Source organism: Oncorhynchus clarkii, chromosome 15 (assembly GCF_045791955.1).
Source record: "Oncorhynchus clarkii lewisi isolate Uvic-CL-2024 chromosome 15, UVic_Ocla_1.0, whole genome shotgun sequence".
In the NCBI taxonomy this organism is placed as follows: domain Eukaryota; kingdom Metazoa; phylum Chordata; class Actinopteri; order Salmoniformes; family Salmonidae; genus Oncorhynchus; species Oncorhynchus clarkii.
The window spans coordinates 498,043-557,500 of record NC_092161.1 but is presented as its reverse complement, the minus strand read 5'-3'; the positions used below and the strand labels follow the sequence as shown (position 1 = coordinate 557,500).

At 43.2% G+C, this 59,458-nt stretch overlaps 1 protein-coding gene across 2 annotated transcripts; it reads right to left on the bottom strand.

The window, feature by feature from the left end:
* Positions 1–10,602: 10,602 nt before the first annotated feature.
* On the bottom strand, positions 10,603–58,924 carry LOC139366857 (protein piccolo). 2 transcript variants are annotated; one of them, XM_071104548.1, is made up of 16 exons: positions 58,615–58,924; positions 58,388–58,431; positions 51,086–51,153; positions 36,977–37,119; positions 36,840–36,900; positions 36,466–36,673; positions 34,846–34,944; positions 32,512–33,747; positions 28,787–29,469; positions 26,599–27,216; positions 25,681–26,443; positions 23,010–23,080; positions 15,234–15,422; positions 15,001–15,161; positions 11,889–11,979; positions 10,603–11,107 (listed from the first exon to the last, which is right to left on the bottom strand). In XM_071104548.1, exons 1-16 carry the CDS (start codon positions 58,636–58,638, stop codon positions 11,025–11,027), a joined length of 4,542 nt encoding a protein of 1,513 aa, XP_070960649.1. In that variant the 5' UTR covers positions 58,639–58,924; the 3' UTR covers positions 10,603–11,024. The 2 variants fall into 2 exon arrangements, with proteins under 2 accessions (XP_070960649.1, XP_070960650.1); XM_071104549.1 differs by lacking the exon at positions 51,086–51,153 and having other exon boundaries at positions 58,615–58,899.
* Positions 58,925–59,458: the final 534 nt, after the last annotated feature.

Sequence of the window (59,458 nt, the reverse complement as noted above, 5' to 3'; positions counted from 1 at the left end):
CTTCTACTCCCTCACTACCACTCTCCTACTCCCTCACTACCACTCTCCCTCACTACCACTCTCCCTTTCTCCCCCTCTCCCTCACTACCACTCTCCCTTTCCCCCCCTCACTACCACTCTCCCTTTCTCCCCCTCTCCCTCACTACCATTCTCCCTCACTACCACTCTCCCTTTCTCCCCCTCTCCCTCACTACCAATCTCCCTCACTACCACTCTCCCTTTCTCCCACTCTCCCTCACTACCACTCTCCCTCACTACCACTCTCCCTCTCTCCCTCACTACCCCTCTCCTACTCTCCCTCACTACCACTCTCCTACTCTCCCTCACTACCACTCTCCCTTACTACCACATTCCCTCACTACCACCCTCCCTCACTACCACTCTCCTACTCCCTCACTACCACTCTCCCTCACTACCACTCTCCCTTTCTCCCCCTCTCCCTCACTACCACTCTCCCTTTCTCCCCCTCTCCCTCACTACCACTCTCCCTCACTACCACTCTCCCTTTCTCCCCCTCTCCCTCACTACCATTCTCCCTCACTCCCACTCTCCCTCACTACCACTCTCCCTCACTACCACTCTCCCTCACTACCACTCTCCCTTTCTCCCCCTCTCCCTCACTACCACTCTCCCTCACTACCACTCTCCTACTCCCTCACTACTACTCTCCCTCACTACCACTCTCCCTTTCTCCCCCTCTCCCTCACTACCACTCTCCCTTTCTCCCCCTCTCCCTCACTACCACTCTCCCTTTCTCCCCCTCTCCCTCACTACCACTCTCCCTCACTACCACTCTCCCTCACTACCACTCTCCCTTTCTCCCCCTCTCCCTCACTACCACTCTCCCCCTCTCCTTCACTACCCCTCTCCTACTCTCCCTCACTCCCTCACTACCACTCTCCTGTTTCCCCCCCTCCCTCTCTCCCGCTATTAGTGTTAGCTCATACAGCTAGCTGTTATTGTTATTGTTAGCTGGTAAAGGTAGCTGTTAGAGTTAGCTGATATAGCTAGCTGTCAGTGTTAGTGTTAGTTAGTATAGCTAGCTGTTATGGTTAGTGTTAGTTAGTATAGCTAGCTGTTATAGTTAGTGTTAGTAAGTATAGCTAGCTGTTAGGGTAAGTGTTAGCTGATTTAGCTAGTTGTTAGTCTTAGCTGGTATAGTCAGCTGTTATTGTTAGTGTTTTCCAGTATAGTCAGCTGTTATGGTTAGTGTTAGCTAGTATAGCTAGTTGTTAGGGTTAGTGTTTGCTACGGTAGTATAGCTTGCTGTTTGGTTTAGTGGTAGTTGATATAGAGCTGTTAGGGTTAGTGTTAGCTAGTATAGATAGCTGTTAATGTTAGCTAGTATATATAGCTGTTAGTGTTAGCTAGTATAGATAGCTGTTAGTGTTAGCTAGTATAGCTAGCTGTTAGAGTTAATGTTAGCCAGTATAGTTCGCTGTTATAGTTAGTGTTAGCTAGTATAGATAGCTGTTAGTGTTAGCTTGTTTAACTAGCTGTTAGGGTTAGTGTTAGCTGGTATAGCTAGCAGTTAGTGTTAGCTGATGTAGCTAGCTTTTAGGGTTAGCTGATATGTCTAGCTGTTAGATTTAGTGTTAGCTTGTATAGCTAGCTGTTCGGGTTAGGGTTAGCTGATATACCTAGCTGTTTGGGTTAGGGTTAGTCAGTATAGCTAGCTGTTAGGGTTAGTGTTAGCTGCTATAGCTAGCTGTTAGTTTTAGCTAGTATATCTAGCTGTTAGGGTTATTTGGTCAAACTAGCAGATAGGGTCAGGGTTAGTTGATATTGCTCGCTCTTATGGTTAGGTTTAGCTGATATAGCTAGCTGTTAGGGTTAGTGTTAGCTGGTATATCTAGCTATTCGTGTTAGTTGGCATAGCTCCTGAGTGGTGCAGCAGTCTAAGGCACTGCATCTCAGTGCTTGAAGCATCACTACAGTCCCTGGTTCTAATCTAGGTTGTATCACAACTGTCCGTGATTGGGAGTCCCATAGGGAGGCGCACAATTGGCCCAGCGTTGGCTGGTGTAGGTTGTCCTTGTAAATATGAATTTGTTCTTCGATGACTTGCCTAGTTAAATAAATGTTAAATAAAACATGTTTTGTGTGTGTTAGCTGATATAGCTAGCTGTTAGTGTTAGCTGGTATAGTTAGCTGTTAGGGTTAGCTGATATAGCCAGCTATTAGTGTTAGCTAGTATAGTTAGTTGTTAGGGTTAGCTGATATAGCCAGCTATTAGTGTTAGCTAGTATAGCTAGCTCTTAGTGTTTGGGTAAACTGATGTGGCTAGCGGTTAGGATTAGCTGGTATAGCTAGTTGTTAGGCTTAGTGTTCGCTGGTGGAGTTGGCTACATTTTAATAAAAAGCGTGATGAAGTTTTTACATTCCTATGTGAATATTTATGTTCATTTGAAACGTTTAACATTTTGATGACGATGCTGAAAAAAGATTGAAGCCTCAAATCTCTGTCCCTCACTAGTGTGTGTGTGTGTGTGTGTGTGTGTGTTTGCAGTCTTTTTAGTGTGATGCAGCTGTGTATCTCTGCCAAGGTACCTCTTATACGTTCTCATAATCAACAATGTACTTTACTGTGCTCAAAAATATGATATTTTTATCAAAGTGTTTAATTTATTTTCAGTTATTGCTGGCACGGTCATTACGAATTATGTGAAATAATATTGTAAACAGTCCAATAAGACACAGAGTTAACAACTATTTTAATTGTGTAGTAAGTTTTCCAGTATACAACTTGTGTATTCACTTGTGTTTTTAAAAAGTTCATACAATGTTCAACTTGTTGCTAGAGAACTGAATGTTGTTTAACAGAATACTATGATTCTATATCGTCTTTTTGAAATTGATTCTGTTGAGTGCATAATGCATGCAGCACAAGTAACATTATGAAACCGTGTGTACAAGCACCATAACATGCTACGCTCATGTAACTCACTAGGACTACAAGTGAACAACAAGTTGTTATTATCTTGTTATGTTCATGTTAACACACAAAACCACTCTTATTTTTGATATGCTGTCCTTCTTCATTTCCATGTACATATATAGATGGAAATAGTTTGTTATATTGGCAGAAAACTGAATTTTCCATGAAGGTTTTAAAGTGTTCACCACTCAAACCATTGCAAATAAAACTATTTAAAGAACCATGTAGGCCTTGGTTGTGTGTCAGACTATTGTTAGGAAATTGTAGTTTTGAAGATGTATTTAGACAACACATAATCACATAATCACACTCCATACCCACTAGGGGCGTTCTTTTTAGCTATGCTGTCAAGGATACTCTGAGGCAATTTCCTGTTTGGAATTGATAAAAAGAAGGCCGTGGCTAGCCCTCATTAGGTTTGGGACTTCTTGGTGCCATGTGGTGGAGAGAGAGAAATGGTTGTTTGGTGTGCAGGTAGCCTAGTGGTTAAGAGCGTTGGGCCAGTCACTGAAAGGGTGCTAGTTTGAATCCTGTAGCCAAAGAGGTGACAAAATCTGTCGATGTACCCTGTAAATCGCTCTGGATAAGACAACTGATAGACCAAACAACACTGGAGCTGTCTGGCTCAGATGGTCAATGCTGGTGGTCAGAGGTCAGATGCTGGAGAAGTGTTTTAAGCTTGCTCCCTCTGGGTGTTCTGTTTACAGGTAAAGGACCCGTAAGGCAGAGTGAAGTTTATATCAGACTATGGCTGGATTAGACTGGGTAAAGTTTGTGTTCAGCTGTTTATATTTTGCCACAGACTCAAAGCTGCGCTTCATCCCTGTCCTACATTGATCGTAGAGATTTGAGGACCTGATGTAAATGTTCCTCCCCTTAATTTAACACCGATAAACACAGGCCAGAGTTATAGTAGTGGTAGTGTCTTCAGTGTAAGGACAGACGCTGAGAGACGAGAAGCAAGTACAGGGAGTGAATATTTAATCAATAACGGACATGAAACAAAACAAGGACAGCATCTGGACAAGGGGAACAAAACATGAATTCAAACACGGGGAATAAACTGAGCAAGAAACAGATATTGGGTAGGCAATCAAGTTAGTAGAGTCCAGGTGAGTCCCATGAAGTGCTGATGCGCATAACGATGGTGAAAGGTGTGTGTAATGATGGGCTGCCTGGCGCCCTCAAGTGCCAGACAGGGGGAGCGGGAGCAGGCCTGACATTCAGTAGTAATGGTAGTGACTGGTTATAGTTATAGTAGTGGTAGTGTCTAAACTAGTAATGGTAGTGACTGGTTATAGTTATAGTAGTGGTAGTGACTGGTTATAGTTATAGTAGTGGTAGTGTCTACAGTAGTAATGGTAGTGACTGGTTATAGTTATAGTAGTGGTAGTGTCTAAACTAGTAATGATAGTGACTGGTTATAGTTATAGTAATGGTAGTGACTGGTTATAGTTATAGTAATGGTAGTGACTGGTTATAGTTATAGTAGTGGTAGTGACTACAGTAGTAATGGTATTGACTGGTTATAGTTATAGTAATGGTAATGACTGGTTATAGTTATAGTAGTGGTAGTGACTACAGTAGTAATGGTAGTGACTGGTTATAGTTATAGTAGTGGTAATGACTGGTTATAGTAATGGTAGTGACTGGTTATAGTAGTGGTAGTGTCTACAGTAGTAATGGTAGTGACTGGTTATAGTTATAGTAGTGGTAGTGACTGGTTATAGTTATAGTAGTGGTAGTGACTACAGTAGTAATGGTAGTGACTGGTTATAGTAGTGGTAGTGACTGGTTATAGTAGTGGTAGTGTCTCAGTAGTAATGGTATCGACTGGTTATAGTTATAGTAGTGGTAGTGACTACAGTAGTAATGGTAGTGACTGGTTATAGTAGTGGTAGTGTCTCAGTAGTAATGGTATTGACTGGTTATAGTAGTGGTAGTGTCTCAGTAGTAATGGTATTGACTGGTTATAGTAGTGGTAGTGACTGGTTATAGTTATAGTAATGGTATTGACTGGTTATAGTAGTGGTAGTGACTGGTTATAGTAATGGTATTGACTTGTTATAGTAGTGGTAGTGACTGGTTATAGTTATAGTAGTGGTAGTGTCTACAGTAGTAATGGTCGTGACTGGTTATAGTTATAGTAGTGGTAGTGACTGGTTATAGTAGTGGTAGTCTCTACAGTTGTAATGGTGGTGACTGGTTATAGTTATAGTAGTGGTAGTGACTGGTTATAGTAGTGGTAGTGTCTACAGTTGTAATGGTAGTGACTGGTTATAGTAGTGGTAGTGACTGGTTATAGTAGTGGTAGTGTCTACAGTTGTAATGGTAGTGACTGGTTATAGTTACAGTAGTGACTACAGTAGTAATGGTAGAGAAAAAGCGATATCTCAGACAAGCCAATCAAAATAAAAGGTGTCTGAGGTGTCTGTTTCTCAAACTAGACACTGTAATGTAATTGTCCTCTTGCTCAGTTGTGCACCAGGGCCTCCCATTCCTTTTTCTATTCTGGTTAGGGCCAGTGTGCGCTGTTCTGTGAAGGGAGTAGTACACAGCATTGTATGAGATCTTCAGTTTCTTGGCAATTTCTCACATGGAATAGCCTTCATTTCACAGAACAAGAATAGACTGATGAGTTTCAGAAGAAAGGTCTGTTTCTGGCCATTTTGAACCTGCAATCGAATCCACAAATGATCCGCAAATGATGTGGCTGATGCTCCAGATACTCTACTAGTCTAAAGAAGGCCAGTTTTATTGCTTCTTTAATCAGGACAACAGTTTTCAGCTGTGCTAACATAATTGCAAAAGGGTTTTCTAATGATCAATTAGCCATTTAAAATGATAAACTTGGATTAGCTAACACAACGTGCCATTGGAACACAGGAGTGATGGTTGCTAATAATGGGCCTCTGTACGCCTATGTAGATATTCCATAAATCAGCCGTTTCCAGCTACAATAGTCATTTATAACATTAACAATGTCTACACTGTATTTCTGATGAATTTGATGTTCTTTTAAATGACAAAACATGTGCTTTTCTTTCAAAAACGAGGACATTTCTAATTGACCCCAAACTTTTGAACGGTAGTGTATATTTCAGGTGTAAAGGCTCTCCAAATCTGTTTTTGGATATTCAGAAATACTTTCCTAACCCTAAATAATATACAAGATCAGAATATTTTTTAATCCATAAATTGGTGCTGAAAAGGAGACGTGTGTATTTATTTTATTTATATATTTTCACTCCAGATACAAACATATACATACAAACAACAATTTACAGACTCACACGAACAATGACTACATCTCATCTGCCCCGCATGATCACACCTCCATCCCCAGTGCTAACGCTATTGTTTGCCACATGGCCTTAAATTACAGATCACAAATATTATGTCAGAAACAGCTGGTTGATGTGTATCTAGCTGAAATTTCTGTAATATTGACAACCAATGAGACAAGTGTTTGTGATATGTAATATACAATAAATAACTTCCTCGAGTGGAAAATACATCTGGGTTTATTTGTAGTGTAACCGATGTGAAATGGCTAGCTAGTTAGCAGTGGTGCGCGCTAATAGCGTTTCAATCGGTGACGTCACTCGCTTTGAGACCTTGAGGTAGTGGTTCCCCTTGCTCTGCAAGGGCCGCGGCTTTTGTGGAGCGATGGGTAACGATGCTTCGTGGGTGACTGTTGTTGATGTGTGCAGAGGGTCCCTGGTTCAAGCCCGGGTATGGGCGAGGGGACGGACTAAAGTTATACTGTTACAGTAGCATAGCTGTTTCTATACTTTTTCCTCTCACATACAGTAAAGGGCTGCAGAATGGAGAGCAAAGTGCTCTACGTTGTCCCCAGAGAGACAATCCTAAAAGAGAAAAGTCTGCTTTACGTCTGAATAATTCAGCATCTGGATATGGCTGGTTTATAAATACACTGCTCAAAAAAATAAAGGGAACACTAAAATAACACATCCTAGATCTAAATTAATGAAATATTCTAATGAAATACTTTTTTCTTTACATAGTTGAATGTGCTGACAACAAAATCACACAAAAATTATCAATGGAAATCAAATGTATCAAACCATGGAGGTCTGGATTTGGAGAACCACACTACAGGCTGATCCAACTTTGATGTAATGTCCTTAAAACAAGTCAAAATGAGGCTCAGTAGTGTGTGTGGCCTCCACGTGCCTGTATGACCTCCCTACAACGCCTGGGCATGCTCCTGATGAGGTGGCGGATGGTCTCCTGAGGGATCTCCTCCCAGACCTGGACTAAAGCATCCGCCAACTCCTGGACAGTCTGTGGTGCAACGTGGCGTTGGTGGATGGAGCGAGACATGATGCCCCAGATGTGCTCAATTGGATTCAGGTCCGGGGAACGGGCGGGCCAGTCCATAGAATCATCTTGCAGGAACTGCTGACACACTCCAGCCACATGAGGTCTAGCATTGTCTTGCATTAGGAGGAACCCAGGGCCAACCGCACCAGCATATGGTCTCACAAGGTGTCTGAGGATCTCATCTCAGTACCTAATGGCAGTCAGGCTACCTCTGGCGAGCACATGGAGGGCTGTGCGGCCCCCCAAAGAAATGCCACCCCACACCATGACTGACCCACCGCCAAACCGGTCATGCTGGAGGATGTTGCAGGCAGCAGAACGTTCTCCATGGCGTCTCCAGACTCTGTCACGTCTGTCACGTGCTCAGTGTGAACCTGCTTTCATCTGTGAAGTGCACAGGGCACCAGTGGCAAATTCGCCAATCTTGGTGTTCTCTGGCAAATGCCAAACGTCCTGCACGGTGTTGTGCTGTAAGCACAACCCCCACCTGTGGACGTCGGACCCTCATTCCACCCTCATGGAGTCTGTTTCTGACCATTTGAGCAGACACATGCACATTTGTGGCCTGCTGGAGGTCACTTTGCAGGGCTCTGGCAGTGCTCCTCCTGCTCCCCCTTGCACAAAGGCGGAGGTAGCGGTCCTGCTGCTGGGTTGTTGCCCTCCTACGGCCTCCTCCACATCTCCTGATGTACTGGCCTGTCTCCTGGTAGCACCTACATGCTCTGGACACTACGCTGACAGACACAGCAAACCTTCTTGCCACAGCTCGCATTGATGTGCCATCCTGGATGAGCTGCACTACCTGAGCCACTTGTGTGGGTTGTAGACTCCGTCTCATGCTACCACTAGAGTGAAAGCACCGCCAGCATTCAAAAGTGACCAAAACATCAGCCAGGAAGCATAGGAACTGAGAAGTGGTCTGTGGTTGCCACCTGCAGAACCACTCCTTTATTGGAGGTGTCTTGCTAAATGCCTATAATTTCCACCTGTTGTCTATTCCATTTGCACAACAGCATGTGAAATTGATTGTCAATCAGTGTTGCTTCCAAAGTGGACAGTTTGATTTCACAGAAGTGTGATCGACTTGGAGTTACATTGTGTTGTTTAAGTGTTCCCTTTATTTTTTTGAGCAGTGTAGATATGTCTGGATGCTGTATAGCAACAACATGGGACAGTATGGGAGGTTCAGTAAGGAACTCACGCAGCAAGAGACATTAGGGACATATGTAAATCAAATCAAATCAAATTTTATTTGTCACATACACATGGTTAGCAGATGTTAATGCGAGTGTAGCGAAATGCTTGTGCTTCTAGTTCCGACAATGCAGTAATAACAAGTAATCTAACTAACAATTCCAAAACTACTGTCTTGTACACAGTGTAAGGGGATAAAGAATATGTACATAAGGATATATGAATGAGTGATGGTACAGAGCAGCATAGGCAAGATACAGTAGATGGTATCGGGTACAGTATGTACAAATGAGATGAGTATGTAAACAAAGTGGCATAGTATAGTATAAAGTGGCTAGTGATACATGTATTACATAAGGATACCGTCGATGATATAGAGTACAGTATATACGTATGCATATGAGATGAATAATGTAGGGTAAGTAACATTTATATAAGGTAGCATTGTTTAAAGTGGCTAGTGATATATTTACATCATTTCCCATCAATTCCCATTATTAAAGTGGCTGGAGTTGAGTCAGTGTCAGTGTGTTGGCAGCAGCCACTCAGTGTTAGTGGTGGCTGTTTAACAGTCTGATGGCCTTGAGATAGAAGCTGTTTTTCAGTCTCTCGGTCCCAGCTTTGATGCACCTGTACTGACCTCGCCTTCTGGATGATAGCGGGGTGAACAGGCAGTGGCTCGGGTGGTTGATGTCCTTGATGATCTTTATGGCCTTCCTGTGACATCGGGTGGTATAGGTGTCCTGGAGGGCAGGTAGTTTGCCCCCGGTGATGCGTTGTGCAGACCTCACTACCCTCTGGAGAGCCTTACGGTTGAGGGCGGTGCAGTTGCCATACCAGGCGGTGATACAGCCCGCCAGGATGCTCTCGATTGTGCATCTGTAGAAGTTTGTGAGTGCTTTTGGTGACAAGCCGAATTTCTTCAGCCTCCTGAGGTTGAAGAGGCGCTGCTGCGCCTTCTTCACGATGCTGTCTGTGTGAGTGGACCAATTCAGTTTGTCTGTGATGTGTATGCCGAGGAACTTAAAACTTGCTACAAACAGTATAACAGTATAACTTTAGTCCGTCCCCTCGCCACGACCGGGCGCGAACCAGGGACCCTCTGCAAAAAATCAACACGTTTGGCTCTAGATTACACCTACCCTTACATACTTTACATTGTTTGCAATCTTACTTCTCTCAAATTTTGTGCACAAATTTGTTCACATCCATGTTAGTGAGCATTTCTCCTTTTCCAAGATAATCCATCCACTTGACATGTGTGGCATATCAAGAATCTTAATAAACAGTATGATCATTACACAGGTGCACCTTGTGCTGGGGACAATAAAAGGCCACTCTAAAATGTACAGTTTTGTCACACAACACAATGCCACAGATGTCTCAAGTTGAGGGAGTGTGCAATTGGCATGCTGACTGTAGGAATGTCCACCAGAGTTGTTGCCAGAGAATTTAATGTTCATTTCTCTACAATAAGCCGCCTCCAACATCAATTTAGAGAACTTGGCAGTACATCCAAACGGCCTCTGTGACGTAGAAGTCCGTCACTGGCCGCGGGCAGCATTTGGTTCTTTAACGCACGCACACATTCATCACTCCTCCCTGCTCCGTTATAAGATAACAATGTGGGTCGACACACAAGTTAACTTCTCTGTTTTAGTACATACATTTCACACTTATGTCAATGTTCATATATAATACAAATAATATGTATTTTACTTATCGATGTTATGGATGAGCGCGTTGTTTGTTTGTTCTGTTCCTCTCTCTCTCCATCTCTGTAGCTTCCGGGTATGATGCATAAGGACCCGAGCAAAGGGAATTGGGCTGACTTTGTAGTGCCTGTCCCAAATGGCTCATTAATGTAAATGTACATATTGAAAGACACTGTCAGTAGTGATGTAATTTTGCAAATGTTATGTTGTGATATTGTTTCATTAACATGTTGCAATGTATATACTTTCGTATGTTTGTTTAGTTAAATGGAAAATGTAGGTTTGACTAGGTAATTGCTTAATTAGTGTTAATTGTTCTGAGGGAGCCTCTCTTTCAGTTCAAAGACAGGGTCCTGAAAAAGAGATGTTTCTTTTTTTGCTGAGTTTAGTAGAATAAAGCTAACACAGCCAGGGCTGAATTACTTTTTATTTTTACATACCATGTGTTTGCAACAGTTGACAGAAGATTAATATTCCAATAAAAATACCCAGAAGCCTTTACAAGTTATTTCATTGGTCACATTAAATATACACAGTAGGGGGGGCACAAGAAACCATAGAAACAAAAGTATTGCTATTTACAAATGTTACTGTGACAATAAGACAATAACAAGCACTTACAGCAGAGCCCTCTGTACACTTTTAATCTTTCTAACTTTTCCATTTAAATCACTGGCTGGTCATTTCCTGTTAAGTCCTTGGGAATGTCAATGAGGTGGGTGAATGTCACTCATAAGTTGAGGTACCTGGTGGTCGTCTGTAAGGATCCTTCACTACTCTGACCTGTCACTATTGTACTTTACTGAGCCCCTGGCTGTGGTCTCCAGGCCTCACTCTGAGCTCTCTGCCAGCATCCTGGTGAAGTGTAGAGCAGCAGGTTCCTGGGTCAGATTGTGGAGGCTGTAGGCATGGCCTGTTGGACAACACAGGGAGAGGGTCAGAAGACATGGCCTGTTGGACAACACAGGGAGGGGGTCAGAAGACATGGCCTGTTGGACAACACAGGGAGAGGGTCAGAAGACATGGCCTGTTGGACAACACAGGGAGAGGGTCCGAAGACATGGTCTGTTGGACAACACAGGGAGATGGTCAGAAGACATGGCCTGTTGGACAACACAGGGAGGGGGTCAGAAGACATGGCCTGTTGGACAACACAGGGAGGGGGTCAGAAGACATGGCCTGTTGGACAACACAGGGAGAGGGTCCGAAGACATGGTCTGTTGGACAACACAGGGAGATGGTCAGAAGACATGGCCTGTTGGACAACACAGGGAGGGGGTCAGAAGACATGGCCTGTTGGACAACACAGGGAGGGGGTCAGAAGACATGGCCTGTTGGACAACACAGGGAGGGGGTCAGAAGACATGGCCTGTTGGACAACACAGGGAGGGGGTCAGAAGACATGGTCTGTTGGACAACACAGGGAGATGGTCAGAAGACATGGCCTGTTGGACAACACAGGGAGAGGGTCAGAAGACATGGCCTGTTGGACAACACAGGGAGAGGGTCAGAAGACATGGCCTGTTGGACAACACAGGGAGGGGGTCAGAAGACATGGCCTGTTGGACAACACAGGGAGGGGGTCAGAAGACATGGCCTGTTGGACAACACAGGGAGAGGGTCCGAAGACATGGCCTGTTGGACTACACAGGGAGGGGGTCAGAAGACATGGTCTGTCCTGGGTTAAAACTCACCACATGGGACCATGAAGGTCTGTCCTGGGTTATAATGGTTCTCTTTGCCATTGATCTTCACAGTTACTGAGCTGGTTAGGAGGTTATACACCTGGAACAACAACAACACACAGCTGGTTAGGAGGTTATACACCTGGAACAACAACAAAATACAGCTGGTTAGGAGGTTATACACCTGGAACAACAACAACACACAGCTGGTTAGGAGGTTATACACCTGAACAAATTGATACCCTTGTATAATAGAGATAATACCCGAGCCCTAAAGCCTCCAGAAAATGTTTAGGAACTGACGCTCCACCAACCTGGAGGTATTCCAACTAGCTGGTAAAAAGCGGTTCGGTCATCCTTCTTTTCCAGTCTTATTGAGCAGAATAAAAACAATCCAAAATGTATTTTGATACTGTCGCAAAGCTGACTAAAAAGCAGCATTCCCCAAGGGAGGATGGCCTAGCAGTAATTTGATCATGATGATTAGAAAACAGCTTATGGACTCTCTTTTAATATGCGTATTTCTGCAAAACTTTGTTGTCACGAGTCTGCACAGAACTGCCAGGACAGAACTGCCAACTGGACCCTATTCCAACTAAACTAATGAAAGAGCTACTTCCTGTGCTTGGCCCTCCTGTGTTGAACATCATAATTGGCTCACTATCCTCCGGATGTGCGCCAAGCTAACTAAAAGTGGCAGTAATAAAGCCTCTCCTGAAAAAGCCAAGCCTTGACTTGAAAAAAAAAAAGTATACATGTTTGAAACCTGACCGTTGTACATTACTTCAAATAATGAGGCATGTTTTTACCTTGCTTCAAAGTAGCCTAGCCAAAATCCATCCAGAGAAACATGGCAATTATTTTATAAAGGCTTCCTCGTGCCATTAACAGCATTTCACTCCTGTTCTATTGGTTTTCATATATATATAAAAAAAAGTGTTGTCTAGAAGCCAAAGACCCAATCCTAGTCATATTAGAAACCCCGTGCTAAGAACTATTCAATGCTGGTCTGACCAAACAGAATCCCTGCTTCATGATTGTTTTTTCTCACGCGGACTGGGATATGTTCCGGGTAGCTTCCAAGAATAACATTGACGAATACGAGTCGGTGAGTGAGTTTACCAGGATGTGTATAGGAGATGTTTCATCCACTGTGACTATTTGTTGCCATTGCATTCTACGGTTCTAACTGAGATTTTCATCTCTGTCACACCATTAGGTACGCTGTTAAGAACAGTGTTTTCCCACAAATTGCATTTTGGCAAATGTTTAAAAAAATGAGGTTGTGTCAGCTGCTTCATTACAGGAGTTGTTGAATAATAGGCCTTTCGACTGGAAGACATATGCAACAATAGCCAGCCTGTCTACATTAATCTCTTAGTGAAACATTTACATTCCTTGTATGCATGCATACTGTTAGGAAAATCATTTTACTGTTAGTAAAAATGTAAAATAAATACATTTGTTGACCGGTTAATAAGGGTCGGTTAGATTTTCATCTAGATTTTTTTTTTTAAGGAGTGAAATGTGATTCACAATATAAATCTAGATTTTTCTTAAAGTTCTCTCTGAATAAGCTTTGTTGCACAATTAGAAGGTCTAAAGACTGTATGTAAAATTATACCTCGGCTAAATATAAGCCTTCCACAACCATAAGACCCACTAATAATTACACCATTTTATCAAAACCTCTTTTTTGCTATAATCACTATTCTGTCTTTCAAAATTAAATTGTTACAAATGTAACTAGAACAATGCACATCCACTAATAATGACAAACATCTCGAGCAGGAATAATAGAATGTATTATTTCTTACAAATGTTCTTAGAATGTTAGCCCAGAATTATTACATACAACCGGGAAGAACTATTGGATATCAGAGCGGCGGTAACTCATCAGCACTAGAACCATTACGACCAGGAACACGACTTTCGCGAAGCAGATCCTTTGTTTGCACCCCCAAGGGCAATTGAACTGATTCCAGAAGCCGACCCGACCCTTAAAACCTACCCTAACCACAAACCGTGGATAGATGGCAGCATTCGCGCAAAACTGAAAGCGCAAAATACCGCATTTAACCGTGGCCAGGTGACTGGGAATATGGCTGAATACCAACAGTGTAGTTATTCCCTCCATAAGGCAATCAAACAGACAAACCGTCAGTATAGAGACAAAGTGGAGTCGCATTTGAACGGCTCAGACACGAGACGTATGTGGCAGACAATGACGGACTTCAAAAAAGAAAACTATCCTTGTCGTGGACACCGACATCTTGCTTCCAGACAAGCTAAACATCTTCTTTGCACACTTTGAGGATAACACAGTGCCACGGAAATGGCCTGCTACCAAGGACTGTGGGCTCTCCTCTGTGGCCGACGTGAGTAAGACATTTAAACATGTTTGGTGGAGGAGGAATAATGGTCTGGGGTTGTTTTTCATGGTTCGGGCCCCTTAGTTCCTGTGAAGGGAAATCTTGACGATACGGCATACACAGGGGCATTGTCATGCTGAAACAGGAAAGGGCCTTCCCCAAACTGTTGCCACAAAGGTCAAAGCACAGATTTTAGATGATTCTGTGCTTCGACCTTTGTGGCAACAGTTTGGGGAATGCCCTTTCCTGTTTCAGCATGACAATGCCCCTGTGCACAAAGCGAGGTCCATACAGAAATAATGGTTTGTTGAGATCGGTGTAGAAGAACTTGATTGGCCTGCACAGAACCCTGACCTCAACCCCATTGATATTGATTTGGAACACTGACTGCGAGCCTGGCCTAATCGCCAAACATCAGGGCTGTTGGTAATGTAGTGTATCTGACATCACACTGAACTCTGATATTGTCTTTGTAGAACGCGTAGGGGTGTATTCTGTGCTCAGTCAATGATTTCGATGTGAGAAACAGAGAACAGACCACAACCCCCTTCCAAGCTCAAATCGTTCATTCTTCGGATCTACACGATTCACGTGGATGGCCTATTTAGAAATAAAATGGCGAATATCGCAGAAAAGCGACAATTTTGCATCCCTGATGGTTTTAGGGATCAGGGGTTAAAGGTTACTCACAGTGCTAGGGCTGTTGTCGACCAGTAGAGGGTTAGGGGTTAGAGGTCAGGGTTACTCACAGTGGTGGCGCTGTGGTCCACCAGCAGAGGTTTCTTCATGTAGGAGCCCAGCAAGATCTTTCCATTGGAGAAGGTTTCAGCCAGCAGGTCCATCTTGTAACCAAGAGCTCTGTCTCGATACGAGAACCACTGGAAATGATCTGGGCTGATCTGGCCTCCCTCTGATAACACAACACAGGACAACATCACACTATTGTTGACCTATTGCCCCATCTCTGTCTGTGTGTACGTACGTTTCCCAGTGGCAGGCCAGAGCAAAGCCATCCAGTCTGTGAGGTTGGCCTTGTCCTCCAGCTGCAGTGTGATGGCTCTGAGAGGAGGAGCACAAAGCTCAGTCACAGCCTCAGGGTCCGACAGCACGATGCCAGGAGGGACAGACTGATGGACAGACGGATGGGGCGTCACTCTGAACGACTGGACACCTGTCATGAAGAGGGTAGGGTTAGAGGTCAGTGGAATAATAAGATAAGTTCCTGGGTTGGCTCTGCAGTCATCCTGGAAACAGGTCTGTCCAACACATCAGTGCCTTCAGAAAGTATTCACACCCCTTGACTTTGTCCACATTTTGTTGTTACATCCTGAATTTAAAATGAATTAAATAGAGATGTTTTGTGTGTCACTGGCCTACACACAATAGCCCATAATGTCAAATTGGAACTATGTTTTTAGAACATTTTACAAATAAATGAAAAATGAAAAGCTGAAATGTCTTGATTCAATAAGAATTCAACCCCTTTGTTATGGCAAGACTAAATAAGTTCAGGAGTAACAACTCGCTAAATGAGTCACATAAATTGCATGGACTGACTGTGTGACGTAATAGTATTGAACGACTGCCTCATCTCTATACCCTACACATAACCACGAGGCCAATGGTGACGTTAGGGTTGAATGGCTGTGATAGGAGAAAACAGGATGAATCGACAACATTGTAGTAACTCCACAATACTAACCTAATTGACATAGTGAAATGAAGGAAGCCTGTACAGAATAACAAATATTCCAGAACATGCATCCTGTTTGCAACGAGGCACTAAAGCAAAACTGCAAAAGATCTGGTAAAGCAATTTACATTTTGTCCTGAATACAAAGTGTTATGTTTGGGGCAAATCCAACACAACACATTACAGAGTACCAAACTCCATATGTTCAAGCATAGTGGTGGCTGCATCATGTTATGGGTATGCTTGTAATCGTTAAGGACTAGGGAGTTTTTCAGGATAAACAGAGTAGCACAAAGCACAGGCAAAAACCTATAGGAAATCCTGGTTCAGTCTGCCTTCCACCAGACACAGAGGTGAATTCACCTTTCAGCAGAACAATAAGGCCAAATCTGCACTGGAGTTACTTACCAAGAAGACAGTGAATGTTTCTGAGTGGCCGAGTTATAGTATTGACTTAAATCTACTTGAAAATCTATGGCAAGACCTGAAAATGGTTGTCTAGCAAAGATCAACAACCAATTTGACAGAGCTTCAAGAATTTTGAAAAGAAAAATGGGAAAATGTTGCACAATCCTGGTGTGCAAGCTTTTAGCAGCATACTCAGAAAGACTGCTGTAATATTTGCCAAAAGTGCTTATAGAAAGTATTGACTCAAGAGGGGGGGGGGAATACATAGGTAAATTATATATTTCTGCATTACATTTTCAATAAATTAGCAAACGTTTGGAAAACATATTTTCACTTTGTCATTAAGGAGTACTGTGTGTAGATGGGTGACTTTATTTGGATCCATTCTGAACTCAGGCTGTAACACAACAAAATAAGTCAAAAGGGTAGGAATACGTCCTGAAGGCTCTGTACTTTAAATGTCTCATATCAAACTTCACTTAAAGTGCAGATAAAATCCCAACACACTTTAAATTAAAACAATACATTGGAAAAGTCCAAGCAAACAAACAGGAATCAGTAAAACAGAAGCAATACAGGCACCATAGGACACACTAGAGGTTAGAACAATAGGCTCCATAGGACACACTAGGTTAGGACAACAGGCTCCATAGGACACACTAGGTTAGGACAACAGGCTCCATAGGACACACTAGGTTAGGACAACAGGCTCCATAGGACACACTAGGTTAGGACAACAGGCTCCATAGGACACACTAGGTTAGGACAACAGGCTCCATAGGACACACTAGGTTAGGACAACAGGCTCCATAGGACACACTAGGTTAGGACAACAGGCTCCATAGGACACACTAGGTTAGGACAATAGGCTCCATAGGACACACTAGGTTAGGACAATAGGCTCCATAGGACACACTAGGTTAGGACAATAAGCTCCATAGGACACACTAGGTTAGGACAATAGGCTCCATAGGACACACTAGGTTAGGACAACAGGCACCATAGGACACACTAGGTTAGGACAACAGGCTCCATAGGACACACTAGGTTAGGACAACAGGCTCCATAGGACACACTATGTTAGGACAACGGGCTCCATAGGACACAATAGGTTAGGACAATAGGCTCCATAGGACACACTAGGTTAGGACAATAGGCTCCATAGGACACACTAGGTTAGGACAACAGGCTCCATAGGACACACTAGGTTAGGACAACAGGCTCCATAGGACACACTAGGTTAGGACAACAGGCTCCATAAGACACACTAGGTTAGGACAACATGCACCATAGGACACACTAGGTTAGGACAACATGCACCATAGGACACACTAGGTTAGGACAACAGGCTCCATAGGACACACTAGGTTAGGACAATAGGCTCCATAGGACACACTAGGTTAGGACAACAGGATCCATAGGACACACTAGGTTAGGACAACAGGCTCCATAGGACACACTAGGTTAGGACAATAGGCTCCATAGGACAACAGGCTCCATAGGACACACTAGGTTAGGACAATAGGCTCCATAGGTCACACTAGGTTAGGACAATAGGCTCCATAGGACACACTAGGTTAGGACAATAGGCTCCATAGGACACACTAGGTTAGGACAACAGGCTCCATAGGACACACTAGGTTAGGACAACAGGCTCCATAGGACACACTAGGTTAGGACAACAGGCTCCATAAGACACACTAGGTTAGGACAACATGCACCATAGGACACACTAGGTTAGGACAACATGCACCATAGGACACACTAGGTTAGGACAACAGGCTCCATAGGACACACTAGGTTAGGACAATAGGCTCCATAGGACACACTAGGTTAGGACAACAGGATCCATAGGACACACTAGGTTAGGACAACAGGCTCCATAGGACACACTAGGTTAGGACAATAGGCTCCATAGGACAACAGGCTCCATAGGACACACTAGGTTAGGACAATAGGCTCCATAGGACAATAGGCTCCATAGGACACACTAGGTTAGGACAACAGGCTCCATAGGACACACTAGGTTAGGACAATAGGCTCCATAGGACACACTAGGTTAGGACAACATGCATCATAGGACACACTAGGTTAGGACAACAGGCTCCATAGGACACACTAGGTTAGGACAACAGGCTCCATAGGACACACTAGGTTAGGACAATAGGCTCCATAGGACAATAGGCTCCATAGGACAACAGGCTCCATAGGACACACTAGGTTAGGACAATAGGCTCCATAGGACACACTAGGTTAGGACAACAGGCTCCATAGGACACACTAGGTTAGGACAACAGGCTCCATAGGACACACTAGGTTAGGAAAATAGGCTCCATAGGACACACTAGGTTAGGACAACAGGCTCCATAGGACACACTAGGTTAGGACAACAGGCTCCATAGGACACACTAGGTTAGGACAACAGGCTCCATAGGACACACTAGGTTAGGACAATAGGCTCCATAGGACACACTAGGTTAGGACAATAGGCTCCATAGGACACAATAGGTTAGGACAACATGCACCATAGGACACAATAGGTTAGGACAACAGGCTCCATAGGAAACACTAGGTTAGGACAACAGGCTCCATAGGACACACTAGGTTAGGACAACAGGCTCCATAGGACACACTAGGTTAGGACAACAGGCTCCATAGGACACACTAGGTTAGGACAACAGGCTCCATAGGACACACTAGGTTAGGACAACATGCATCATAGGACACACTAGGTTAGTACAACAGGCTCCATAGGACACACTAGGTTAGGACAATAGGCTCCATAGGACACACTAGGTTAGGACAATAGGCTCCATAGGACACACTAGGTTAGGACAATAAGCTCCATAGGACACACTAGGTTAGGACAATAGGCTCCATAGGACACACTAGGTTAGGACAACAGGCACCATAGGACACACTAGGTTAGGACAACAGGCACCATAGGACACACTAGGTTAGGACAACAGGCTCCATAGGACACACTAGGTTAGGACAATAGGCTCCATAGGACACACTAGGTTAGGACAACAGGCTCCATAGGACACAATAGGTTAGGACAATAGGCTCCATAGGACACACTAGGTTAGGACAATAGGCTCCATAGGACACACTAGGTTAGGACAACAGGCTCCATAGGACACACTAGGTTAGAACAACAGGCTCCATAGGACACACTAGGTTAGGACAACAGGCTCCATAGGACACACTAGGTTAGGACAACATGCACCATAGGACACACTAGGTTAGGACAACATGCACCATAGGACACACTAGGTTAGGACAACAGGCTCCATAGGACACACTAGGTTAGGACAATAGGCTCCATAGGACACACTAGGTTAGGACAATAGGCTCCATAGGACACACTAGGTTAGGACAACAGGCTCAATAGGACACACTAGGTTAGGACAATAGGCTCCATAGGACAATAGGCTCCATAGGACAACAGGCTCCATAGGACAATAGGCTCCATAGGACACACTAGGTTAGGACAACAGGCTCCATAGGACACACTAGGTTAGGACAACAGGCTCCATAGGACACACTAGGTTAGGACAACAGGCTCCATAGGACACACTAGGTTAGGACAACAGGCTCCATAGGACACACTAGGTTAGGACAACAGGCTCCATAGGACACACTAGGTTAGGACAATAGGCTCCATAGGACAATAGGCTCCATAGGACAACAGGCTCCATAGGACACACTAGGTTAGGACAATAGGCTCCATAGGACACACTAGGTTAGGACAACAGGCTCCATAGGACACACTAGGTTAGGACAATAGGCTCCATAGGACAATAGGCTCCATAGGACAACAGGCTCCATAGGACACACTAGGTTAGGACAATAGGCTCCATAGGACACACTAGGTTAGGACAACAGGCTCCATAGGACACACTAGGTTAGGACAACAGGCTCCATAGGACACACTAGGTTAGGACAACAGGCTCCATAGGACACACTAGGTTAGGACAACAGGCTCCATAGGACACACTAGGTTAGGACAACAGGCTCCATAGGACACACTAGGTTAGGACAATAGGCTCCATAGGTCACACTAGGTTAGGACAATAGGCTCCATAGGACACACTAGGTTAGGACAATAAGCTCCATAGGACACACTAGGTTAGGACAACAGGCTCCATAGGACACACTAGGTTAGGACAACAGGCACCATAGGACACACTAGGTTAGGACAACAGGCTCCATAGGACACACTAGGTTAGGACAACAGGCTCCATAGGACACACTATGTTAGGACAACAGGCTCCATAGGACACAATAGGTTAGGACAATAGGCTCCATAGGACACACTAGGTTAGGACAATAGGCTCCATAGGACACACTAGGTTAGGACAACAGGCTCCATAGGACACACTAGGTTAGGACAACAGGCTCCATAGGACACACTAGGTTAGGACAACAGGCTCCATAAGACACACTAGGTTAGGACAACATGCACCATAGGACACACTAGGTTAGGACAACATGCACCATAGGACACACTAGGTTAGGACAACAGGCTCCATAGGACACACTAGGTTAGGACAATAGGCTCCATAGGACACACTAGGTTAGGACAACAGGATCCATAGGACACACTAGGTTAGGACAACAGGCTCCATAGGACACACTAGGTTAGGACAATAGGCTCCATAGGACAACAGGCTCCATAGGACACACTAGGTTAGGACAATAGGCTCCATAGGACAATAGGCTCCATAGGACAATAGGCTCCATAGGACACACTAGGTTAGGACAACAGGCTCCATAGGACACACTAGGTTAGGACAATAGGCTCCATAGGACACACTAGGTTAGGACAACATGCATCATAGGACACACTAGGTTAGGACAACAGGCTCCATAGGACACACTAGGTTAGGACAACAGGCTCCATAGGACACACTAGGTTAGGACAATAGGCTCCATAGGACAATAGGCTCCATAGGACAACAGGCTCCATAGGACACACTAGGTTAGGACAATAGGCTCCATAGGACACACTAGGTTAGGACAACAGGCTCCATAGGACACACTAGGTTAGGACAACAGGCTCCATAGGACACACTAGGTTAGGAAAATAGGCTCCATAGGACACACTAGGTTAGGACAACAGGCTCCATAGGACACACTAGGTTAGGACAACAGGCTCCATAGGACACACTAGGTTAGGACAACAGGCTCCATAGGACACACTAGGTTAGGACAATAGGCTCCATAGGACACACTAGGTTAGGACAATAGGCTCCATAGGACACAATAGGTTAGGACAACATGCACCATAGGACACAATAGGTTAGGACAACAGGCTCCATAGGAAACACTAGGTTAGGACAACAGGCTCCATAGGACACACTAGGTTAGGACAACAGGCTCCATAGGACACACTAGGTTAGGACAACAGGCTCCATAGGACACACTAGGTTAGGACAACAGGCTCCATAGGACACACTAGGTTAGGACAACATGCATCATAGGACACACTAGGTTAGTACAACAGGCTCCATAGGACACACTAGGTTAGGACAATAGGCTCCATAGGACACACTAGGTTAGGACAATAGGCTCCATAGGACACACTAGGTTAGGACAATAAGCTCCATAGGACACACTAGGTTAGGACAATAGGCTCCATAGGACACACTAGGTTAGGACAACAGGCACCATAGGACACACTAGGTTAGGACAACAGGCACCATAGGACACACTAGGTTAGGACAACAGGCTCCATAGGACACACTAGGTTAGGACAATAGGCTCCATAGGACACACTAGGTTAGGACAACAGGCTCCATAGGACACAATAGGTTAGGACAATAGGCTCCATAGGACACACTAGGTTAGGACAATAGGCTCCATAGGACACACTAGGTTAGGACAACAGGCTCCATAGGACACACTAGGTTAGAACAACAGGCTCCATAGGACACACTAGGTTAGGACAACAGGCTCCATAGGACACACTAGGTTAGGACAACATGCACCATAGGACACACTAGGTTAGGACAACATGCACCATAGGACACACTAGGTTAGGACAACAGGCTCCATAGGACACACTAGGTTAGGACAATAGGCTCCATAGGACACACTAGGTTAGGACAATAGGCTCCATAGGACACACTAGGTTAGGACAACAGGCTCAATAGGACACACTAGGTTAGGACAATAGGCTCCATAGGACAATAGGCTCCATAGGACAACAGGCTCCATAGGACAATAGGCTCCATAGGACACACTAGGTTAGGACAACAGGCTCCATAGGACACACTAGGTTAGGACAACAGGCTCCATAGGACACACTAGGTTAGGACAACAGGCTCCATAGGACACACTAGGTTAGGACAACAGGCTCCATAGGACACACTAGGTTAGGACAACAGGCTCCATAGGACACACTAGGTTAGGACAATAGGCTCCATAGGACAATAGGCTCCATAGGACAACAGGCTCCATAGGACACACTAGGTTAGGACAATAGGCTCCATAGGACACACTAGGTTAGGACAACAGGCTCCATAGGACACACTAGGTTAGGACAATAGGCTCCATAGGACAATAGGCTCCATAGGACAACAGGCTCCATAGGACACACTAGGTTAGGACAATAGGCTCCATAGGACAACAGGCTCAAGGCTCCGTACTTACAGATGTCGTCATTCTCTTCATAATCCTCCAGTTCAATCATGGAAGACGGTCCGCTTTTGAACCCTTTTATCCTGTTGACAAAAAGGAATGGATCTCCTGACAGTGTCATGTTGGACAACAGTCACTCATAACGTTGTTTAGAAGAGAAGCAACAGTCAGAAATACACCATATATATACATATATATATATATACATACATACACATACAGCAGTATGTGGAAACCCCTTCAAGTTGGTGGATCTGTCTATTTCAGCCACACCCGTTGGTGGAATCGGCTATTTCAGCCACACCCGTTGGTGGAATTGGCTATTTCAGCCACACCCGTTGCTGACAAGTGTATAAAATTGGACTCTGGAGCAGTGGAAACGTGCTCTCTGGAGTGATGAATCACGCTTCACCATCTGGCGGATGCCAGGAGTACGCTACCTGTCCCAATGCATAGTGCAAACTGTAAAGTTTGGTGGGGGAGGAATAAAGGCCTGGGGCTGTTTTTCATAGTTCGGGCTAACCCCCTTAGTTCCAGTGAATCTTAACGCTACAGCGTACAATGACATTCTAGATGATTCTGTGCTTCCAACTTTGTGGCAACAGTTTGGAGAAGGCCCTTTCCTGTTTTACCATGACAATGCCCCCGTGCACAAAGCGATGTCCTGGGGCGGCAGGTAGCCTAGTGGTTAGAGTGTTGGACTTGTAACTGAAAGGTTGCAATATCGAATCCCCGAGCTGAACAGGGTAAAAATCTATCGTTCTGCCCCTGAACAAGGCAGTTGTTCCTAAGCCGTCATTGAAAATAAGAATTTGTTCTTAACTGACTTGCATAGTTAAATAAAGGTAAAATACAATGAAAACAGTGTTTAGAAGCAACAATCAGAAGTAAAAGATGCTGAGAAGCAACAGTTAGAACTAACAAGTCGACCGATTATGATTTTTCAACGCAGATAACGATTATTGGAGGACCAAAAAAAGCCTATACCGATTAATCGGCCGATTTTTTATTTTATTTACAGTGGGGCAAAAAAGTATTTAGTCAGCCACCAATTGTGCAAGTTCTCCCAATTAAAAAGATGAGAGAGGCCTGTAATTTTCATCATAGGTACACTTCAACTATGACAGACAAAATGAGAAGAAAAAAAATCTAGAAAATCACATTGTAGGATTTTTTAATGAATTGACTAGAATATGCATTTAATTGACAGATTAGGATAGAAAACACTCTAAAGTTTCCAAAACTGTCAAAAATATTGTCTGTGAGTATAACAGAACTGATATTGCAGGCGAAACCATGAGAAAAATCAAACCAGGAAGTGGCTTCTATTTTGAAAACTCCATGTTCCATAGCCTCCCATTGCTCCATTTAAAGGGATATCAATCAGATTCCTTTTCCTATCGCTTCCTCAAGGTGTCAACAGTCTTTAGACATAGTTTCAAGCTTTTATTTTGAAAAATGAGCCAGAACGATAACATCGCGTCAAGTGGTCACATGAGTTTTGCTCGTGCAACAGAGTTTGGATAGGTATTGCTTTTCCCTCTCCTACTGTGAAAGACATTTGCGGTTGAGGATTGATTATAAAAAACGTTTGACATGTTTCTGTGGACATTACGGATATTATTTGGAATTTGTCTGCGTTGTCGTGACCGCTTTTTCCTGTGGATTTCTGAACATAATGCACCAAACAAACAGGTATTTTGGATATAAAAATAATCTTAATGGAACAAAAGGAACATTAATTATGTAAATGGGAGTCTCGTGAGTGAAAACATCCGAAGATCAAAGGTAAACAATTAATTTGATTGCTTTTCTGATTTCCGTGACCGAGCTACCTGATGCTAAGTGTACTTAATGTTTTGTCATGCGATCGATAAACTTACACAAACGCTTGGATTGCTTTCGCTGTAAAGCATAATTTCAATATCTGAGATGACAGGTGGATTAACAAAAGGCTAAACTGTGTTTTGCAATATTGCACTCATGAATATGAATATTTTTAGTAATATTATTTGACTGAGGCACTATGCTATTCAGCGGTTGCTGTTGACAATTATCCCGCTTAAGGGATGGGTAGCGTCAAGAAATTAAGGTATGATTAATATGATTGTATATGTAATTCTGTGTGATTAGTTAGGTATTTAGTAAATAAATAATTAAACCCAATTCTGTATTGCTGATTCAACTTGTTAGCCAGGGTTCGTGAAGATAACCAAGAATTTACAACTTTTTCAGATGAGACTGAAGTAAGGTGACGATTAATATTGACTGCTATAGATGTAAAATATTACTAGGTCTTTAAGAGTTTATTCGGAAGATAACAGCTCTATAAACATTATTTCGTTGTGCCCCGACTTTCTAGTTAATTACATTTACATGATTAGCTCAATCAGGTAATATTAATTACGGAGAAAGGATTTTATAGAATAGCATGTCATATCACTTATTCCGGCATAGCCAAAGACACGACAAGAAGCAACAGTCAAAAGTAACATGTAGAGAAGCAACAGTCAAAAGTAGCGTGTTGAGAAGCAACAGTCAAAAGTAGCGTGTTGAGAAGCAACAGTCAAAAGTAGCGTGTTGAGAAGCAACAGTCAAAAGTAGCGTGTTGAGAAGCAACAGTCAAAAGTAGCGTGTTGAGAAGCAACAGTCAGAAGTAAGTAGTATTTGGGAGTGTACTTACGTGTTGTCTGAGAGTCGGTTGTTGCTTTGGGAGAAGTCTCGGTGTATGGTCTTCTTTTTCCCCAGCTGTCCAACAGGCTCTATGCAGACAGTACTGGCACTCAGATCCACAGGGCTGGAGCTCCTGTCACTGGTTGGGTCCTGGGAGGGGTCATTAGCTGGCCCAGAGCTGAGGCCGATGCTGGGGCTCTGGGCTGACTGCTCCTCAGGCGCTCTAGGGAATAGCGTTTTCCTCCCCAAAGTCTGCCACGTGCTGCTTCTGACCGTGGCCACCGGGAGCGCTCCTCTGCCCGAGGAGAAGACGGCGCCAATGGTGGCCAGAGAGCACTTGACCGTCTTGGGGGCGGAGAGGTCCTTCCTCTTCAGCGGTGTCTGAACTCCTCCAGGTCGAGTTGAGGAGGCTGTGTTGCCATTCTGAGGGGGTCCAAGGAACTTACTTCTCTCCACCTTGCGAGTTTTTGGGTTCGGCTGTGGTTGAGGGGGTGAAGGTTTTTTGGGGTAAGGCTGGGATTGTTGAGGGAATGAAGAGGTGCTGTCAGCGTTCTCTGGGGGGTTGTTGGTGACCCACCAGTTCCCTGGAGCTTTCCTCCTCCTGCTGCGTTTCTCTGGAGCCTCCCTGGCCTGACGCCACTGCCTGCTGGGGGTAACGGTAGTGGGGTAGGCATCACTCCTGCTGGGGATAACGGTAGCAGAGTGGGGGGTAATGTCACTCTGGGGTTTACACTTGGGATGGCGGGTATAGATCCAGTCAAACACCTTCTCACCTGAGAAGAGACACAAGCAGAACACAAAATCACCACATATTTAAATAACAGCTGTTTGAGATGACAGAGTACATATTTTGTATTTTACTAAGTTTGATTTATGAGTGAGCTATATTAACTTGAAGGAAAAGGGTGGTGTTAGTATGAAGCCTTACTTGGGGTGAGTGTATGCTGTCTGAGAGGGCTGGGCATGGGACTGAGCCCCCCCAGCTCCTGTTGCTCCTCCTGCTGCTCTGCCGTAGAGGCCTCAGCCTCCTCCTCTTCTCTCTGACCTTCAGGCCTCGCTGGTTCCTCTCTACTGGTCGTCTTTTGCTTCTTAGTTCTGCCCCTCTTGGGCTTCTCTGCTTTATGCTCTGCAGTCTGATTGGACCAGGGTTTATTTTCTGTGGTCTGATTGGACAAAGGTTTATTTTCTGCGGTTTGATTGGACGAGGGTTTCTTCTTTGCGTTCTGATTAAACAAGGGTCTTGATGTCCCCTCCTCTTGCCCTGACTCCACAGAGGAATATCTTGCTGGTTTGGTTTTTGTTTTCTTGTTATTGTGTTTGTACTTGTTTGCTGTGTGTGTGTTGACTGTCTCTGTGACCTGTGTGTTGAAAGGGCTGGTGAGCCACCAGGGACCAGGCTTGATCCTCTTCCTCTTCCCTGCTGACTGGGTTAGCTGGCCGGCCTGGGAGGAGTCAGCCTCACCTGTAGGGGAGGGGCCGACCTCCTTGGCTTTACGATTGGCTGGGACCTTGACTAGTCTCTGTCCTGTCGGTGCCAACTGTAGAACTGTGGAGGAAAGACAACATCTAGCCTAGATTTTTATGTGCACTACATTTTTCCATTGATTTTTTTGTGAATATTTTTATTTTGTTGTTTTTATTGTTGAGAGCAAAACATACAGTCAAAGTCGGAAGTTTACATACACCTTAGCCAAATACAGTTAAACTCAGTTTTTCACAATTCCTGACATTTAATCCTAGTAAAAATTCCCTGTTTTAGGTCAGTTAGGATCACCACTTTATTTTAATAATGTGAAATGTCAGAATAATAGTAGAGAGAATGATTTATTTCAGCTTTTATTTCTTTAATCAGAAGTTGTGGTTAAAGTTTACATACACGCAATTACTATTTGGTAGCATTGCCTTTAAATTGTTTAACTCGGGTCAAACGATTTGGGTAGCCTTCCACAAGCTTCCCACAATAAGTTGGGTGAATTTTGGCCCATTCCTCCTGACAGAGGTGGTGTAACTGAGTCAGGTTTGTAGGCCTCCTGACAGAGCTGGTGTAGCTGAGTCAGGTTTGTAGGCCTCCTGACAGAGCTGGTGTAACTGAGTCAGGTTTGTAGGCCTCCTGACAGAGCTGGTGTAACTGAGTCAGGTTTGTAGGCCTCCTGACAGAGGTGGTGTAACTGAGTCAGGTTTGTAGGCCTCCTTGCTCGCACACGCTTTTTCAGTTTTGTTTTCTAATTCTCTATAGGATTGAGGTCAGGGCTTTGTGATGGCCACTCTAATGCCTTGACTTTGTTGTCCTTAAGCCATTTTGCAACAACTTTGGAAGTATGCATGGGGTCATGGTCGCAAATGGGTCTTCCAAATGGACAAAGCTTTAACTTCCTGACTGATGTCTTGAGATGTTGCTTCAATATATCCACCTAATTTTCCTACCTCATGATTCCATCTATTTTGTGAAGTGCACCAGTCCCTCCTGCAGCAAAGCACCCCCACAAAAGGATGCTGCCACCCCAGTGCTTCACGGTTGGAATGGTGTTCTTCGGCTTACAAGCCTCCCCCTTTTTCCTCCAAACATTATGATGGTCATTATGGCCAAACAGTTCTATTTTTGCTTCATCAGTATAGAGGACATTTCTTCAAAAAGTACGATCTTTGTCCCCATGCGCAGTTGCAAACCGTAGTCTGGTCTTGAAATAAATCAACAAATACACCTCCAATTGACTCAAATGATCTCAATTAGAAGAATCAGAAGCTTCTAAAGCCACGACATCATTTTCTGGAATTTTCCAAGCAGTTTAAAAGCACAGTCAACTTAGTGTATGTAAACTTCTGACCCACTGGAATTGTGATACTGTGAATTATAAGTTAAATATTATGTCTAAACAATTGTTGGAAAAATTACTTGTGTCATACACAAAGTAGATGTCCTAACCGACTTGCCAAAACCATAGTTTGTAAACAAGAAATTTGTGGTTGAAAAACAAGTTCTAATGTCTCCAACTTAAGTGTATGTAAACTTCCGGCGTTCAACTGTATTCCTATACCTACAAATTATACAACTTGAACTTGTGATGAACATTGTAGTCAAAGAAACCATTGTGATGTGTGATGTTAGCTGATCTTACCTGGTGAAACATCCTGGTCTGAAGCAGCTTCACTCTCCTCCTCCATGCTGACGGGCTCCTCCCCAGCTCCAGCTGACAGTCTCCTGGTCTTCCCAGACTGCAGGCCTCGTCCTCGGCTCGTCTTGGGGTTCACCTTGTTACCTTGGATACCAGCTTGGAATTTAGATATTCTGGGAACTTTCTTTTCTGTTTTGGTGCGGGCTTTCGATTGGCTGGGTTTAGGCTTAGCCCCTCCTCCTGGTTCCAGGTGACCTGCTGTCGTTGGTTCAGATAACGGGTTGTTGACCTTCTTCTTCGGGTCTTGTTCTATGTGGTCTGCCTCGACAGGCCCATCACCCTGGGGACTTGAGTCCCTCTTTTTCCTGGCTGACTTGGTGAGGACAGGTATGAGGGAGGAGCCTCCAGTAGCATTCTTCTCTTTAGTTTTCACTTCAGCTGTCCCTCCTGATCTCAGCTTGGCTGTATCCTTCTCTGATTGGCTGGCCTTGGTGAGTGTGTCAGCTGAGGCGTCATTACTGCTGTATGATTGATCCTTCTGCTGCGGTTGAGGTGTGGCTGTGGTCCTGTTGGGGTCAGTCTTCCTGCGAAGGGAGAACCAGGAAGGACCATCGTCCTCCAGGATCAGGAAGTCATCCTCCAGGTCGGTGAGAGGAGCTTCTCTCACTGGAGACGCCAGGGCTTTCCTAGGGCAGAAACACAGCATTAACCCTTTCCTAGGGCTAAACAGAAACACAGCATTAACCCTTTCCTAGGGCAGAAACACAGCATTAACCCTTTCCTAGGGCAGAAACACAGCATTAACCCTTTCCTAGGGCAGAAACACAGCATTAACCCTTTCCTAGGGCAGAAACACAGCATTAACCCTTTCCTAGGGCAGAAACACAGCATTAACCCTTTCCTAGGGCTGAACTTGTGAGAAGGTGGGAAGGGTCCGTGGACACTTCCCACCTTGGAATGGATGGGTATGATGAGTGTGTTTCATTTGGTGACTTCAGAGAGGACAGGAAACACACATGACGATTAGAGGTCGACCCCTTTGTTTTTTTTACACCTTTATTTAATCTTTATTTAACCAGGCAAGTCAGTTAAGAACACATTCTTATTTTCAATGACGGCCTAGGAACGGTGGGTTAACTGCCTCGCTCAGGGGCAGAATGACAGATTTTCACCTTGTCAGCTCGGGGGATTCAATCTTGCAACCTTACAGTTAACTTGTCCAACGCTCTAACCACCTGCCTCTCATTGCACTCCACGAGGAGACTGCCTGTTACGCGAATGCAGTAAGGTAAGTAAGTAATGCAGTAAGGTAAGTTGCTAGCTAGCATTAAACTTATCTTATAAAAAGCAATCAATCAATCATAATCACTAGTTAACTACACATGGTTGATGATATTACTAGTTTATCTAGCATGTCCTGCGTTGCATATAATCGATGCGGTGCGTATCGTTGCTCCAACGTGTACCTAACCATAAACATAAATGCCTTTCTTAAAATCAATACACAGAAGTATATATTTTTAGACCTGCATATTTAGCTAAAAGAAATCCAGGTTAGCAGGCAATATTAACCAGGTGAAATTGTGTCACTTCTCTTGCGTTCATTGCACGCAGAGTCAGTGTCTATGCAACAGTTTTGGGCCGCCTAATTTGCCAGAATTTTACGTAATTATGACATAACATTGAAGGTTGTGCAATGTAACAGGAATATTTAGACTTATGGATGCCACCCGTTACAATAAAATACGGAACGGTTCCGTATTTCACTGAAAGAATAAACGTCTTGTTTTCGAGATGATAGTTTCTGGATTCGACCATATTAATGGTCCTAAGGCTCGTATTTCTGTGTGTTATTAAGTCTATGATTTCATTGAGCAGTCTGACTGAGCGATGGTAGGCAGCAGCAGGCAGTCATTCAAACAGCACATTAGTGTGTTTGCCAGCAGCTGTTTATGACTTCAAGCCTATCAACTCCCGAGATTAGGCTGGTGTAACCGATGTGAAATGGCTAGCTAGTTAGCGAGGTGTGCGCTAATAGCGTTTCAAACGTCACTCGCTCTGAGACTTGGAGTGGGTGTTCCCCTTGCTCTGCATGGGTAACGCTGCTTCGAGGGTGGCTGTTGTCGTTGTGTTCCTGGTTCGAGCCCAGGTAGTGGCGAGGAGAGGGACGGAAGCTATACTGTTACACTGGCAATACTAAAGTGCCTATAAGAACATCCAATAGTCAAAGGTTAATGAAATACAAATGGTATAGAGAGAAATAGTCCTATAATTCATATAATAACTACAACCTAAAACTTCTTACCTGGGAATATTGAAGACTCGTGTTAAAAGGAACCACCAGCTTTCATATGTTCTCATGTTCTGAGCAAGGAACTGAAACATTAGCTACATGGTACATATTACACTTTTACTTTCTTCTCCAACACTTTGTTTTTGCATTATTTAAACCAAATTGAACAAGTTTCATTATTTATTTGAGGCTAAATTGATTTTATTTATGTATTATATTAAGTTAAAATAAGTGTTCATTCAGTATTGTTGTAATTGTCATTATTACAAATAATTGTTATTTTTATTTAATCGTCCGATTAATCGGTATCGACTTTTTTTGGTCCTCCAATAATCGGTATCGGTGTTCAAAAATCATAAGCGGTCGGCCTCGAATGACTACATCTCTGAATATGTACATTTCTCAATTATGGGGTTTGCATTTAATTATTGTATAAAATTAATGAGTAAAGATGAAACTATTTGTGAAATTATGTAATATGATGTTAAACCTTTAATGTGAAAGAATTGTATGGCGTCATGGACCAGCCCTTTTCTACTGTTACGAATTGAAACCCCTCCTGAGGAAATCCTCTTCAGACCACGCGTACCTCAAGTGGACACCGAGGGGGCACAAAGACCTCAGTATAAGCTAAGGTTGTAATGGTGGTTGAATTCCTAACCATACCACGTGTAGCATTGGCTACACGGCTGGAAATGGTTGAACTCTGAGACTATCGATCCCTACAGAATAAGAGCAAATCTTAGATACGAATTACTAGTCTTCATATCTACTGTTTGTTTGCTTATGCATTTATGTGATTATTTAGTTAATAAATAAATTATTATGACATTTGATGTATGGATGATTCATAGTGAAGACTGGGTTTGTGCAGATAAACAATTTATGATGTTTGGAATGAGACTAACGTGAGTTAAAGAATAATTCATTAATTAGAAGAGTTCAATTCGGAAAATTATAACTTTGTAGTCTGAAGATTTTCCTTGGTGCCCTGACTTCCTAGTTAATTATATTTACATGATTATATTAATCACGTAATAATAATTACAGAGAATTGATTTGATAACATAACAGTCTTCACTTTAATGCCAAAGACACGACATATTAGTAACATGTTCAACTACTTAAGACATTGGCTCAAATCTAGGTTGTGCCTTTATTTTTCAGAGACAATTAACAACGATGGAAGAATATTTCACTTCTCTCATTGATTTGATAACATAACAGTCTTCACTTTAATGCCAAAGACACGACATATTAATAACATGTTCAACATTTCAAACTCCAGCCTGGTATGCTTCGCAAGCGTTCCCGGAAGTCTCGTGATGTTGGGCCTTTGGGTGTAGAAACAGGGAGGGCTACTTCTGTGGATATTGTACACAGGGCAGTTCTAACCATTTATTCAGTTAAATGAAGACAATAGATGTGGACTCACCAGGCAGGCTTGGACTGACCAGCCTCTCTCAGCTTCTGGAGGAAGGAGGATGTGGCTTTCCTTTCCGGTGTTGCCTCCTTCTCTGGTGGTTGGGCCAGACTCTTCTTCTCTGAGGGCTGGGCCAGACTCTTCTTCCCTGAGGGCTGGGCCAGACTCTTCTTCCCTGAGGGCTGGGCCAGACTCTTCTTCTCTGAGGGCTGGGCCAGACTCTCCTTCTCTGAGGGCTGGGCCAGACTCTCCTTCTCTGAGGGCTGGGCCAGACTCTCCTTCTCTGAGGGCTGGGCCAGACTCTCCTTCTCTGAGGGCTGGGCCAGACTCTCCTTCTCTGAGGGCTGGGCCAGACTCTCCTTCTCTGAGGGCTGGGCCAGACTCTCCTTCTCTGAGGGCTGGGCCAGACTCTCCTTCTCTGAGGGCTGGGCCAGACTCTCCTTCTCTGAGGGCTGGGCCAGACTCTTCTTCTCTGAGGGCTGGGCCAGACTCTTCTTGAGGGCTGGGCCAGACTGAGGGCTGGGCCAGACTCTTCTTCTCTGAGGGCTGGGCCAGACTCTTCTTCTCTGAGGGCTGGGCCAGACTCTTCTTCTCTGAGGGCTGGGCCAGACTCTTCTTCTCTGAGGGCTGGGCCAGACTCTTCTTCTCTGAGGGCTGGGCCAGACTCTTCTTCTCTGAGGGCTGGGCCAGACTCTTCTTCTCTGAGGGCTGGGCCAGACTCTTCTTCTCTGAGGGCTGGGCCAGACTCTTCTTCTCTGAGGGCTGGGCCAGACTCTTCTTCTCTGAGGGCTGGGCCAGACTCTTCTTCTCTGAGGGCTGGGCCAGACTCTTCTCTGAGGGCTGGGCCAGACTCTTCTTCTCTGAGGGCTGGGCCAGACTCTTCTTCTCTGAGGGCTGGGCCAGACTCTTCTTCTCTGGGCCAGACTCTTCTTCTCTGAGGGCTGGGCCAGACTCTTCTTCTCTGAGGGCTGGGCCAGACTCTTCTTCTCTGAGGGCTGGGCCAGGCTCTTCTTCTCTGAAGGTTGGGCCAGACTCTTCTTCTCTGAAGGTTGGGCCAGACTCTTCTCTGAAGGTTGGGCCAGACTCTTCTTCTCTGAAGGTTGGGCCAGACTCTTCTTCTCTGAAGGTTGGGCCAGACTCTTCTTCCCTGGTACTGGTTGTTCTTTGGGTTCTACTGCTGGACACGGGCTTGTTTGGGGAGGCTCTTCTGGCTCTGTCTCTATGCTGCACAGGGACAGAGTCAACTTCCTGGAGAATGAACACAATAGGGATGTGATAAATTGAAAATTATCTTAACATTTAAACTGCCATTTTGTTCAGTTTCTGTTAAAAAAAAATAAGAACAAGTGATACAATTCCACATGAATTCACAATGCAGAATATGGTCCTAATGCGTATGACCGCTAAGGTACAATGAAGATCAATCTACCACAGTCCTAGATTCAGTAGGCTACCGGTAGTCTACAGTCATTTCATATTATAAGACAAAAACACATTACCTAGCAATGATTCATAAGAAAAATAGTTGGAGAGCTTGCAGAGTAATAATTGTACAATTTCTCCACCAAGGCCATCATGGCATCTTGTAGTCTGGTTCTAGATATGCCATGAGGGTATTGAAAATAACATCCTCTACCATTGACAATGGCTGCATATCAATTGCAGTCATTTCTGGAATCAGGTTCTCACTCCCATATCACAGTTCTTTAGTGTGAAGCAGTCTGATGTCTGTTGTTGAGGGCCTGTGCTGCCCAATTTTTCAGTTTTTGATTTGTTACAAAAGTTTGAAATATCCAATAAATGTCGTTCCACGTCATGATTGTGTCCCACTTGTTGTTGATTCTTCACAAAAGAATACCGTTTTATATCTTTATGTTTGAAGCCTGAAATGTGGCAAAAGGTCGCAAAGTTCAAGGGGGCCGAATACTTTTGCAAGGCACTGTATCTGTGGCATATAATTGTAAAGATGTATATATATCTCCTCCTTACATTATAACATTGTTGCGTTGGGTATGTTCATCTTTTTATTTTCCCTTTATGATGAGGATCAGGACCTGTTAGTAGTAGTTTTGTAAACATTTAACATCCCAATTTCATTTAAATGTTCACACACCTAGAACAGAATAAGACTGATTCTAGAACACCTTCCTTGGACTACACAGATAAAACACAAAAGGTTTGCTCTAAACCATCAACTAACCTAACCCAGGTCTCCTGTCCTGTGTTAGCACTGATCTGATTATTATGAACTATAATAGGTAGAGACAAAATGGCCCAACAAAGCCAGGAGATGGGATTAAGATCAGTCTACAGAGCCACCATACTGAACCAGTCCAGTAGACTGACCAAGGTGTCTCTTCCTTCTTCGGCATACTGCGAGATGGCGTCTTTTGTTTGCCGACAGAAAACCGACAGGGAGGAGAGTCCAGCACTGCATCATATCCCCTGGAGAAAAGGAAACATCAGGGAGGTATAACAGGAGGGGGAACACCAGGGGGGTATAGAAGGGGGAACACCAGGGAGGTATAGAAGGGGGAACACCAGGGAGGTATAGAAGAGGAAACACCAGGGGAGTATAGAAGGAGGGGGAACACCAGGGGGGTATAGAAGGAGGGGGAACACCAGGGGGGTATAGAAGGAGGGGGAACACCAGGGGGGTATAGAAGGAGGGGGAACACCAGGGGGGTATAGAAGGAGGGGGAACACCAGGGGAGTATAGAAGGAGGGGGAACACCAGGGGGGTATAGAAGAAGGGGGAACACCAGGGGGGTATAGAAGAAGGGGGAACACCAGGGGAGTATAGAAGGAGGGGGAACACCAGGGGGGTATAGAAGGAGGGGGAACACCAGGGGGGTATAGAAGGAGGGGGAACACCAGGGGGGTATAGAAGGAGGGGGAACACCAGGGGGGTATAGAAGGAGGGGGAACACCAGGGGAGTTTAGAAGGAGGGGGAACACCAGGGGGGTATAGAAGAAGGGGGAACACCAGGGGGGTATAGAAGAAGGGGGAACACTAGGGGGGTATAAAAGAAGGGGGAACACCAGGGGGGTATAGAAGAAGGGGGAACACCAGGGGGTTATAGAAGGGGGAACACCAGGGGGTTATAGAAGGGGGAACACCAGGGGGGTATAAAAGAAGGGGGAACACCAGGGGGTTATAGAAGGGGGAACACCAGGGGGGTTTAAAAGAGGGGGGACCACCGGGGGGGTATAGAAGAGGGGGGACCACCGGGGGGGGTATAGAAGAGGGGGGACCACCGGGGGGGTATAGAAGAGGGGGGACCACCGGGGGGGTATAGAAGAGGGGGGACCACCGGGGGGGTATAGAAGAGGGGGGACCACCGGGGGGGTATAGAAGAGGGGGGACCACCGGGGGGGTATAGAAGAGGGGGGACCACCGGGGGGGTATAGAAGAGGGGGGACCACCGGGGGGGTATAGAAGAGGGGGGACCACCGGGGGGGTATAGAAGAGGGGGGACCACCGGGGGGGTATAGAAGAGGGGGGACCACCGGGGGGGTATAGAAGAGGGGGACCACCGGGGGGGTATAGAAGAGGGGGGACCACCAGGGGGGTATAGAAGAGGAAACACCATGGGGGTATAGAAGAGGGGGGAACACCAGGGGGGTATAGAAGAGGGGGGGACCACCAGGGGGGTATAGAAGAGGGGGGGACCACCAGGGGGGTATAGAAGAGGGGGGACCACCAGGGGGGTATAGAAGAGGAAACACCATGGGGGTATAGAAGAGGGGGGAACACCAGGGCGGGTATAAAATAAGGGGGAACCCCAGGGGGGTATAGAGGAGAAAACACCATGGGGGTATAAAAGAGGGGGGAACATCAGAGAAGTGTAGAGGAAACAAATGTTCCCCCTATTTGAATCAATATAACACATCTACAACAAGACTAAAAACAACAAACTCGTTGTCAAGCGTTCTATATCAGTATCGAGTTGGGATGCATCTTACCCGTCTGCTGCCTGTCCGTTGCACTGTGGTGTCAGGGCAGTGATAGGCTGCTTTACAGGGCCGTGGTCATCTTCATCATCATCATCATCATCATCATCATCACAGATCAAGAGCAATGGAGAGGCTGTTCTGTCCTTGTCCTCATCCCCCTCCTGCCGCTTCTTGGGGCTGGAGGTCTTGATGGGAGCGTGCTTTTTAAATGGGCTCTCTACCTCAGCCAAGGAAAATAGGAAAAGGGTTGATGATTTCTACAGATAACTTGCTGATGTCATACAGAGGTAGGCAGGTGAAACATTAACATATGCCCAGAGATACTGCCCCAGTAACAAGCCATTTCAGTCACTAGCTATCAGTTATCAACAGTCATCACCTACCAGTATCCAGCAAAGTGCTCTCTGCTCTCCCCTCCTCGTGCATCTCTTCTCCTTGGGGCACCTGGTGTCAACAGATCATAAGTGTGCATTCTGACATTTCATTTCATTCCATTGCAGAATAGTACGAGGTGTTTTACCGCTTCACCAGTCTCTGGAACTGATGATGGTTCTCTCCTCTCCTTCTCTACAGGGTTACCAGTCTTCTCCTCCTTCTCTACAGGGGTGAAGGTCGGAGAGGGAGGCAGAGGGGGAAGCTCTTCCCCAACATCAGAGGAAGAATCTGCAGGACATATTAAGTCACATTAGTTATTGAGGGTCCAGAGACAAGGTAACATACCGGACAGATGATGGGTCATAGGGATGGGCATTTTAAATAATTTCTCTATTTGAATCGTTAAAATAAAAAACATTGCTCTACTCTGACCAACCAGAATGACGCAAAACGCCACGACAGCAAACAGTGTTGTTTTCAGGGTGTTAAATCAGTACGGTAGCCTATTCTAACAACCACAGTGAAAGAGAAGTCTGACGTTCGCCATCATAGAAATAAGGATGTGACAAATGGAAAACATTTACTTAAACATCCCTTTTTTGTTGGTTTTCAGCCCCCATTGAGTATGACTGCTAGGGGGCAATTAAGTTCTCTGTGTTGGACAATGACTCTTACTGCAGTCCTCTGGGTTTTGTCAAGTCAAAATTGACTTTTCCTAGAAGGTTTAGGAAAACATCTGCAGCAGGTTATGAGAATTAAGGCAGCAGGTTAGGAGAATTAACGTAGCAAGTTAGGAGAATTAGGTTAAGGTTAGAAAAACGGTTAGACAAAACATTACATTTTTCATGTCAATTTGATAAAAGCTGCATCCCATCTAGACATGACCCTGTTCCCCACCCACTCAGCAATAGTTAATGCCATTTTTAGCTCTACTGTGTGCCTCTCCTCCATGTTCTCAGTGGTAAGTACATGGGACTTCATCCCACTTCATTTGTATTTATTATGGATCTCCATTAGCTGGTGCCTAGGCAGCAGCTACTCTTCCTGGGGTCCAGCCAAATTAAGGCAGTTCATACAATTTTAAAAACATTCAAATAGATGTTCTGATTTCACAACACACTGTGTGCCCTCAGGCCCCAACTCCACCACTACAGAACAAAATCCATGTGTATGTGTGTATAGTGCACGTTATCGTGTGTGTGTATAGTGCACGTTATCGTGTGTGTGTATGCATGTGTCTGTCCTGTGTTTGTCTCTTCACAGTCCCCGCTGCTCCATAAGGGGTATTTTTATCTGTTTTTTTTATCTGATTCTCCTGCTGCATCAGTTACCTGATGTGGAATAGAGTTCCATGTAGTCATGGCTCTATGTAGTACTGTGGAATAGAGTTCCATGTAGTCATGGCTCTATGTAGTACTGTGGAATAGACTTCCATATAGTCATGGCTCTATGTAGTACTGTGGAATAGAGTTCCATGTAGTCATGGCTCTATGTAGTACTGTGGAATAGAGTTCCATGTAGTCATGGCTCTATGTAGTACTGTGGAATAGAGTTCCATGTAGTCATGACTATGTAGTACTGTGGAATAGAGTTCCATGTAGTCATGGCTCTATGTAGTACTGTGGAATAGAGTTCCATGTAGTCATGGCTCTATGTAGTACTGTGTGCCTCCCATAGTCAGTTCTGGACTTGGGGACTGTGAAGAGACCCTTTGTGGCATGTATTGTGGGGTATGCATGGGTGTCTGAGCTGTGTGCTAGTTGTTTAAACAAACAGCTCGGTGCATTCAATATGTTAATACCTCTCATAAATACAAGTAGTGATGAAGTCAATCTCTCCTCCACTTTGAGCCAGGAGAGTTTGACATGCATATTATTATTAGCTCTCTGTGTACATCCAAGGGCCAGCTGTGCTGCCCTGTTCTGAACCAATTTTCTTAAGTCCTTTTTTGTGTTACCTGACCACACGACTGAACAGTAGTCCAGGTGCGACAAAACTAGGGCCTGTAGGACCTGCCTTGTTGATAGTGTTGTTAAGGTAGAAACTAGGGCCTGTAGGACCTGCCTTGTTGATAGTGTTGTTAAGGTAGAAACTAGGGCCTGTAGGACCTGCCTTGTTGATAGTGTTGTTAAGAAGGTAGAAACTAGGGCCTGTAGGACCTGCCTTGTTGATAGTATTGTTAAGAAGGTAGAAACTAGGGCCTGTAGGACCTGCCTTGTTGATAGTGCTGTTAAAAAGGCAGAGTAATGCTTTATTATGGACACCCATGCAATGTTAATGATCCCAATTGTCTTTCTAGAAATCAAATGGGGCCAATGTGTGACATTGGGATAAACATTACTACATGGTTTGAAAGAAAATCCAAAATGTGCTGAATACAACAAGTGTAGACCGTACAGTGAAATGCTGACTGACAAGCCCTTAACCAACAATGCAGTTAAGACAAAGAGAGTTAAGAAAATATTTAGTTTGCTTAGTAAAGTAAAAAGAAAAAGAGCAACAATAAAATAACAATAACAGGGCTATATACAGGGGGTACCGGTACGGAGTCAATGTGCGGGGGTACAGGTTAGTAATGAGGCTATATACAGGGGGTACCGGTACGGAGTCAATGTGCAGGGGTACAGGTTAGTAATGAGGCTATATACAGGGGGTACCGGTACGGAGTCAATGTGCGGGGGTACAGGTTAGTTGAGGTAATATGTACATGTAGGTAGGTAGGGGTAAAGTGACTATGCATAGATAATAGAAAATAAAACAGTGAGTAGCATCAGTGTAAAACAATGCAAATAGTCTGGGTAACCATTTGATCAGCTGGGAGTTACGCAATAGTCTATCCTACACAATTGCACACAGAAGACTCAGTGTCCAATCTGAGGCACAAATACAAGAACTCATTACCTTGATGCTTTCTCTGTTAAATCTAATGAGACTCTACTGTAAATCAAGCTGACGACATATGGTCAACTTGCTAGGGATATTAGATCCAACATGGGTCCAGGCACAATGGTCTTCACCGGCGTAACGAATGAGACACCAAAATATTATATTCTGGACATTCCTCGCCAACAACTCTTTTCCAGCACGTTGGCTATTCCATTGCATGTGCTGTCACCACAGCTGTTCATCACTTGACTGTCGTTCAAAATTCCTTCCTGGATCAGATGTGGAAAAATAATCACCAAACACGTATCCAATAAGTATTATGCATAATTATTGAAGAACCACACTAATGACATTATCAATTTAAGTATCAAGGTAAGGTGACATTCAGTAATATGGAAGAAAATATAAACGGAACATGTACTCAATTGTCATACTTGAGTAGAAGTAAAGATACCTTAATAGAAAATGACTCAAGTCACCCAGTAACATAATACAATATTTGGTTTGAAATAGTTTTTTATTTCACCTTTATTTAACCAGGTAGGCCAGTTGAGAACACCTTTATTTAACCAGGTAGGCTAGTTGAGAACACCTTTATTTAACCAGGTAGGCCAGTTGAGAACACCTTTATTTAACCAGGTAGGCTAGTTGAGAACACCTTTATTTAACCAGGTAGGCTAGTTGAGAACACCTTTATTTAACCAGGTAGGCCAGTTGAGAACACCTTTATTTAACCAGGTAGGCTAGTTGAGAACACCTTTATTTAACCAGGTAGGCTAGTTGAGAACACCTTTATTTAACCAGGTAGGCTAGTTGAGAACACCTTTATTTAACCAGGTAGGCCAGTTGAGAACACCTTTATTTAACCAGGTAGGCTAGTTGAGAACACCTTTATTTAACCAGGTAGGCCAGTTGAGAACACCTTTATTTAACCAGGTAGGCCAGTTGAGAACACCTTTATTTAACCAGGTAGGCCAGTTGAGAACACCTTTATTTAACCAGGTAGGCTAGTTGAGAACACCTTTATTTAACCAGGTAGGCCAGTTGAGAACACCTTTATTTAACCAGGTAGGCTAGTTGAGAACACCTTTATTTAACCAGGTAGGCCAGTTGAGAACACCTTTATTTAACCAGGTAGGCTAGTTGAGAACACCTTTATTTAACCAGGTAGGCCAGTTGAGAACACCTTTATTTAACCAGGTAGGCTAGTTGAGAACACCTTTATTTAACCAGGTAAGCCAGTTGAGAACACCTTTATTTAACCAGGTAGGCCAGTTGAGAACACCTTTATTTAACCAGGTAGGCCAGTTGAGAACACCTTTATTTAACCAGGTAGGCTAGTTGAGAACAAGTTCTCATTTACAACTGCGACCCGGCCAAGATAAAGCAAAGCAGTGCAACCCAAACAACAACACAGAGTTACACATGGAACAGACAAGCCTACAGTCAATAACACAATAGGGAAAAAAAGAAAGTCTATACAGTGTGTGCAAATGGCGTGAGGTGGTAAGGCAATAAATAGGACATAGTAGCAAAGTAATTACAATTTAGCAGATTAACACTGGAGTGATAGATGAGCAGATGATGGTTTGTAAGTAGTTTATGTGTCGGGGGGCTAGGGTCAGTCTGTTATATCTGGAGTGTTTCTCCTGTCTTATCCGGTGTCCTGTGTGAATTTAAGTATGCTCTCTCTAATTATCTCTTTCTTTGTCTCTCTCGGGGGACTTGAACCCTAGGATCATGCCTCAGGACTACCTGGCATGATGACCCCTTGTTGTCTGGAAGAAAAATAAATGCACACCTATTTAGGCGAGGTGCTGGCTAGCGGAGTAGAAAACTTATAAAAAAATAAATAAAAATAAATAAAAATAAGCCGCCCACTCTAGGAGCTCAGATGCAAAAATGTAATTACCAACGTTTCGACAGCCAAGCTGTCTTCATCAGGGTATAATCACAAACACTGCGGGATGACTCGTTTATATAGTGTCAAAAGACACAGGTGTCTGTAATCATGCCCAAGAGTAGCCTAATATCATTGGTTAATTATCAAATAATAAAATGGCATACAAAGAACAGCATACAAACAACAAATGGATAGCATATGATCATAGATTCATTTGACTACACAAGTCACAATAATCACAAGAATGGCTTCAGATCAAAGTCTAAGTTGAGACCAAAGGGAGCAAGGGCCTTTAAGTTAAAGATCCAGGCAGCCTCTCGTTTTGACAATAAATGATCAAGGTCACCCCCTCTCCTAGGGAGGGTGACATGTTCGATGCCAATATAACGCAGAGACGTAATCCAGTTGCCTGCCTCCAAAAAGTGGGCCGCAACTGGATAAGTCAAGTTTTTACACCTAATGGTGCTACGATGCTCTGAGATACGTACTTTTAATTTGGTGCCGCAACTGGTTAAGTAAAGTTTTTAGACCTATTGGTGCTACGATGCTCTGAGATACGTACTTTTAATTTGGTGCCGCAACTGGTTAAGTAAAGTTTTTAGACCTATTGGTGCTACGATGCTCTGAGATACGTACTTTTAATTTGCGCTTTGTATTACCCACATAATTTTTACCACAAGGACAAGTTATAAGATAAATAACTGCCTTAGTGGAACACGTAATAGCACCTTTAATTGAGATCTGTTTCCCTGTTTGTGGGTGTTTGAAGGATCTACATTTATAAGTGCCATTGCATTGAGCACAGCCATTACATTTGTAATTTCCATCCAGTAGGGGTGCAAATAGACATGGTTCAGGAATATCTTGGGGTGGTAAATCAGAGTGTACCAATTGGTCTCTGAGATTTCTGCCCAGTGAGAATACGACCAAGGGAAGGTTCGAAAACACATTACCGAGACTATAAATCAGATTTTAGAATGTGCCAATGTTTGTGAACAATTCCCTTAATTTGTTCAAAACACTTTGAATAGTTAGAACACAAGAATGCGTCTTTTTGCGAGACTGACCATGAAAAGGGTCATGTTTAGTTTAGAATCTTCTCAATGGCAATATTAATCTGATCATTTTTGTAACCCCTCTCCTTGAACTTTCTTTGCGTCTCAGCCATATTTCTGTCGAAATCTGATTATTCTTTTGATTTGACAGAATTGGCTGTAGGGCAAACTATTTTTCAAGGGAAGTGGGTGACAACTATCAGCCCTCAACAAACTGTTACGATCAGTGGACTTCCTGTAAAGATCAGTGTATAGAACATTATCTTCACACAAGATCAGAAGATCAAGAAAACTGATTTGACTCCTTGTTGTCCCCAGTCCACCTGGCCGTGCTGCTGCTCCAGTTTCAACTGTTCTGCCTGCGGCTATGGAACCCTGACCGGTTTACTGTGATTATTATTATTTGACCATGCTAGTCATTTATGAACATCTTGGCCATGTTCTGTTATAATCTCTACCCGGCACAGCCAGAAGAGGACTGGCCACCTCTCATAGCGTGGTTCCTCTCTAGGTTTCTTCCTAGGATTTGGCCTTTCTAGGGAGTTTTTCCTAGCCACCGTGCTTCTACACCTGCATTGCTTGCTGTTTGGGTATTTAGGCTGGTATTCTGTACAGCACTTTGATATATAAATACATTTGATTTGAAGTAGTGATACTGGTGTGCAAAAGAGCAGCAAAGTAAATAAACAATATGGGGATATGGTAGGTAGATTGGGTGGGTTATTTACAGATGTACAGCTGCAGCGATCGGTTAGCTGATGTTTAAAGTTAATGAGGGAAATGTAAGTCTCCAACTTCAGCGATTTTTGCAATTCGTTCCAGTCACTGGCAGCAAAGAACTGGAAGGAAAGGCGGCCAAAGGAGGTGCTGGCTTTGGGGATGACCAGTGAGATATACCTGCTGGAGCGCGTGCTACGGGTGGGTGTTGTTATCGTGACCAGTGAGCTGAGATAAGGCGGAGCTTTACCTAGCATAGATTTATAGATGACCTGGAGCCAGTGGGTCTGGCGACAAATATGTAGCAAGGGCCAGCCGACTAGAGCATACAGGTCGCAGTGGTGGATGGTGTAAGGCGCTTCGGTAACAAAACGGATGGCACTGTGATAGACTACATACAATTTGCTGAGAAGAGTATTGGAAGCTATTTTGTAGAGTCTGGAAGGAGAGTTTACAGTCTAGCCAGACACCTAGGTATTTGTAGTTGTCCACGTATTCTAGGTCAGAACCGTCCAGAGTAGTGATGCTAGTCGGGCGGGCGGGTGCAGGCAGCGAACAGTTGAAAAGCATGCATTTGTTTTTGCTAGCGTTTAAGAGAAGTTAGAGGCCACGGAAGGAATGTTGTTAGGCATTGAAGCTCGTTTGGAGGTTAGTTAACACAGTGTCCAAAGAAGGGCCAGATGTATACAGAATGGTGTCGGCTGCATAGAGGTGGATCAGGGAATCACCCGCAGCAAGAGCGATATCATTAATATATACAGAGAAAAGAGTCGGCCCGAGAATTTAACCCTGTGGTACTCCCCATAGAAACAGCCAGAGGTCTGGACAACAGGCCCGCAGATTTGACACATTGAACTCTCTGCAAAGTAGTTGGTGAACCAGGCGAGGCAGTCATTAGAGAAACATAGGCTATGGAGTCTGCCGATAAGAATACGGTGATTGACAGTCAAAAGCCTTTGCCAGGTCTATGAAGACGGCTGCACAGTACTGTCGTTTATTGATGGCGGTTCTGATATTGTTTAGTACATTGAGCATGGCTTAGGTGAACCGGTACGGTGGGATTCGAAATGGTCAGTGATCTGTTTATTAACTGGGCTTTCGAAGACTTTAGAGAGGCAGGGCAGGATAGATATAGGTCTATAGCAGTTTGGGTATAGAGTGTCACCCCCTTTGAAGAGGGATCTCGGACTATACGAAAGAGAGGTTGAAAAGGCTGGTAATAGGGGTTGCAACAATGGCGGTGGATAGTTTTAGAAAGAGAGGGTCCAGATTGTCTAGCCCAGCTGATTTGTACGGGTCCAGGTTTTGCAGCTCTTTCAGAACATCTGCTATCTGGATTTGGGTGAAGGAGAAGCTAGGGAGGCTCAGGTGAGTAGCTGCGGGGGGGAAGCGGAGCTGTTGGCCAGGGTTGGAGTAGCCAGGAAGAAGGCATGGCCAGCCGTAGATAAATTATGCTTATTGCCATTTTTGATTATCATGGATTTATCGGTGGTGACCGTGTTACCTAGCCTCAGTGCAGTGGTTAACATGCATGAAACCAAGGCTTTTTCGATCACAGAAGTCAACAAATGAGAGTTCCTGGGGACACGCAGGGCCTGGGTTAACCTCCACATCACTCGAGGAACAGAGGAGGAGTAGGATGAGTGTACAGCTAAAGGCTATCAAAACTGGTCGTCGAGAGCGTTGGGCACGAAGAATCAAAGGAGCAGATTTCTGGGTGTGGTAGAATAGATTCAGGCCGTAATGTGCAGACAGGGGTATGGTGGGGTGCGGGTACAGTGGAGGTAGGCCCAGGCACTGAGTGGTAAGAGAGGTTGCATCACTAGACAGCATAGCATGTATGGCATTGTGTGGGCTAGCGGTTTGCTGATGTCAATGTTGTGACCATAGTGCCCCATGGTGGCGGTGGGGTTATGGGTATATGAATACACTACAGACAATGAACACAAATCACATTTTATCAATAGCAATTTGAATGCACAGAAAAACCATGATGAGATCCTGAGGTCCATTGTGGTGCCATTCATCCATCACCTCATGTTTCAGCATGATAATGTCGCATGGATCTGTACACAATTCCTGGATATAACAACAACCTACACTGCCATAAATGCAAGGACTGAAAAGTTGTTTTACGTCACCCGATTTTAGACAAATCCATCAAGACATCAACCACGATAAAGGATTAAACATACACTACATGTCCAAAAGTATGTGGACACCTGCTTGTCAAACATCTCATTCCAAAATCATGGGTATTAATATGGAGTTGGTCCCTCGGCTGCTATAACAGCCTCCACTCTTCTGGGAAGTCTTCCCACTAGATGTTGGAACGGGGACTTGTTTCCATTCAGCCACATGAGCATTAGTGAGGTCGGGCACGGATGCTGGGCGATTAGACCTGGTTTGCAGTCGACTTCACAAACTCATCACGAAGGTGTTCGGTGGGGTTGAGGTCAAGGCTCTGTGCAGGCCAGGCAAGTTCTTCCACACCGATCTCAACAAACCATTTATGTATGGATCTTGCTTTGTGCACAGGGGCATTGTAATGCTGAAACAGGAAAGGGTCTTCCCCAAACTGTTGGCACAAAGTTGGAAGCACAGAAATGGTTTCTCCATATTATTGCCCATGATTTTGGCATAATATGTTTGACAAGCAGGTGTCTACATACTTTTGGTCATGTAGTGTAAGATATTAAATTCCATGAAAAAAAAAAAAAAAAACACTAAATAAGAGTTTTACACTATCGGTCAAAAGTTTTAGAAAACCCCTTGAATGAGGAGGTGTTCTTTATTTGAGCTATTTTCTACATTCGAGAATAATAGTGAAGTAGTGAAATAATAGTGAACTACGAAATAACTCATGTAGTAACCAAAAGTGTTAAACAAATAAAAATCTATTTTATATTTCAGATTCTTCAAATAGCCACACTTTGCCTTGACGACAGCTTTGCACAATCTTGGCACTCTCAACCAGCTTTATGAGGTAGTCACCTGGAATGCATTTAAATAAACAGGTGTGCCTTGTTAATGGTTCGATGGTGGAATTTTTCTTTCCTTCTTAAAAACCTCTACGCGGTGTTCCCCCCCGCGTTATGGGTGAGCTAACATAGGCTAATCACATTAGCCTGAGGTTGTAAGAAACAAGAAACTTTCCCAGGACATAGACATATCTGATATGGGCAGAAAGCTTCAATTCGTGTTAATCTCCCTGCACTGTCCAGTTTACAGTAGCTATTACAGTGAAAGAATACCATGCTATTGTTTGAGGAGATTTATGAATCAATGAAAATGTATCACTGTGCAAACCAATTAGGCAGATTTGGGCAGACGTGATACAACATTTTGAACAGAAATGCAATGGTTATGTTCACTGTATCAGTCTAAAACTTTGCACATACACAAAAATCGTAATTGCACCTAACCTGGAATAATACATTACGGCCTTTCTCTTCCATTTCAAAGACGATACAAAAAACATTTTTAAAACATATTTTTTTCCATTGTATTATCTTTTACCAGATCTAATGCGTTATATTCTCCTACATTAATTTCACATTTCCACAAACATCAAAATGTTTCTTTTCAAATGGTAGCAAGAAAATGCATATAGATTGTGGTATGTCATTTTAGGAGAAAATTGAAAAAAAGGTTCAAACCCTTGTGTGTTTGAGCCAATCAGTTATCTTGTGACAAGGAAAGGGGGTATACAGAAGATAGCCCTATTTGGTAAAAGACCAAGTCCATATTATGGCAAGAACAGCTCAAATAAGCAAAGAGAAACGACAGACCATCATTACTTTAAGACATGAAGGTCAGTCAATACGGAAAATTTCAAGAACATTGAAAGTTTCTTGAAGTGCATTTGCAAAAACCATAAATCGCTATGATGAAACTGGCTCTCATGAGGACCGCCACAGAAAAGGAAGACCCAGAGTTACCTCTGCTGCAGAGGATAAGTTAATTTAGGAGTTACCAGCCACAGAAATTGCAGCCCAAATCAATTCTTTAGAGTTCAAGTAACAAACATCTCAACAGCAACTGTTCAGAGGCGACTGTGAATCAGGCCTTCATGGTTAAATTGCTGCAACGTTGGAACGTTATTCAAGATATATGGAAACAACATTCTAAATATTGATTCAGTACATTGTTTGACATGTTTCTACTGACTGTTACAGAACTTTTGAACATTTCGTCACGTCATAGGGGACGCGCTTTGTGACTTTGGAATTGTTTACCAAACGCGCTAACCAAAGGTAATTGGACATAAATAACGGACATTTTGGAACAAATCAAGCATTTATTGTGGACCTGGGATTCCTAGGACTGCATTCTGATGAAGTTCCTCAAAGGTAAGGAAACATTTATCGTGTATTTTCTGGTTTCTGTTGACTCCAACATGGCGGCTAATTTTGCTTCTGTTTTGAGCGCCGTCTCAGATTATTGCATGTGTTGCTTTTTCCGTAATTTAAAAAAAAAAATCTGACACAGCGGTTGCATTAAGGAGAGGTATATCTATGATTCCATGTGTATAACTTGTATTATCATCTACATTTATGATGAGTATTTCTGTTGAAACAATGTGGCTATGCAAAATCACTTGATGTTTTTGGAACTAGTGAATCTACATAGCCAATGTAAACTCAGATTTTTTATATATAAATATGAACTTTATCAAACAAAACATGCATGTATGTATTGTGTAACATGAAGTCCTATGAGTGTCATCTGATGAAGATAAAATTAATCACTAAACTTGAATTATCTTTATTTCTGGTTTTTGTGAATGCTATATTTCGCTGGAAAATGGCTGTGCTTATTGTGGTTTGGTGGAGACCTAACAATCGTTTGTAGTGCTTTCGCTGAAAAGCCTATTTGAAATCGGACACTTTGGTGGGATTAACAACGAGAATAGCTTTAAAATGATATGACACATGTATCTTTTAGGAATTGTAATTATGTGATTTCTGTGGTTTGAATTTGGCGACCTCTATTTTCACTGGTAGTTGTCATATCGATCCCGTTATTGGGATTGTAGCCATAACAAGTTAATTCAAAATGATACAACGACAAGGTTCCAGTTTACCAAAGTTTACTAAACCGTATGAACACACTACAAGGTAGCCATCGCACATCAGGCTAGGTCCATCAACAACAAGACTTCCCGTGCAGGCGCACTCTTGACTGAGTGATAGCCCCGTAATAACAGAAATATAGGGATACTTAAAACATGAACTTAACAATCTCCCCCTTTTCTTTAAAGACAAATAAAACATCAACAACATAATTAAATGCCCAAGTATTATTCAAGTTCCCCATTACAAATGAGTTGTGTGACAGTTTGTATTTGTATTACTCAAGCTGCCACTTGTGTGATGTCTTTGTAAAAAATTTTTACACAATAGTGGCCTGGTTCAAGAGTCACTGGTTGTTGAACATCACTGCCTTGTATTTTTCTATGTCTAGAACAGCCCCTGCCTTCTTGAGGGAAGCTTTGCTTAATAGTAAGGGGATATCTGTAGGGACCACCTCTGTTTCAATGTGACACTAGGTCTGACCAATTTTTGCAGGCATCTTAACTCTCTTGGTAGAATGGACGATTCTCCCATCTCCAAATGTGAAAGCTCTGTTGCTTGGTGTGCCAATCATATTTTGTACTTCTTTCATATTTAGTTCACTGACATGGCTATCAAGCCATTTTGCACCACACACTGTCCGTGTACATGCAGTATCAATCACAGCAGATCCTAAGGATTCAACTATAAAGATCTCAGTGTCAGAAGCAGATTAGTTTGAAAACAGTGTAATGTTACACTGCTCTTCCTGTTAGTTTAACTTGTTCATTTTTATGAGGACATTCTTTAACACAATGTTAAGTGCTTTGACAAATAGCACATTTTGATCTCCTTCCATATTTGTCCAGTGGATTTGTGCTGGGAAATGGCACCCTCTTCTGGTTGTCTTGGGAACGTGACTTGTTGGTGCCTTTTCTCTGCTGCTCAGTGTAATTTGCTGCGTCACTCACTTGCATTCCATCTATTATTGGCGCGACAGACGTCATTTCAACCAAAATTATTTTTAGTGCCCGACTTCATTGATGCAAAAGTCAGCACAGTACAAGCAGTCAAAGCCAACTGTTTCTAGACAGACAGCAACTTGAAAGCTAACACTGCATCCAGGAGAACCATGTCGTACTTGTGCATCCTATTGTACCTGTTAGAAATCAATGACGTAGTCCGTCATTGCAACCGAAATATCAAATCAAATTGATTTATATAGCCCTTCTTACATCAGCTGATATCTCAAAGTGCTGTACAGAAACTCAGCCTAAAACCCCAAATAGCAAGCAATGCAGGTGTAGAAGCACGGTGGCTAGGAAAAACTCCCTAGAAAGGCCAAAACTTAGGAAGAAACCTAGAGCGGAACCAGGCTATGAGGGGTGGCCAGTCCTCTGGCTGTGCCGGGTGGAGATTATAACAGAACATGGCCAAGATGTTCAACTGTTCATAAATGACCAGCATGGTCAAATAATAATAATCACAGTAGTTGTCGAGGGTGTGGCAAGTAAGCACCTCATGAGTAAATGTCAGTTGGCTTTTCATAACCGATCATGACTATTTGTAACCATTTGCATTTCTTTAAATAAGGGACTTTAATTTTGAAGGCAAAACACAAATTCCACTAATGTGGCTAATCATTATTGTGGCTAGCTTCACATATGTGCTGCATGCCCCTTGGGTTACAAAGAGCAAGTCGAACACTGGGTAATGCCTACCAACATAATACATACAGTTGAAGTCAGAAGTTTACATACACTTAGGTTGGAGACATTAAAACTCGTTGTTCAACCACTCCACATATTTAGTTTTGGCAAGACGGTTAGGACATCTACTTTGTGCATGACAAGTAATTTTTCCAACAATTGTTTACAGACAGATTATTTCACTTATAATTCACAGTATCACAATTCCAGTGGGTCAGAAGTTTACATGCACTAAGTTGACTGAGCCTTTAAACAGATTGGAAAATTCCAGAAAATGATGTCATGGCTTTAGAAGCTTCTGATACGCTAATTGACATCATTTGAGTCAATTGGAGGTGTATCTGTGGATGTATTTCAAGACCTACCTTTGAGTGTATGTAAACTTCTGACCAACTGGGAATGTGATGAAAGAAATAAAAGCTGAAATAAATCCTTCTCTCTACTATTATTCTGACATTTCACATTCTTAAAATAAAGTGGTGATCCTAACTGACCAAAGAAAGGGAATTTTTAAGATGACATGTCAGGAATTGTGAAAAACTGAGTTCAAATGTATTTGGCTAAGGTGTATGTAAACTTCCGACTTCAACTGTATGTTAATTTATTTATTTAACTAGGCAAGTCAGTTATTAAGAACAAATTCTTATTTAAAATGATGGCCTACCCTGGCCAAACCCTCCCCTTACCCGGACAACGCTGAGTCAATTGTGCGCCACCCTATGGGACTCCCGATCATGGTCAGTTGTGATACAGCCCAATCTCGATCCAGGGTCTGTAGTGACACCTCTAGCACGACATGCAGTGCCTTAGACCGCTGCGCCATTCGGGAGCCCCCATCTCCACCTCCTTTATATGTGACTTTGGTCAGGAATCTTCGTTTCCATTGACAACATGTGAGAGGATGAATATTAAAGTGAGAATATTTCTTACCCAAGTTTTTGAACCAAGTATTGGAGTCATCAATGTCCAGTTCGGCATTTCCCTTCATGGTTGATGCGCTGACAGAACAGAAGAACATCAACATAGAAAGCAGTTTTTATTTACTAGTATTTATGACGATGGTTAACATTAGTATAATCAATGTATGACAACCTGATGACTGGTTCCCCCATGCAAATTCAGCCAGAAGTCTGGCAAAAAAAATATGCAAGTCTCTGCAAGCCAGAATGTTGAAAATGATCATATTTCCACTTCCTTTACCGGTTGTCCGCGCTGTTGGTCCTTTTGACGGTAGGAGGTTGAGATCGGGTATCCACAGGAAAATGTTGCTAACCCAACTTTTTCCAGCGCCGATAGGGTGTCACTTGTAAACAATAATAGAATGTAACCGAACGTAGTCGACCCAAGCAATTTTCCTTATTATCAGCTGAAAGAACTTGTGAAATTTGCCAGCTGCTTGCGTGAAACAATGTTCATTCTGTGGTTTGATTAAGTGCAAGTGTTGGTCTCATAAAACAAAACATTTAAATATATTTGACCGAAAACAGCTTTTGGACATCAGCACTGCAAACACAAACCTCAATTTCGATGACAATTTCTACTTCAAAGAGTCGTCAGCTCTGGACGTTCTGCTTACTCTGGCCCAGGCCCTAATCCCCGGGACTCGAACGAGGAAGCGATGGCACAAGAGGCAAATGAGCAAGGATCCCGGCGAGACTACGTTGGTGAGCAAATAAATTGCCTCTATCCTTCTTTCGATTGACAAACGTACAATCACTAGAGAAACTGGACGAGCTCCGCTCGAGACTACTCCGTCAGCGGGACCTGAAGAACTGTAATATTCTATTTCTCCGAGTCATGGCTGAACAAGGACATGGATAATATACATCTTTCTAGTTTTTACACGCATCGTCTCGACCAGACTCTGGTAAGACTAAGGGAGGAGGGGTGTGTCTTTTGATGCACAATCATATGATGCATTTTGAATCATAGAATGCAAAATACATCATACGGTGATGATATCTGTATTTTGAAAGTTAAATATCTTGAAAACCTAATTACTTTCAAGCAAAACATTTTGGGACTATGTCAACAATTGCCTAATGAAACAAATTCCAAATGATAATTTATGGGTGGAATGTTCCTTTAATAGCAGCTGGAGTATGAGCTCTAATGTTTAGAAAGTCTCAAGTTTTTCCTCACCAGAGTAAGAATACCTCATGACAAGCTGCAGAACATACATCGCTGTATTTACCACCAGACCGCACTCAATGAGCTGTATAAGGCCAGAACCAAACAACATGCAAATCCTGAGACGGTGGCCTGTGATTTTAATGCAGGGAAACAAATCTGTTTTAACTCATAATTACCAGGATGTCGCCTGTGAAACTAGAGGCAACAAAACTCAATCACCTTTACTCCACACACAGAAACGCATACAAGACTCTCCCTTGCCCTCCCTTTGGCAAATCGGACAATAACTATCCTCCCGATTCCTGCTTACAAGCAAAAACTCAAACAGGAAGTGCAAGTGACCCGCTCAATAAGGAAGTGGTCCAATGAAGCGGATGCTAAGATACAGGACTGTTTTGCTAGTACAGACTGGAATATGTTCAGCGATTCATCCGATAACATTGAGGAGTTTACGACACCAGTCAACGGCTTCATTAATAAGTGCATCGACGACGTGGTCCCCACAGTGACCTTACGTACATATCCTAACCAGAAGCCATAGATTACAGGCAACATTCTCACTGAGCTAAAGGCAAGAGCTGCCGCTTTCAAGGAGCGGGACACTAATCCGGACACTTACAAGAAGTCCCGCTACAACTTCTTGTGACAGGGCTTGCAAACTATCATGGATTACAAAGGGGAAACCCAGCCGCGAGCTGTCCAGTGACGCAGGTCAACCAGATGAGATAAATGACTACTATGCTTGCGTCGAGGCAAGCGACACTGAACCATGCATGACAGCACCAGCTGTTCCGGGCTGCTGTTTGATCTCGTAGCCAATGTAAGAAAGACCTTTAAACATGTTATCATTCAGACCGATTACCAGGACACGTATTCAGAGCATGCGTTGACTAGCTGGCAAGTGTCTTAACCTCTCTAGGGTATGTGGGACACTAGCGTCCCACCTGGCCAACATCCAGTGAGATTGCAGAGCGCCAAATTCAAATACAGAAATACTCCTTACAAAAATTCAGAAAACAAAACATTTTACATAGGTTTAAAGATTAACTTCTTGTGAATCCAACCACGGTGTCAGATTTAATAAATTCTTTACGGCGAAAGCATACCTTACGATGATTTGAGAACATAGCCCAGCGGACAAATAATTACAAACAGTAAGCAGCCAAGTAGAAGAGTTACACAAGTCAGAAATAGAGCTAAAATTAATCAATTACCTTTGATGATCTTCATATGGTGGCACTAAGAAGACATTCATTTACTCAATAAAATGTTCCTTTTGTTCAATAAAGTCTCTTTATATTCAAAAACCTCAGTTTCGTTTGCGCGTTTTCTTCAGTAATCCACAGGCTCAAACGCAGCCAAAACAGGCAGACAAACAAATCTAAATTGTATCCGTAAAGTTCATAGAAACATGTCAAACAATGTTTATATTCAAGCCTCAGGTTGTTTTTAGCCTTAATGGTCTATAATATTTATACTGGACAATAATGTCGTCAATATAAAAGGTAAACAAGAAATGAACTCTAGGGATTGCGCATGAAAAAGCTCTGTGACATGTCAGGGTCCACTCATTCAGACTGGTCTTACTCCCTCATTTATAAGAATACAAGCCAGAAACAATTGCTAAAGACTGCTGACATCTAGTGGAAGGCATAGGAACTTCAATTTGAGTCCTAAGTCAATGGATACTGTAATGGCATTGAATAGAAAACTAGAAGAAAAAAAACAGGGAAAAAAACGTCCTGAATGGATTTTTCTCAGGTTTTCGCCTGCTAAATCAGTTCTGTTATACTCAGACACTATTTTAACAGTTTTGGAAACTTTAGAGTGTTTTCTATCCAAATCTACCAGTTATATGCATATATCTTCTGGGCCTGAGTAGCAGGCCGTTTAATTTGGGCATGCTTTTCATCCAAAATTCAGAATGCTGCCCCCTACCCTAGAGAAGTTAACTGACATTTTCAACTTCTCCCTGACCGAGTCTGTAATACCTCAAGAACACCACCGTCCTTGTGCCCAAGAACGCCAAGGTAACCTGTCTAAATGACTAACCGCCAAGTAGCACTCACATCTGTTATCATGAAATGCTTTGAAAGGCTGGTCATTGCTCACATCAACACCTTAATCCCAGAAACCCTAGATCCACTCGAATACTACCCCAAAAGATCCACAGATGATGCGATCTCTATTGCACTCCACACTGCCCCACCTGCCCAAAAGGAACACCTACATGAGAACGCTACTCATTGACTAGAGATTAGCGCTCAACACCATATTTCCCTCCAGTCTCTTCACTAAACTTAGGAACCTGAGACTGAACACCTCCGCCTGCAACTGGATCCTGGACTTCCTGACAGGCCACCCCCAGGTGGTGAGGGTAGGCAACAACACGCGGACCCTTAACATGGGGGCCCCTCAGGGGTGCGTGCTTAGTCCCCTCTTGTACTCCCTGTTCTCCCACGACTGCATGGCGGGCACAACTCCAATATCATCATTAAGGTTGCTGACGACATGACAGTTATCATTATCACAGACGACAAAGTGACAGACTATTGGGAGGTCGTCAGTGACCTGGCAGTGTTGTCAAGTTGTGTAACAAACCTTAGCTACATTTTAAGAAAATACCTACAAAACTATTTCTTAGATATAACATTCAATTTCCAAATATCCTGGTATATAGCATACCACCCAAGTATAGTGTGTACGGCCCAGTACATCACCGGGGCTGAGCTCACAGCCATCCAGGACTTCAAAAGAAGGCTCTAAAAATTGTCAAAGACTCCAGCCACCCGAGTCATACTCTTTCTGTCAACGCACGGCAAGCGACACCAATGCACTAAATCTGAAACCAACAGGATCCTGAACACTTTCTACCCCATACCATAAGACTGCTAAATAGTTAGCTATTCAGCAATCTTCTTTGACCCCCTTTTGCACTGAGTATTTTGTCTCATCACATCTACACATGTATTCATAGTTATATGTACACACAGTACCAGTTAAAAGTTGACACCTACGCATTCAAGGGTTTTTCTTTATTTGTACGATTTTTCACGTTGTAGAATAGTGAAGACATCAAAACTATGAAGTAACACATATGGAATCATGTAGCAATCAAAAACGTGTTAAACAAAAAAAAATGATATTTTATATTTGAGATTCTTCAAGTCGCCACCTTTTGCCTTGATGACAGCTTTGCACACTTGGCATTCTCTCAACCAACTTCATGAGGTTGTCACCGGGAATGCATTTCAACCAAAAGGAGTGCCGTGTTAAAAGTTCATTTGTGGAATTTCTTTCCTTCTTAATACTTTTGAGCCAAACATTTGTGGGGTGACAAGGTAGGGGTGGTAAACAGAAGATAGCGCTATTTGGTAAAAGACAAGTCCATATTAATGGCAAGAACAGCTAAAATGTCTTCAAGTGCAGTCACAAATCAACATCAAGCGCTGATGAATAAACTGGCTTTCATGAGGACCACCACAGAAAAGGAAGACCCAGAGTTAACTCTACTGCAGAGTTCAGTAGAGATACCAGCCTCAGAAATTGCAGCCCAAATAAAATGCTTCAGAGTTCAAGTAACAGGCATCTCAACATCAACTGTTCAGAAGAGAATCAGAACCTTCATGGTCGAATTGCTGCAAACCACTACTAAAGGACACCAATAAGAAGAAGAGACTTGGTCCAAGAAACACAAGCATTGGACATTTAGACCGGTGATATTTTTGGTTCCAACCGCCATGTCTTTGTGAGAAGTAGTGTAGGTGAACGGATGATCTCTGCACGTAGTTCCTACCATGACACATGGAGGAGGTGTGATGGTGCTTTGCTGGTGACACTGTCAGTGATTTATTTAGAATTCAAGGCACTTAACCAGCATGGCTAACACAGCACTCTGCAACAATACACCATCACATCTGGTTCACATTTAGTGGGAGTATCATTTGTTTTTTCAACAGGACAGTGACCCAACACACCTCCAGGCTGTGTAAGGGCTACTTGACCAAGAAGGAGAGTGGTGGAGTGCATCAGATGACCTGGCCTCCACAATAACCTGACTTCAACCCAACTGAGATGGTTTGGGATGAGTTGGACCGCAAAGTGAAGGAAAAGCAGCCAACAAGTGCTCAGCATATGTGGGAACTCCTTTAAGACTGTTGGAAAAGCATTACAGGTGAAGCTGGTTGAGAGAATGCCAAGCATGTGCAAAGCTGTCAAGGCAAAGGGTGGCTAATTTTGCTATATTTTGATTTGTTTAACACTTTTTTTGGTTACTACATGATTCCATATGTGTAACTTGATAGTATTGATGTCTTCACTATTATTCTACAATGTAGAAAATAGTAAAAAGAAAGAAAATCCCTTGAATGAGTAGGTGTGTCCAAACTTTTAATTGGTATTGTATCTACCTCAAATAACACATACCCCTGTAACATTGACTCTGTACTGGTACTCTGTGTACATAGTAAAGTAAATAAAGACATTATTTTTGTTCAACACTGACTTGTAATAGGACTGTTCTGGACTGCTGAGCCTACATGTTAGAGACGAGAGTAAGTATTTCACGCTTAGATTCTAAAAGAGACTAGCTAGGCTTATGTGAAGCTAGCCAAAATAAGGATGAGTCAAAATAGTGGAATTTGCAGTTCACCTTCAAGGTTAAAGTCCCTATGAAAGTGATACAAATAATGGAATCATGCCACATTTGGACTAAATAATACAAAACAAAGAAGGAATGTTGTTATATAACTTCAAGACAACTAGTTAATTTGACAAACAAATTTGTTAATCGCTCTGTGGATGTACAGTTGAAGTCAGAAGTTTAAATACACTTAGGTAGGAGTCATTAAAACTCATTGTTCAACCACTCCACAAATTTCTTGTTAATAACAAACTATAGTTTTGGAAAGTCGGTTAGGACATCTACTTTGTGCATGACAAGTAATTTTTCCAACAATTGTTTACAGACAGATTATTTCACTTATAATTCACAGTATCACAATTCCAGTGGGTCAGAAGTTAACATACAGTTGACTGTGCCTTTAAACACATTGGAAAACTCCAGAAAATGATGTCATGGCTTTAGAAGCTTCTGATAGGTTAATTGACATTATTTGAGTCAACTGGAGGTGTTCCTGTGGATGTATTTCAAGGCCTACCTCCAAACTCAGTGCCTCTTTGCATAACATCAAGGGATGCACCATTAGGTGCAAAAACACGATTTAGTTGCGGCCCACTTTTTGGAAGCGAACCACTCGATTTCGTCCCTACGTTATATCAGCATCGAACATGTCACCCTCCCTAGGAGAGGGGGTTGACCTCGACAATTTATTGTTAAAACAAGAGGCTGTCTGGATCTTTAATTTAAAGATCCTTGCTCCCGTCGGTCTCAATGTAGACTTTGACCTGAAGCCATTCTTGTGATTATTGTGATTTTGCTATTCATTGTAAATGTTTGCAGGCCTATGTATCCAAATTGTATCTATTATCGTATGCTATCCATTCATGTGTTTGTATGTTCTTCTTATATCTGAGAATTAACCAATGATATCAGGCCACATCCCACCATGATTAGACACTTCTGTTTGTTTTGACACTATAAAAACTAGTGATGGGTAGAGTTTGTCATCATACCCTGATGAAGACAGCTTGTCTGTCAAAAACGTTGGTTATTAGGTTATTAAATTATTGCATCTGAGCTCCTAGTGTGCAGTTCTCCTTTTTCAAGTAGTCTACTCCGCTAGCCATCACCTCCCCTAAACAGGTGTGTTTCTTTCGCCTCCAAATTAACACAAATTTAGGACATTTTATACGTGTTATTCTGACTGCTATGATCGCACAGTTAACATTACCTTTGGATTACGAAGCCTTTGATTTGTTTAATTATTACATAACGTAACTTTGAGTTTATAATTTATCTGATTTAAGATTCATAGAACCAAACGTATAACAACTTGACAGACCTTATTTTCGGCGTTTTTCCAAAAACACATTTTCCTCATAGGCTTTGTCCAACGAACGAACCAAGGCAGAGTTAATACCTACAAAAATACGCCATTACCATTTCTCTATACCTAGTTACCTAGAATAGTTTCTTACCTCGTTTTAATGGAGAAGTACCGGCGCTTCTTCTGAGGTCTCGTCTGTGAAGAGATTGACATTTTGTAGTCATGATTATCAGCTGGGATAGTTAACGTTGTTAGCAAGTTAGCTAACTAAAGTAATTTACGTTAGCTAGTTTTTCAGTGCATATGGCAATTTTTTCTGTAATGTTAGTTTGCTAGCCAAATGTAGCTTGTCATTACTTAGCGAAAATAAATATCTACCAGATTTGGGTATTTGGAGTCCATTTCTGTCCGTGTAGCCAAATGTATTTAGCCCGTTAGCGTGATAATAAATCGGTCTAGCTAGCATAGTACAGCCCGACCGCCATTTCTCCCAGTTAGTGAAAAATGAGTGTTTTATTTGCACGCTGAAACTAAACTTGCCATCAAGTTAACATATACACGTATCCTTATTTCGTGAAAAATATATATCGATGTTTACAAGGCCGAAGACGTTGTTGACACAAAAAAAGATTTGCCCGCGTAAACTTCAAACACTGCCTCTGTAGTCCCGGAAACTGCATTGCATTCTACTAAAACACATTACCCACTTGCCCATGCGTCAAGATACGCGGTGCATTCCGGGACAGGGCGATCACTCCTTCAATGAGCGAATGGGTGTCAGCTAAAAAAACAACATGAATTACGTCATCAATAAGTACAACGTTACAAATATTTTCCAAGTTGTGAGATAATGAACGTGTTTTTGATATTTTTTGGCATTGTATGCATGTAAGAAAACTGTGGCAAGACATCAATAGGTTTATAATTGAACACATTTATGAAGATGTTCCACTATTGTGGAGAGACGTACTGTTTGGATTCTTTACATACAATAGAAATAAGCGGAATAATTATGTAATTAATTTCATTATTCTTTTGGCCAAATTTCATATACAAATGTAAATTTACAAACAGAAAACCACATTTTCGTACCCTACAAAAATAAATTTAACTGTATTTTAAGACGGTTAAATGCTATGCTAACAAAAAAGCTGTTAGAATTGTAAGTATATGCATGTCCCTTAAGGTCCTTGTGTAATTGTAATGTGATATTGTACCCCCT

Bases quoted from the DNA above. Each gene is read 5' to 3' on its own strand.
- LOC139366857 (XM_071104548.1), bottom strand. From the start codon at position 58,638: ATGGACTCCAAATACCCAAATCTG. The intron at 34,945-36,465 runs GTAAGATGCATC...CCTTTTCTCCAG, and splicing joins AACGGACAGGCAGCAGACGG to GGGATATGATGCAGTGCTGG. The intron at 15,162-15,233 runs GTACGTACACAC...TTGTGTTATCAG, and splicing joins CTGGCCTGCCACTGGGAAAC to AGGGAGGCCAGATCAGCCCA.